Here is a 72,089-nt window from a genome sequence, read left to right on the forward strand (position 1 = left end):
TAGAAAAAAAACTTGTTGAAACATTTATATAAAAGGCCGCATACATAATATTCAGTAAATTAGTGCGATATTCTGACAGATAATGTCAATATATATAGTTAGTAACTGAAGTTGATGATGCCACAACAAATATACATGAACATGTAATTGTTTCAATCCAATGCCAAAGTTGAGTGAATATTTTATTTTAACTGTTAAAACTTACTTTCAAATTTCCAGAAACAACACAATTCAAAAGCACATTAAAGAGCTACATAACATATGTATGTTTTCAACGGATACACTCTGCTTTTTTACATCAATGCGTAGACACTGTTAGCTGGGGCAGAGACTTAACGCAAGTTAAGACATTTCTGACAGTATTGTGGTAAACGAAGTCATTGTTTGTATTTAAATTAATTTCAGCAGTGATGTGCATAGTCACTTCCTCAAAATTCTTGTCGCTTATTATCGCTCTAATATCAATACCTGGTTTCATTTGAGCAGTACGTATTATTTAACGTATGAGTTTAAATTCCGGTTTTTTGGAATATAAGCTTAACGCTAGAAACGCTTTGGTTTTCAACAGCTTTGAAAAATACCACGGTATTATGTACATACATTTAGGTGGACCTTCTCATAAAAGGTGTTCGTATGCTATTATCTCCAGCTTCAGATCCATGTCGGGAATGTCTAAGTTACAAGTATAAGTTTGTGAATATAGAACTTGAAAACCAGCCAACCAAGAACAAATATTGACCGATTTACTGACCGCCAAAAAATGAGTGGAGTACGATTAATATTGTAGATTAATCCAGAAAACCAGAAACAAACTAACACTATATTTGATTTGCGAACCAATAGCTATTTTATCGTTTTAGCTATTCTTAATCAAACGCAAACAAATAAGCCTTTGTTTATAAAATAAACATCAGGAGAGCACTAACTTGAGTTCGAGGAGCACCACTTGTCGAAGACTTTTTACCACTTCGGACCACATGTTCAAACCTGAAAATGATATTCTGAATAAAAACATTTTTTTGAAAACGTTTTATCTAGATACGTAAATGTAGTTTAAATAGTTTTTTATGGATTTTCTGAAATTTAAAATGATGACTTCGTTCTAAATGAAGATGACCCAGATTTTATCTTGGCCTAGATCTATTTTAGCAAGATTCGTAAGAATTTGTTCATAAACGCAACATAATGTTTTAAAGATTTGACCTGGTTACCTATTTTTCGGACGTTTGTAAGACAGATTCAAACTCGGCCAAGATAAACACTAAGATTCATCAAGATTGATTTACAACAGCAGATTCTAGCATGGTAAAACGAATTGTTACGATATGTGATATTTTTTTAGGCACACGTGATCAAATTTAAACTCATTCATACCCAGTTTCATAAAGATTAGATCAAAACTGATCACTCTGTTGTTTGTTAAATTTACAAAAATCGAACCAGGGTCAAAGGCAAAAAGCACTCCGATTTTGTCTCGTCCATAGAACCGTGAGGTGTACGTCAAGCGGCGTATAGGTTTGGTGCTAGCAAACATACTACCACTCGTTATTTTTAAGGAATAGAAACAGCTGGAATGTTGATTTCTTAACACAATAACTACAGTACCAGTCAGTGAGAAAATAGAAGGGCATCAAACAAGCTAAAAGCTAAAAGTTTATAACATGAAACGAAAAAGCAAAAGCATTAAATACAATGAAATTTTTGGATAATACTTTAAATTTGTTCTAAGAAAAGTGAAAACATTAACAATTTTTCGAACGTCTAAATATGTATTTCTTAATTTTACTGAGAAAAAAACTTCACAATATTTTACCGAAAGCAAACAAACGTCTTCTTTAATTTGCAAAAATGTTATGGTATTTATTGACCAAATTGTATTCGTTTATAAATCCTGTTTTATCTTCTGACTAGGAATAATTAGATAAAAGAAATACGTATAAATAAACTAAATAATTATTTTATGAAACTTTTATATTTTATAATACCAACACGTAGAAATTTGCTTAAAAACAGACACGAGATTGGATATTAGGTCAACGCAGGTTGAACGACAGAAGCGTTTACTTACAGATCACCAAAAATTAAATGTCTTCCTCGTTAAAGTTAATTGTACATCTTAACATGAGCGGATCAACTGTGCGTTTAAATTGAAGAATGTACATTTCTTTTTCATGATTGCCGTTCAGTGTTTTACTATTACCAAATATATGTAGCTCAGAATAATACAATCAATAAGTATTATCATTTTTGAGATAAAAACGTAAAATATGATCGGAAATGTTTGTCTAGAGGAATTATCAGACTTTATTACAAATTATGAATGATTATCTTAGATTAGATAATTAAACATTTTAAATAAAGTGTCCCTTTAGACTTATTGTAAATTTAACTTCCTGATTCATGGCTGAATGATTCTCAATGTAGAACGTGTAAATAATACACACCTCCTTCACTTTATTGGATTGAAGTATTCAGTTCGTTATGTATTCCTCAGCTCATGTGACTTGGTTTTGTTACTTCTAGTGTTAAAAAGATTAATGATTGATTGGTTATTGAATTAAAGTGTTCTTCCGAATACTGAAAAAACATGGCAACTGTGTATACACTTGTCACTGTGGTTATGTGTGGAGCCATCGCCGTACAGGGTAATATCTTTGTTAAACGCAATATAAAATTGTTGACAGGGTCATCTCAATAATGAGTATACTATCATAAACATCATATTGTCTCGTGTATAATAATTTACAAGATTCTACCTGTTAATATTTGTATGTCATTGTAGGTCAACTATCGTGTTCCGACAAGTGTACGAACTGCTCCATAGGGAACAAGTGCTTAAGCTGCATTGATGGTTTCTATATCAGTTGGAATAGTAAGGATTGTGAGCAGTGTAACAGCTTAAACTGCAGGACATGTGACACGGTTGGTGTGTGTACATCCTGTAAGTCAGGATTCTTTAGTGCATCATGTGCTAATGTCTGTGGACATGGGTGCATTAATGGTACATGTGATTGGAACACAGGCCAATGTCAGTGTATAGACGGGTTTTATTCAGTGTATTGTAATCAGGCTTGTGGAGATAAGTGTCAGGATGTGTGTGATAAAACGAGTGGCGTGTGCCGGTGTCCAACCGGATTCTATGGAATACATTGTAACAATCTGTGTTGGAGTCGGTGTGCTGAATGTACCAACCAAACGTCCTGCTCTGTGTGTCCAGATGGATTTTATGGAGTAACCTGCAATGCATCTTGTAATACAAATTGCAGCGATGGATCATGTGACATACATACGGGTAAGTGTGAAAAAACATGCCCTGTCAAGTGTGAAAATTGTGTAGATGAAAGCAATTGCACGAGTTGTGTACGCGGATATTATGGAACAAAATGTGGACAGACGTGTCCAGTTAATTGTCAACAAGGTTGTTACCTGATCACAGGAGAATGCCACACTTGTGACAAAGGTTGGTATGGTGTGTACTGTAACAAAAGTTGTTCAAACGAATGTAGAAATGGGTGTGATAAGTTGTCAGGAAAATGTAAAGAATGTAATTCTGGCTATTATGGTGAACTCTGTAACGTTACCTGTCCGCTATGTGATGGTGAATGTGTCAAAGAAAACGGTTCGTGCAATGCATGTTACCCAGGGAGTTATGGACTTTATTGTAAACACACCTGTCCTGCGTATTGCCTAGATAATATGTGTAATAAAACAAATGGTCATTGCTACCGCTGTATGCTGGGATACACTGGTGTACTATGTAATGAAACCATATGTCCTGCTAAGTGTTTAAGTTGTTTCGGTTTGAAATGCACTGCTTGCAAGAGCGGTTATCATGGTGATCTATGTGAATTAACATGTAGCGCAAACTGTTCTTTAGACGGTTGCGACATTGTAAAAGGTACCTGCTTAGCATGCAACAATACAGGTTTGTATGGTCCCACGTGTAATGAAACATGTAGCGCCACGTGTCTCAATAACGTATGTGATCCCGGTACGGGTGTGTGTTCACATGGATGTGTGGGAAATCATTTCGGAGGTAAATGCCAGAATGCGTGTTCAAACCACTGTGCAAACACAGGAGAATGTACGAGCAATGGAACATGTACTGGCGGATGTGTGGGGAATTATTTCGGCTCCAAATGCGAGGAAGCGTGCTCTACTAACTGTCTCAATGGTTCCGATGGCAGCGCATGTTCAAATAATGGTGAATGTCTGATCGGTTGTGTTAAAGATTATTACGGCAAGACATGTGAAAATCAGTGTCCAAGAAAGTGTGCACCAGTTTCAACAGGGAGTAGATGTTCTGATAATGGCACGTGTGTTGGAGGCTGCAATGATGGATACAGTGGATATATATGTGGTAAGACTTTTAAATGAATAAGAAATTGTCAATAGCGAACATATTTGTTGTTCATGGGTTATTATTCCCGTTTGTTTTGCCTTGCCCGAATCATATGGTTAGTTCAATAATGATTAATTCGTTAGTTTTAGAGAAACTCTCATATTTAAATTACTTCAGTTAATTTTGAGCAGTTTTTTATTTCTTCCAAAAAAGGATTCGTAGTTTAAGTTTTTGACTGTTAGATATAATTTTGTGTCATATTGGTAGAAGTAAAATGGCGACAATAAATTAATTTCTCTGTACAAAATGCTACTGGGTATACATTTATTACTTTGTGTTATACACGTGTACAAGAACAAATTAAAGTAATAAAATGATTACAATATAGCAACCATAATATCATATCTTTGACATATACATATATCTAGTTTATTAAAACAAAATTGAATCGACCAATAGTGATATATACAAATCACATATACAAACCAAAAAAAGCATGACATGGACACGCGCACATGCAGAATATTTTTAATGAATGTTTTTTATCGAGCCTTGCCCGAGAAACTGTTCCGTTAAATGTACAGCTACATATTTTAATTTCCAACCGCTGATGTTACGCTTCAATTACAATTTTCATAACAAAATAGATATTCAAAAGACATCTGTGGAAACGAATGATGCTGGAACGTCTCTGGAAACGAATGACGGACCACCAGTACCAGTAATCGCTGGCGCTGTAGGCGGAGTTGTGGTGCTATTAGTGATTAGTGTGGTGGTAGTGGTTGTGATCAGGAGGAAGAGGTAAACCGTTTTTATTTGTAGAAGTATAGTGCCGTGTAATGAATGAAGAACTATATTTTTCTACTCATTTGACAATTTCAATTAACATGCGTACGGGTTTTACTGCGAAAAAGTAGTCAGTGAAAATGTAAAAAATTAAAACGTTTGTTTGAAAATGCGATAAAATTGGCAAAAAAATATTGCATCGATATTAAAACACGCACGTTATCATTGTTTTTGGTTTACCTCGGTTATGTGTTTTACGTATGTGTTAACCCAATAGATTTTTTACCATTAGACAACGTAAAGACTCACCTGAGCAGTCGGTCAAATCAGATGAAAATCTGACAACCAGTACAAACGAATACCACACCATTGGAACATTGCCTGAACGATCAATAGGTATAATCCGACGGCGATATATTGGCCGGTCTATAAATAATAATTGTCTATAAACAATCTGCAGTAGCAGTTAAGAAAATAAATAACTTGAATACTTAAAACGCTATTGGTAATCTTGAAAATTTCCTCAGATTCACTGAATGCTGAAAATTGTGTAATATTTTTTTTCTATTAATGTGAATTCAAATCCTTCAAGAGCATATATTTTTAATGTTTAATGTTACATCTATTTGTCCATATGTTAATGTTTTAAATATTATTTTAGGTATTTAGTACTATAATTATCACGTACTGTGTTTGTATTTATATTTGAAACACATATTAAAACAGTGTTGAGTACTCCCAACAACACAAAACATTACAGTGGCATTATCTTTGTTGCTGTTATGTTAGAAATGAATTTTAATATTATATTACGAAGCCGTAAAGCTTTTATACTATGTTTAAATTAAGCAGATACATTCAATGTTTAATAATACTAATTAATGAAGAATGTTGTGCAATATCAACAGTTATTGACGATAGTTGGATTCGAATCTGTGACATTACAAGATAAATATAATATTTTCATTGACTCATAGCCAGGTGATTTACCTCTGTGCCACAAATGACAATGCTTCGGCGGTTTTTGAACCCTTCAATCACAAATTCGTTGTCGTTAATACGTTTTACTGGTTAAGTTTTATGTTTATTTACTATTATTATTCTTTAGCCATTCAATGTATCGCGGTCGATCATTTTGCGCTTTATGGCTTCGTTTACTTCCTGCTATATCATATAACTTAAATGGCAAACAGAGTGGGTGTCCCAATTATTTTTCGCTTGAGAGGACACAAATGCGTTAAATTACATTCTTCAACCTTCTAAAACCTGTACAATACCTGCACCATCATTAATAGCTCTAACCATACGAAGTTATTTCTGTTTTCAAATGTTTTGAATCCACCAGATATTATTTTTGAAATTGAAAAGCACAAACCTCACCTCTAAAATATGTTACCCGGACGTATTTTTAATATTTTAACACAACTATATATGCGAGTATTGATACAAAGTTTGTAGTGCAGTATATATTGTACTATAGCATCCACTGATGTGTATGGTAACTTTGCCGCTTGTTGGAAGTATTTAAAGAAGTATTATTTTAAACAAGGTAATCATGATAGTATAATTTAATAAAAATAATTTTAAAACATTACAAAGTTTTTTTTCTCAGTTATTAGTCCCGCAAAGATTTTGGTAGCTAACCCTAACTATGACCGTTCGGAGGAAGTACTGTCCTTGAGACGGAATGGCGACTCTCTGCAGTTTGAGTCGGACACAGATGTGGACGTTCTGGAAATAGGTATCCACTATACTAACAACCATCTCTGTTATGGCTAGCCAGAAATGTTTTTTTACATTTGTATTGCTAATATAATCCGTAAATTCTACCAAAGCTTGTGTAAAATACTGTATTTTCAAGTTATTAAAAGGAGGTTTGCGTATTTATAAGTTTAAGAAGACAACGTATATAGTGAAAGTGAATAAGTTTTAAAGTTCCGTTCAACGCACTTCGTTTGGTATAATATTAACGGCAATATTGTCGTTCAATTAATCGAATCTAATTTTACAATGCTGTATTTAATCAGTAGTTCTGAGCAATATCACTAATGCAGTGGGATAAACAGTATGCAGTATTTTAATAGACGATGATGAAAGACGCACACTAGCTAGGCATCAATATCGCCCTCATTCCCCTGTCCAGCAAGAAGAGAACGTTTATTATATTGGTCTGCTAGACATTCTGCAGCGAAAGATCGTGGTGGATGAACTCGCCGAATTCGTGGCGTCGAAACCGTTTGAATACTTCCAGGAGGAATTTGATGTAATGGCCTTTTTGTAGTTTTTGTATCGACCATTACATTTTTCCGATTTATAAAAAGATCTATATGCAACTTTTTATCTTCGTTCTCTTCGTACCGTCAGCATGCACAATAATCTAGTACGTATTTAGTGTATCTGTACATTTAGTTAAGTACAATGTAATTTATTTGATCAAATTTTTGTTTACGTTCAAAACATTCACGTGAAAATAGTTCAGCGCCTTATTTATATCGATTAACATGAATTACAGAAATTCCCATACGGTCTTACGCGGCCACACAATGAAGCCAGAAAGCCTGATAATGTCGCTAAAAACCGATACCAAGGAATATATGCGTGTAAGTAGTTCTCTTAACATTGTGCACATACGTCTCCGTTTAAACATGCACTTGTCTTGAATGACCATATAAAGACTTTGAGCTCCTGTCTGTTTCACGAATTCTATTATTAAATTGCTTAAGTTTCATATTGTCTGCATTAACTCATGTGTTGATTTTATAACTATACTAAAAAATCCAGATGATGACACGAGGATCAAGGTTAAAGGTGGCAAGAATGATTACATCAACGCAAACTTCGTTGATGTAAGTATCATCTCAAAGTAAGGTTATACTGCCTATATAAACGTGACTGTTCTTGATGGTTAAAACGAGGTACCAAATGATTTTACACACAATTAGCGTTTGACAAAAGTATGGTAACGTCATTCATTATATGCTTACCCTTCGTTTTCAGGGTTTTCTTAAAAGAAATGCATACATCGCTTCACTTGGTGAGTTATTTGTGTATTGTTATTTGTGCTGTTTAACCTCATCTATAAAGCAAAGCGAGATTGAGTATTAACGGGATGAACCAAGCAGGCAAATATGAAAGCAGATGATTAGTCAGTATTCAACCAAATATGTACATTATACAAATATAGCACGTTCTTGGTTTTCATCGTATCTCTATTAAAAAGAGAAAAGTGAACTCACATGTAGAAGTACTGTTTTAACATTGAGCTCATTATAAACTCACAAAGTAGTCACACATTCCAGCTTGTTTAATACAGGCCCCATGAAGAAGCAGATGGGTGACTTCGGGATATTCTGGAAGATGATCTGGCAACACAAGGTGGAGAGGGTAGTCATGGTTACCAACTTGGATGAAGAAGGGGTCAGTATACAATGCTTTTACTATTACAGTATGCATATTGAAACTCAGATTGACGCAAGTATATGAAACGCAGATTTATGCACGGTATGTTGAAATGGGTCCGTTCAGCGCATTACGGATAATACTAATAAATATTTGGAGATATCATTATAATAATAGTATAACATTCATCGTCGATACGTTTGTTTTAAAAGCTCATACTATTCATAGAAAAATTTTTGGACGTTGTGAACACTGTGCGTCAAAAATTTTAAAGTAAATGGTTTATTATCCACACATGTTCAGAAAACGAAGTGTGAGAAGTACTGGCCTGATGTCGATGATACAAAGGCGTATGGTGATGTGCTAGTGAAGGGAATAACAGAGGACGTGTATGCTGAATATACACGTCGAACGTTCAAAATGACCCACGTAAGCGTGAATTATTGTGACCTGAAATGTATATGTAGCGTAGCTTTAATGCATGAACAATACTGTGGTGAATACCTTACCGTCAGTATATCGGTGTTTCATCTAAACAGGAATCAAGACTCAACGAATGATAGTATTAAGAATTATTCAAATTCACTTACTATATACCTGAAATAGTTTGGTAGCATGCTTTATATATTTTGTGATTTGATTTACATTGCATAAAAATACTTCCATTTGAATATGCTATGTAATCAGAACCTTAATTGTTTCATACGCAGGGTTCGAACTGTCGTACCCTTCACCACCTTCACTTCACTGCGTGGCCTGACAAGGGGATCCCAGAGGATGTGACAGCTCTGATAGAATTTAGACAGAGGGTCATGCGAGTTCAGACCAAACTGGACGGACCCACGCTCGTGCACTGCAGGTATGTACAACACTGATAGAGTTCAGACAGAGGGTCCTGCGAGTTCAGACCAAACTAGACAGACCCACTCTCGTGCACTGCATGTATGTACAACACTGGTATAGTTCAGACAGACGGTCCTGTGAGTTCATACCAAACTGGATGGGCCCACTCTCGTGCACTGCAGGTATGTACAAAACTGATAGAGTTCAGACAGAGGGTCCTACGAGTTCAGACCAAACTGGACGGATCCACCCTCGTGCACTGCAGGTATGCACAGCACAGATAGAATTTAGACAGAGGGTCCTACGAGTTCAGACCAAACTGGACGACCCACCCTCGTGCACTGAAGGTATGTACAACACTGATAGAGTTCAGACAGAGGGTCCTACGAGTTCAGACCAAACTGGACGGACCCACGCTCGTGCACTGAAGGTATGTACAACACTGATAGAGTTCAGACAGAGGGTCCTGTGAGTTTAGACCAAACTGGACGGACCCACGCTCGTGCACTGAAGGTATGTACAGCACTGATAGAGTTCAGACAGAGGGTCCTACGAGTTCAGACCAAACTGGACGGACCCACTCTCGTGTACTGCATGTATGAACAACACTGATAGAGTTTAGACAGAGGGTCATGCGAGTTCAAACCAAACTGGACGGACCCACTCTCGTGTACTGCATGTATGTACAACACTGATAGAGTTCAGACAGAGAGTTCTGCGAGTTCAGACCAAACTGGACGGACCCACACTCGTGCACTGTAGGTATGTACAGCACTGGTAGGGTTCAGACAGAGGGTCCTACAAGTTCATACCAAACTGGACGGACCTACTCTCGTGCACTGTAGGTATGTACAACACTAATAGAATTCAGACAGAGAGTATTGCGAGTTCAGACCAAACTGGACGGACCCACTCTCGTGCACTGCGGGTATGCACAGCACTGATAGAGTTCAGACAGAGGGTCCTGCGAGTTCAGACCAAACTGGACGGACCCACTCTTGTGTACTGCATGTATGTACAACACTGATAGAGTTCAGACAGAGAGTTCTGCGAGTTCAGACCAAACTGGACGGACCCACTCTCGTGCACTGCAGGTATGCACAGCACTGACAGAGTTCATACAGAGGGTCCTGCGAGTTCAGACCAAACTGGACGGACCCACTCTCATGCACTGAAGGCATGTACAACACTGATAGAGTTCAGACAGAGCGTCCTGCGAGTTCAGACCAAACTGTACGGATCCACCCTCATGCACTGCAGGTATGTACAACACTGGTATAGTTCAGACAGAGGGTCATACGAGTTCAGACCAAACTGGACGGACCCACCCTCGTGTACTGCAGGTATGTACAAAACTGATAGAGTTCAGACAGATGGTCCTGCGAGTTCAGACCAAACTGGACGGACCCACACTCGTGCACTGCAGGTATGTACAACATTGGTAGAGTTCAGAGAGAGGGTCCTGTGAGTTCAGACCAAACTGGACGGACCCACTCTTGTGCACTGCAGGTATGTACAAAACTGATAGAGTTCAGACAGAGGGTCCTACGAGTTCAGACCAAACTGAATGGACCCACTCTCGTGTACTGCATGTATGGACAACACTGGTATAGTTCAGACAGAGGGTCCTACGAGTTCAGACCAAACTGGACGGCACCACCCTCGTGCACTGCAGGTAGGTACAACACTGATAGAGTTCATTAAGAGGGTCCTGAGAGTTCAGACCAAACTGGACGGACCCACTCTTGTGCACTGCAGGTAGGTACAAAACTGATAGAGTTCAGACAGAGGGTCCTACGAGTTCAGACCAAACTGGACGGACCCACTCTCGTGCTCTGCAGGTAGGTACAACACTGATAGAGTTCATTAAGAGGGTACTGAGAGTTTAGACCAAACTGGACGGACCCACTCTTGTGCACTGCAGGTATGTACTACACTGGTAGAGTTCATACAGAGAGTGCTACGAATTTCGACCAATCTAGAAGTGCCCACAATTGTGCATCGCAGGTGAATATATATGTTGCAAATTGTTTTGTTTGATAAGCATGATAAGTATTCAGAACGTATAAAACAATAACATATTTGGTGAACTTTAAAACACAAACAAATATTCGAATTATCGTCAATATGTCAATACTGTACAGAAATTGGTCGTTTGTACGATTAATATTAATCATATACCACAATATCAACGTATAAGCGGTCACTTTTGTCGTACACTGATATAAATTGAAGTGGATGTTCTGATACAAGAGGGCAAAATAAAATTATACTTATTGTTTGGAATGTTGTTCGTGCTGTTATAGGCCGTATGGGGATGTAAATGAATATTCTTATAAATGAGGACATTACCAATCTATATATCTTGTTTGATTTCCCTTTAGTGCCGGTATAGGCCGCACGGGAACCTACATCGCCCTGGACATTCTGATACACGAGGGTGAGGCAGAGGGAGCCGTGGAGATACAAGGATGTGTGTTGAATATGAGAAGAAACAGGGTCAACATGATCCAGACAGTGGTAGGTCAAACACACGTCCAACGAAATATATGCAAATTATCGTATGGTTTACCGTGAACAAAACATTTGTACTGATGTAAGCATCTCATGAATATGTGCTGGTAATAAATCTCTTCTTATCTACACCAAAATACAACGCGCATGGCACTCAAATCGATGTCAAAGTGGTTTGTGTGATTTAATATTTCAGGAACAATACGAGTTTCTACACAGGGCCCTTGTTCACGCCTTGACCATTGACTGCGCGCCCGTGGCCGCTAACCAGTTCGAGAACTATGTCTCAGAGACAGGACAACAGCAACGAGAAAAGCAGTTCAATGTAAATATATTTTCTTCTTTATTTGACAATAATCTAATGCTTGTTAAATAATTTATGCAATCATTATAATTTTATTATTTTTTCTTAGCTCAGGCTATTTTTTTGCCTTGTTCTTATTGCTGTAGATTTGTATTGCATGTGTATTAATTTGATAAGTTAATGTAACACACGTATTACAATATGATGTTCGTGAATTTTAGCTACTGATGTCTATTTCTCAACATATGGTTCCTGAGGAACAGGACAATATGACAAGAAATAAAAGTTTAAAGAACAAAAATCGGCGTGGGGCTGATATCCCAGGTAATTGTTTTACTTGGTTTATATGCGTAAGAATGTCGCACATTGATGTTGTGTTTAATAATGAAGTACGACTATTAACATTGATCGTCTAAATTATAAGAGTTAAGGAAATTATAAACACATATTTTTTGGGTTTCATCAGATATGGAGGGGGTCTTTTTCAAGTGTAAACGGATTCATTAAATCCACCCTAAATAAAAACCTACGAATATAGAAATGAGAAACTGTCTATTTGTGTCGAGTTTAGTAATGAAGTACGACTACTTACAGTGACCATCTAAATTGTAAGAGTTGAGGGAAATATATTTTGTTTCAAGTGTAAACGGATACATAACCGGGTGTATTCAATCCAGATTAAATCACAACCTACGCATACAGCAATCAGAAACTGTTTCTATTTCACTTCCGTCTTGTGTATCCCCATTCTTAAGTATTTTGGGATGTCGCTGACACGATTCAGTGCGTGTACAATATATGATCTACTTTTTCAGTCAATAAACTTCCTTTGTGTTAAAGGCCGGGTTTAATGTTTTTCTCAAATCCTTCAAGTTATATTTTCTCTTAACACCTAAACACAGGTAATTTCCAAAAATAAGTAAGTGTATGAAAAACAGTTATTTGTTTATAATTATGTTTTATACATTTAGTTTTAGATTTGTCTGAACTATATTATTTTTTAATTAATTAAACTTGTCAACAGTGAACCGTCTCGAAACAATTTAGCTAATGTTTGAATACCGGTACTCATCTTATTTTGCATGTTTGTTTCCACAGGTGATGAATACAGACCTCGACTGCAAGTCCTTTCTGGTACAGGCGACTATATCAACGCTGTCTATATTGACGTATGTACCAAAGTTTTAATTATTTCATGTATTAAACTTGACAAAACTGTAGCTTAAACTGCATTTATTTGTTCAAGAAACATCTAGTGCATGCTTTAAAAGCATAATTAAATATCAAATGCAGTTATATATAAACTATCAAACCTCTTTTGTGTTTGTCCGTTTTTTATCAATTGATTGGTACATACAGAGTTTAACGACAAAGCGTCACTACATCGCAGCCCAGTCCCCTCTACCAGGCACCGTTGTGGACTTCCTAAGCCTGGTCTACCAGGAGGACTGTCCATGTATCGTCAGCTTTGAACAGACTCAGGAAAGTAAAGTGAGATACGATGTTTTCTGATAACTCAAGTATAACTTTTTTGTTGGAGGCATTACGAATTGTCCTTGTTTCTCCGCATATTATCGCGTATGTACGTAACGAAAATGTGTGTTGTTGTTAAGGCAGTATGGCTTTATCCGGTGTTAGCATGCATAACTCTTTTTCTTTTTGAACCTTATTATGTATAGCTCTTGAAACTTTCAAGTCCAATTTTGTTAATGGCACAAGAGCCATCATACATAGGACATCATAGTATACAGAATTATCGTTTCAATCAAGTTATATGGTGCGTTGTAGTTTGTTTTCACTATAAGGCAGGATTTTGCTTTAACTTTCGCAGCTGAAAACCTTTCAATTGTGGTTGTTAATTGTTACGACAGGATTTTGGCTACGACCTAGAATGATCCTTTGTATGTTTTTTCTTTATTGGTATTTAGACTTTTTAACTTGGTGGAACCATGTCCTCCTTTACTGCATAACGAATATTGCTAAAACTTTCACCAAAGGCGAATTTAAATGTAGAGAAAAATATGAATTTATAAGTTGTAAATGTTACCAATTTTAAAGAGTAAGAATGCAGTTAGTATTTTTGTAGGAACAAAAAAACTAAGAAACTGTGTGATTGGTATTTGTCCAAACATAAGTCGTGTATGCATATATGTTCCACAGGTTTCTGATGGAATACATACTTTATGTTGCGTGTTTACTAAAATTGGAGTTTATTTGATGTCATTTGTGCTAAGGATGTGGGTATGTACTACCCAGCGGATAACCAGGTCCTTTCTCGAGGAGATTTCACAGTCAGCAGCTTCAAAATGGACGAGCAGATGAACAACTGTGTGCTGAGACGTCTCGTGGTGGAGAACAAGAAAGTATGGCCCAATTATGAAAATACTAGTAGTCCAAAAACTAAATATGTTCATAATCTGTGGTACTAAAAAGGCTAGTTGTTATGAGATTTTATTAATAATAAAGCAACACAAAAATAATATGCATGCTGTTTACTTGCACCACAATTAATAAGTCGTTTTACACTCAAGCTAAATTTTATTTCAGCATCGGTATGTTTGTTTGCATCGTGAAATACCATCTTGCTGAAATTGCTTGACGATGATAGGAAAATTCTTACTGTGTCAGGAAATAGTTGTTGATAAATGGTTGTAGGTTTTTTGAAAATAAAGAGCACGTGTTCTCTCCCGTTAACACAAAAAAACTTGAGTTTCGCTTTATCATAATTCAGAACGGAGGCCATAAGAAAACGGTAACGCATATCTCGTATGCGGACTGGGAACAAGACAAAAGCGTTCCAAATTCTCCTGCCAATTTCATTCAGTTCATTCACAATGTGGAGAAATTGGCGTCTGAAGGGACCAACCGTGGACCCGTTGTACTTCACTGTCTGTAAGTAGACTAGAATGGTAATTAAGCTGATACCGGTTGTTGTTTCGTCGTGTTAAATTTCTTCAATATGGTTCATGCAAAGGTCAAGCTCGTGAATATGTCAATTGTCATAATGAATTAGTCGCCGCAATTCATATACGCTTTTTACTCACATATTTGCAAAATTGACCAGAACAGTGTTTTTATACGTATAGTTTCTGTTTCGTTTCCTCCGAAGCAAGGACCACTCCTATAATTTGATTTGGAAAAAGTATAAAGCTTATATGAGTGCCATCATACTTCTAAAATGTGATATTGCCTTGTTATAAAGTTGATGGTATCTTTTGCTTATATTCAAGTATACAGTGCAATAAATATTCTCATTTCATACTGTCTGAACTTCAGTGACGGTGCCATGAAGTGTGGTTTGTTCTCTGTGGTGTCCACTTTGCTACAGAAGATTGCGATCTACCACGAGGTCAGCGTCGTAAACGCTGTCAGAAAGGTTATGGCAAGGAGGCATGGCGCTATCGCTGCCCAGGTAACATTGATCACTGTATTTATACAATAACCACCGACTCAATCAGTCAAGAACGCTGTCAGAAAAGCAAGGAGACATGGCGCCATCTCTACACAGGTAACATCAACCACTGTATTAATATTTCATGAAAGCCGTCAGAATGGTCAAGGCTATGAGACATTGGGCTATCTCTACCCAGGTAACGTCAGTCATAGTATTAATGATTCATGGACGCTGTCAGAATGGTCAAGTCCGGGAAACTTTGCGCCATCTCTACACATGTAACGTCAGCCATATTAATGATTCATGAACGGTCAAGGCAAGAAAACTTTATAATATTAAAACACTGGTTATCATAGCAACCGAATAAAAAGTTAATTAACGCTGACATAATAGGCAATGCCATTAATGCACATGTAACCTTAAGCACTGTATTAATAGTTGAAGAAATCTGTCAGAATTATAAAACACAGGCAACATAGAGCTCATTCACACGTTACTACAACCACTGCATTATTCATTCATGGATACGGTCAGAGAGATCAAGGCGAAAAGCAGTTTCGCTATCAATGCTCATGTAACATTACCCGCGACATAAATAGCGCATGAATTCTGTTAGAAACGTCAATGCCATAGGTCATGGAGCTTTTGATACACAAGTACGCTTAAACTAAGTATAAATAGTTCATGGAAGCCGTCGGAAAGGTCCAAGCGGCTACAAGAAATTGCTCTTACAATACGTGGGTACCCTGAATCAATTTATTCCCAGTTCATTAATGCCGTCCGAGAGGTCAAGACAGGAAGACATGGCGCAATCAATACACAGTTAGTCGTTATCAATGTGTAAATAGTTTATACGTGTCAGGAGGAATATACACGTATGGTTACATATCAAAGTATTGATAGTTTGTGATGAACATCAGAAAAATGATATTTGATTCCTACATGACCCGATGCAAGTATGAAATCTTCAGGGAGTCAACACATGTGGTTGCGTGCGGCTATTACATGTATATTATCTGGTAAAAACATTACTTTGAATGAAAAATAATCAACGAAAAATCAACTTCTAGAAAGAAAAAATCACTATCAAATATATTTGATTGTGATTTTCTCAGAGAAGTTGATTTTTCGTCATAATTTGATTATTTTTCTTTTAAAATGATGTTTTTACTAATTTATATCATAGCCCTACGCTACACACCTGTGATGAAAATCACCACGTTTATGTTGGAAACGGACATATTTAACCTGGCATATTATAGAAGCGGTCCTTGTAAATATAACCAATATCACTTTTTTACTTCAGATTTTCGTTATTTAATGTTTCAGGACCAGTTTGACTTCTGCTACGAGTGCGTTCTGCAGTACATCCGCTCCTTTGGTATCTATTACAACTTCGCGCCCTTATGATTCACTGACGAGACACTATATTGCGCAACCAGGCATTGTTATACAAGACGTTAACTCGAAAATCGTTCTAGTGGGGTCTTTAATAAGTGTGTTTCGAAGATTATCATATAAAGCGGCCAATGTATCATAATAAGTATGCCTTGATGCTTTCAATTAACGTGGGAAAGTTGTAAAACCGGAAATAGTTTCGCATTATATTTGTGTTAGATGTTTGCGATTATAAAAGGGAGCTTTTCACGTTTTGGTAAATTGACAAAAAAAAATGTTTCATATTCGCAAATTTTCGTAGTAGTTAGACTGTTATGCTATTTGTGAGGAAAACAGTAATACTGAACATTTTTGTGACACTACGAGGATTGCTTATTTAGTTTAAAATACATAATTCATTGAATGAGCCTGAATGACCGAGTGGTACAAGTGTAAGACTTTTACTCCAGGGGTCAATAGTTCGAGCCCATTTAATGGTTACCTTTTTCTTTTTTTAATTGTAATCTTGTTTTTTACTGGAGCTTTTAAGCTCCAGTGTTTTCATTTATCGACATGAAGCATTTAAAGGGGCCTTTTTACGTTTTGGTAAATTGACAAAATTAAAAAAGTTGTTTCAGATTAGTAAATTTTCGTTTTAGTTATGATATTTGTGAGGAAACAGTAATACTGAACATTTACCGTGCTCTAAAATAGTCATTATATGCATTTTTGCAGAGGCGTCGGAGCTGGGGCGACAGGGGCGGCGGTTGCCGCCCCAATATTTTCGGCAAAAATGAAATTTCGGCAAAGACCTTTTTTCATTTTTTTCATTTCAATTCCCGTATATTTCAAAATATCTTTACCACGAAGCAAGGTAATCACATTTTCGCGGTTATGTGTATTGTTGATTGTCATCACCCGCCCGCGGTAGTGTACGTGTCAATTATGTTGTTAATTAATCTGTCTCTTTTATAACGATAATCCCTTTGTTCTGGAGTAATTAAACCTGGCAATCGTTAATTGTCGGTATGATCTAAGCCTTTGCTTCTTTTTATTAATATAAAGGCAAGCATGGCATGAAACAAATGTGCCGATATCCAATAGTCCTTAATTATCACAAAATTAAAGATACCTCAAGATACCTGAATAAATTGTAATAATTCAAAGTAAATCGAGTATTCTAAAAAACTTATTTAATGTTTTTTACCACTTTTTGTGTCATTTTAATAAGTCTGCTCCAAACCAACCAACGAATTCCAAATTTCCAAAACGGAATTTCGGGAAAAAAATCCCGAATAAAGTTCTTTCAACTCACATGATCCCTATTGTTGAGTCGCCTGCTACAAAGTACAAACTGCGACATATAGAGATCACTTCTCCATCGTCTGTCTGTCTGTCACAACTTTTGTAATTCAGAATATGCCTGCAATAGATGTGTATAAGGTCAGGTATCAGGCATAAAAACGCACCAGAATGCGCCATTTGCTGCTAAAATTGGAAAACATTTCCAACGGGAGGCGGATACCCCCTACCATAACCTCCCCCGCCGCCGCCTCAATGTCAATTTGCTTCCGACGCCCCTGTTTTGACGACTTAAAAACCTGAAAATTATAAAGCGTTGCAAAGCGAAACGATTGAATAATTTGGAAGAGTTCGGTTGTTGTAGTTATATTTTGTGAAACTACCTTTTGCTTACATAAAAGTATAAAATAAATTCGTCATTGTATGAGCACGGATGGCCGAGTTGTCTACGTGGTAGACTTTTACTCCAGGACTCCAGAGGTCAGTGTTTCGAGCCCTGGTTTTTTTTTATTCTTGAATTTTTACTGAAGCTTTATAGATCCAATGTTTACATTTATCAATATAAAGCATTTAATGAAAATCTTCAAAACATGCCAAAATCTGTGAAAAGGCCCCTTTACTGACAAACTTCAATACATGCAAAAAAAACTATGAAAAGCTCCATTTTACTCGCTAAAATTAAAAGAAGTGAGCATCATTGTATTTATTAACCACTGCAACATTAACTCATTATTGACAAACTAAAGTCTAAATATTTTATTGTAGTGTGTTTTTGTTGAGACCGTATAGTACCTTACAAGCTTAGGACAACATGAATTTCCCTACTTAAAAGGGTTTCTTTGGTTTCATTATTTCTATTATCGATTGGCAATTTACAACTGGGCAAGTTTGGATTTCGATTTTATATAACTTATTTTATTCCTGGCTATTAAATGTCAACTCAATGGACTTCATCCCACATTTATTGAAAGTAAACCACAGCCTACGGAAAACTGTATTTTCTAGTTGGTGTAGATATACTTTAACAGATACCAATAGACTTAATATAAAAAAAATTCAAATGGGCTAATAGATTGTCAAACACTGGATGCAAAAAAATGGAATTTTAAGATTTTTCAGAAGTTCAGACAGTATTATTTAGACAGATTATGTATTGTTGGTCGATACACCTTATGCAAAAGAATGTGTACTAAGAAATATGATACCATAAATGTATGACTATGGTGAAAATTGGAAAAGTGATGTAAATCGAGATTTTTCTCGAACTAGCACTGGACAGTGGTGGTAATAAACTCCGCACATACAAAACTTGTGAAACTAATTTTGAAACAGAACAGTATGTTAGAATTGTTTATTATAGATCTTATAGAGGTGCCATTGCAAAATTTAGAAGTGGAACAGCACCAATAGATATTGAACTTGGAAGATATAAATGTTTACAATTAAAGCAAAGACTCTGTTTCCACTGTAAGAATACTGTCGAGGATGAGGTTCGTTATTACACTGTCCTCTTCATAACTCACGAAGAGTAGAACTTCTGCAGTCTGCAACTAGAATTAATAATGATTTTGATAATTTATATGATGTTGATAAAGTTGAATTCACATTATCTAATGCAGACAGCAATAGTGTGTGCCAAAACCTGCTATAATGTCTTAAATCAAAGAAAATTAACTCTTAGTCAATGATTATAATGATTATTGCCCCCCCCCCCCCGTTAGTTTTGTATATAACTTGTAGTATTGTACCTTTTAACAGCTATGCCTAGTATTAGTGTTAATGCTAAATTGTTTTACTGATGTATTTGTTTTAGCTCTTGCCTAAAGTTACCTTGTGAATCAAACTGTTATATGATCGGATCAAACACTTTTTTTACACCCATTTTGAGAATGTAAGGCATCGGCCTCATTATTCAAATTTAAAGTTTTAACAACTCATTTAAAAGCAGCTTTTAACGACAAAATCAACAAGGATGCGATACTTAAAATTTTACCTGTATAATTCGGTCTTTTCGTAACTAAAGGAGTTGTCTCCCATTCGGGTAAGTATCACGAGTACCCCTGGTAAAAAGCGGTCCGTCTAAAATGCGTAGGACTCATATCCGCGGATATGACCGAAAAGTGCGGATATGGACGAATATAAGCAATATCGACACTTTTTCTGCAATGTTTATTTCAATGTTTAATGAAAAATACAATTCTTAGTTACGAAAATCCCGAATATGTATATAAAGTGAAACCTATGGATCACTATGCATTATTGAGATTAATGAGAATGTCATGTTATTTAAGTCTCTTGTAAATATTTTAGAACGGCAATGTACTGTATTTTAATTTGTGATATGTATGTAATGTTATACTGTGTACATTGATGAGACTAATCATTTCACCTATACGCCCACCAAAAGCAATCTAAAATTTTCGTTTTACAATCAAATATTGGTAGTAAAAGCCTTTCAAATTACTATATATATTTATTGCCGACTTAAACCATCACATTTTTTTCGAGTATTTGTAACCTTTTGTAATGAATCCATGACATTATGTGTAAATATGATCCCTATATTTTATATTTATGACCCATATTTAATTACATTTCATGGGAATCTTTTCATTTACTTTTACTTGCTAAAGACTAACTTCTAGACTATATTTAGAGGTTTGCTCAATATTTACTTTCATATCAGCTTTGGACCTGTATCTTTCACACACGCATTTCATAAGCACGCTCATATTATACATATTTTAGTACTGTAAGTCATGCGAGATCTTGAAAAGCAAACTAGAGTCAGACATTAAAAGACATTTAAGCATCGTCGATACTTCTGTTTTCACAGGTGTGGGGACTTGCCACTATTTGCTAACATTTCATCAAGTTTCTTAAAATGTGCACCATAAGTCTTCTGTCTACTGTTGAACTTTTCTAATACTTGTACAACATCAATTTTGAATTGTTTTCTCATGTTTTTTTTTAGTTCACCAATTTTGTGTATTTATATTTCTTGCATACTGTTGCCATTTTAATATTTGTACATATGTATTGCACGGACTCAGCAATACTCATATCAATGAATTTACTACAGCTTAAACTAAATCTACACGTTCCTATCATCTCCATTCATTAACCACTTGACAGTACATGTACTTCCATATTTTAAGGACAACAGTGATCACTTATGACTTCTTTACTTTGTACAGTATCTCAAGTTTGTAGAAAATAAAATCATTAATATTTCTATGTGGATATTTATTTATCCTATACCACTAAAAACCTCAATGATTGTGAGCTTAACAAGCGATGTGTTTGTGAAACATTATGTCCCCATATATAGGACCTTTGACCTTGAAGATTGACCTTGACCTTTCACCACTACCAATGTGCATCTCCATGAGATACATGTACACATGCATGCCAAATATCAAGTTGCCAGCTTCAATATTGCAAAAGTGTACATTAAATGAGCGATTTTGAACCATATATTTGACCTTGACCTTGAAGGATGACCTTGACCTTTCACCACTCAAAATGTGCAGATCCATGAGAAACACATGCACGCCAAATATGAAGTTGCTAACTTCAATATTGCAAAAGTTATGGCAAATGTTAAAGTTGGGGCAAACAAACGCACCAACAGACAGGGCAAAAACAAAATGTCCCCCTCTATAGTGGTGGGGGACATAAAAAGTTGTATAAATTATTTAAAGTTCAAAAGATATTCAACAATGGCTATTTAACTATATGTGTCAAAGACATTGATGCCCGAATGACACATATTTGGACACATACAAAGCCAACAGAAAGTTAGATTACTTGCTTAAAACAATCATCTTTATATACTTTGACACAATGTGCCATTAAATACGTACAGATGGACAGTCAATTGAATTGCTAAAAGGCTCTCAATTTGTGAGATAATAAAAATGATATCTTCATAAATATCATAAACAAGGGAGACAACACTACAACCAGATGAAGAAAACAGTTTCTTTCTTGATCCGCTTTACTGACAGGTAAAATGTTACAGGCAAATAATTTATTTCTTGGCTTCATCATCAGCGTACGACTTGATAAGGTCTGCACGCTTCTGTGCAATCCTTTCATCGCGACGCTTGCGAGCTTCCTTGACCCTTGATCTGCGGGCATCAGCGATGTCACTAAAAAGGAATATATGGATGTGTAAATGTAAGCTTAAAGTAATGCATATCTAAGTTAAATATTTGCTTTCAATAAAATTTAAACATTTTATGTTTCAGCATAATTAAAGGGCAAATGACTTACGAGCACTTGAATCACTGTGCATGAAAAAGGTGTATTGCAAACCTTCACTATATGGCTATGTTAAATTTAAAAATACAAGTAAATACATTAGCTTGAGAAATGTAGAAGTTGCATCAAAAATATTACATTTTATGTTGACAGACGGACAAACCAACCAACCAACCAACAGCTGGACTCCTATAAACTTGTTTGGGCATGATCAAGCTTCATGACTCCATATGACCTCAACCATTGTCTCATTGTGATGAGGGGGGTACATAAACACCACAGCATATGACAATTTCACAATACAGAGGTCTTGTAATGCATAAATACAGAGTCTAGTGGCCTACCTGAGCTGCTTGGATCTGATGTTCTCAGCCTTTCTCTTGTGGATGTACTCCATGAGAATACGCTTGTTCTTGAAGCCGTTACCCTTGGACTTCAGGTACAGCTCATGGTACCTGAAAAGCAACAATGACAAATGGAACTGGGACATAATTATGAAATATCTATTTTAAAACAGTTTAAATAGACCTTAAACTGGTAACACTCAACTGCAATATAAATGAGATATGGGTCATGATGGCTCTAACAAGCTCATCCACTTGCATTATTTTTAACCTCAAATGTCATAACTTTCCTTTCTTTTGGTATTTGTTTTATGACGGAAATTTGTCGCAGTTGAGACAGTTCAATTTACTGGTACTTTACCAACAAGGAAATATTTGCTGTGCTCCGTGTGCAGGTCAGTAAAAAAAATATTTTTTGTATTGCATCTAAAATTGCTAAAAATTATAATGATTTGTATAACACTTATTTTACTACAAGCTGTTCTTTTTGTGAAATGAATGTTATAACACATTTAACAATGCCTCAAAAACCAAACAAGCGTTATGGAAAACAGGATATATAATGTTGAAAATGTTACATTTCCCATTCAATTGTTTTGATTGCATTTTAGTCACTTAGATGTCACTAAAAATGATCTAAGCAATTCTATTGTTGGATCCGTTCTAAACAGTCACTTTATCAAGACCACATACAAATGCTTATCAATCTTCTTGGCCTCTCTGTATCGCTTGAGCAGCCGTCGCAGGACTCTCGTACGTCTCATCCAGAGAACCTTCTCTGGCATACGTGCGTTGGCAGTACCCTTCCTCTTGCCTGAAAATAACAATGTGCACTCAATTATAATGCAGGTTTTGTTTACACTGCCTGACAAAATCTCCCTCAAACAAGAATACTCAACATGAATTAGGTAGATATGTAAACATGTTATCTAATCAGAATCACCTTAGGAGTTACCCCCTCTCAACTCCCTTAAAATGTTTTCTTCAAATTTTCAATGATTTCATAACTGGTGTTAGTCAACCAAATATGCTAATCTCTGGAAATTCTCACCCCTGTTGAAAGCAGGTGACCAAAATTCTAACTAAGACTAGATACTATCAAGATAAACATTCTGACTAATAATCATACAGATTAAATCTTAAGTGTGGCCTCCTAAGTGGTAACAAAATGTTTTTTCTTACATTTGACCTGGTGACCAAGTTTTTTGACTCCTCATACATGTGATCCAGGTTTTATCTCTGCCTAGACATTTTCAAGACTTAAGGAAGTTGCATCAATATTGGTTAAGAAATGTGACCTCTGATAGTCCCACACTAGAAGTTGACATATTGCTCATGTGAGCCAAAATATGTAAAGGTCATTTTAGGCTGATACATGAAAGACTAAAGCTATCAAAACTTTAAAATAAACCAGTTTAATTATAACATACAGTCTATAAACTTTTTCCTCTTGTTTTCCACCATCACAGACCAATTGATCCTCAACAAGAGCCTTTATCAGAAACCGTTAACTATGCAATACCTTATCAACTTAAATTCTATTAATAAGTTGTAATTATTAAGAGCCCAGAAACAATTCACTGATGTTTTAGTTCAAATGCATCAGATAACACATAGATTTTACCGTGACCCATGTGTCGCCCCTTCCTTCTGGCAATCATGTTCTTACGAACACGAGCCCTGGAATGTACAGCAACAGGCTTCCTGATGATGAGACCATCCTTAACAAGCTTGCGGATGTTTTGTCCTGTAAAAATAAAACCCCACAATTTGAATTTTAAGAAAATCATGACTTTACATGGCTTTTTCTCACCATTTTATGACCTAGACCTCTATTGGTCTACTTGGAAATTTTAGAGACCACGTACTTTAAAATGAGATATTTGACTAGTGTTTGATAAATAACTTTTTTTAAATTGATTGGTAGCAACTCTTGAATGTACTAAAAAAAAGGGGAAAAAACATGCTCTTATCTATGTGTGCATGTAATGTAGGAGTAAACCTGGCTAATTTACAATATAAAAATGTACTTAAGAACATCAGTAAAATTGTTTACAACCAAACATCAGGTTCAATCCTTCATTTCAGTTCATTGAAGGCAATAATAATTATAAGCATTCACACATGTACTAGTAGTGTAGAGATTGCAGTGCTCACACTGGCCTTCAGAAAATAATAGCCATATTTTTTTTTCTTAAAAAAATAATAGCCCAAAAGACGCTGACTTTTCCGCAAAATGGTACTGAAGGCAAAAATAAAAAAACAATGAATCTCATTTTATCTTTGTTTTATCAAATGTATATCTCTTGGATTTAATTTATAAAATTCAGTGCTCCAGCTAGGATTTGAAAAGGGCAGGGGGGCTTTTTTGTCGAAAGGGCACTTTCGACGCGCAGTATTTTGTCAAAAGGGCACTTTCGACAACAGTATTTTGTGAAAAGGGCACGTTCGAGCGCGCGGGTGTTTCTGGAATGCTTCCTATTGCATGTTAATTTATATGTTATAAATAATTGTATTATTCCCATTATTATTAAACCATTCAAATATAATGTCTACAATGAGGATTAAACTAATTACAATGTATTAAGAGATTTATGAATTATCATATGTAAAAAAAAAAAAAAAAAAAAAATTTTTTTTTTTTTTTTTTTTAGGGGGGGAGGGGGGGGGCAGGGCGGAGGTTCGGGGGGGCAGGGCGGAGGTTCGGGAGGGCAGGGCGCGGCGCCCTTCGATTTAGGCCTAGCTGGAGCACTGATAAAATATACTTAAAACAAGCATAATATCAGTCAGTGCTCAACATTAAACTAAAAACCAACTTGCCCTGCCTGGCAAGTACTTAGAAAATCTACTTGCCCTGAATGTTAAGCAACTTGCCTAAACATGAAATATCGCATTAACTGTAAACCTAATATTTTTTAATAAAGATAAAAATGAAATGCCACAAAACCTTTTTTTTATTTGTGCACATTTAACAAAATTATTACAGCAATTAAAGTCTTATTAAAGTCTAAATTAAGTGCTCTTCATTATTTTTTGCACTTGCCCGGGCGGACAACTAGATTAAACAAGAGCACCGCCTTGCGGGTGCAGACCGCTCATCTATTTTCTTTTTCAAAGGTGAAGGGACTCTCATTTTCAATCACAAAGGAGGGAGGAGTGGAGTGAAGAGGGGTGTATAGTGTGGGGTTGTGGACATTTATTACATTATCTTCCAAAAAAGCGAAAAAAAAAAAAAAAAAAAAAAAAAATCCGGGGGGGGGGGGGGGGGGGGGGGTTGGGGGGGCGATGGGGGGGGGGGGGGTTTGGGTGCGATGGTTGGACGGTATTTCAAACATAACCATTTTTAAAAAAAAAATGGGGGGGGGTATAGTGTGAGGGTGTGGTGGTAATTTGTGAGATGTTCTTAAAAAAAAAAAAAAAAAAAAAAAAAAAAAAAAAAAAATTAGGGGGGGGTGGGGGGGTGGGGTGGGGGGGGGGGGGTATAGTGTGAGGGTGTGGTGGTCATTTGTGAGATGATCTTAAAAAAAAAAAAAAAAAAAAAAAAAAAAAATAGGGGGGGGGGGGAGGGGGGGGAGGGGGGAGGGGGGGAGGGGGGAGGGGGGGAGGGGAGGGCACGGGGGATGGTTTGGGTGGAGTCTATTGTGGTATGTCAGGTAAGAGTAGTTTCATCAAAGTATCAATCAAATCTAATCATAAATAAAGAAGTTATGGCAATTTTAGCAAAATTTAATAATTTGACCTTGAGAGTCAAGGTCATTCAAAGGTCAAAGTAAAATTAAAGTTGCCAGGTACAGTAACCTCATGATAGCATGTAAGTATTTGAAGTTTGAAAGCAATAGCCTTGATACTTAAGAAGTAAAGTGGATCGAAACACAAAATTTAACCATATATTAAAAGTTACTAAGTCAAAAAAGGGCCATAATTCCGTAACAATGACAACCAGAGTTATGCAACTTGTCCTTTTACTGTACCCTTATGATAGTTTGTGAGTGTTCCAAGTATGAAAGCAATATCTATGATACTTTAGGGGTAAAGTGGACCAAAACATAAATCTTAACCAAATTTTCAATTTTCTAAGTATAAAGGGCCCATAATTCCGTTCAAATGCCAGTCAGAGTTACATAACTTTGCCTGCACGGTCCCCTTATGATAGTTCATAAATCTTGCAAGTATGAAAGCAATAGCTTTGATACTGTAGGAATAAAGTGGACCTAAACACAAAACTTAATCAAATTTTCAATTTTCTAAGTATAAAAAGGGCACATAATTCTGTCAAAATGCCAGTCAGAGTTACATTACTTTGCCTGCACAGTCCCCTTATGATAGTTAGTAAGTGTTGCAAGTATGAAAGCAATAGCTTTAATGCTTAAGGAATAAAATGGACCTAAACACAAAACTTAACCAAAATTGTCAATTTTCTAAGTATAAAAAGGGCACATAATTCTGTCAAAATGCATGCCAGAGTTATCTAAATTTGCCTGCCCAGTCCCCTCATGATAGTAAGTAAGTGTACCAAGTTTGAATGCAATAGCATTGATACTTACTGAGAAAAGTGGAACTAAACGCAAAACTTAACCAAAATTTTCAATTTTTTAAGTATAAAAAGGGCACATAATTCTGTCAAAATGCACGCCAGAGTTATCTAACTTTGCCTGCCCAGTCCCCTCATGATAGTAAGTAAGTGTACCAAGTTTGAATGCAATAGCATTGATACTTTCTGAGAAAAGTGGACCTAAACGCAAAACTTAACCGGACGCCGACGCCAACGCCAACGCCAACGCCAACGCCGACGCCGACGCCAAGGTGATGACAATAGCTCATAATTTTTTTTCAAAAAATAGATGAGCTAAAAATAACTTGCCCGGACCCAACTTTTACTTGCCAGGGGCAATAGGACCAGTCTTCGAATTAGCCTATAAGCCCGAAGCCCGAGTCGATTCTTGGGCTGGTCGGTCGATCCTAAATGCTTATAAAATAGCCCGATCGGTCGATTAAATATTTGAGCGTCATATCAATAACCTGATTTATACGCGTTTTTAAGAAGCACGTTTAAATTTGCTATTTAAATGCCTAAAATGACGTTATACGTTTTAAAGCATGCGGCCGCCATTTTTCTAAACTGTCGTATAAACATCCGGGTATGTTGCTATTTAAAGTAATGATGCAATTGACGCCCAATCAAGATGAGGTTATTCAAACTGAACATGTGTAGATCACGTTCCGGTATGTTCGCGCATCGGGCATTTCGTAATTTTTTAAAATAATGACCAATCTAGAAGCGTATTTAATTTTAGAAGCGTTTTCCGAAAATGTATTTATAATTCATGAAAAATGGACAAGTAAGTTTTCAATAAAAATAAAAGAGTCTGTAAGGGATATTGTACGCATTAGGTTAAAACAAATTGATCCTTATTACAGTTAGGTTTGCATGTGTTTTAATCAATTATTTTTGCGTATTAGAATAAGTTTTTTCAATGTATTATTAATAATTGTAGTACTGTACTTTCGTTTATTCTGTAATCTCGTTCTGCTACGTGACCTATTTTGCTACTTATAATCTGTTTACGAATATACAATACTTTTCACGGTTGACACATGCTTATCAAAACATCGGGAGTAAATTAAAGAAGCAGACATTGTCACTTGGTAGAAACCGTAGATTGGGCAATTAACACACCCAGTGACCTTTTTTTCTGAAGTCACATGCCGACAATTCAGAAATTCACCGGCGATTGTCCTAGTAATAATACGATAATAATCTGTTATTTTAATAAGCTGATGTATTTTTGAAGTTCTTCGGATATTTTTTAAACATGATTATAATTCGATTTGCTTTAAAATAAAACCAAACACCGGTCAAACTGATTAATGGAATCATTGAATGAGAACATGTGTAATAAAAAAGTTACAATAAACAGCATAATTATCTGGTGCATTTTGTTTAAAATGCATTTCAAAAGGAGACATTATACCCTTTATTACTGTAATCACATGCATCTGTTTTTACTAATGGAAGTAGATTTTCTGATTGTTAATAACTATTTTGGTGTTCCTGGGCAAAAAAGTCATAAAATTTAAATTGACCTATCCTCGGGCTATTGAACATGTCTTCGGGCTATTAAAAATTCCATCTTATTAGCCCGAAGGGCTATTTGGCTAAAATATTTAGCGTGAAGACTGAATAGGACAACTGTTAATGTTGAGCCCTGTCAGTGTCATTTTCTTATAAAATATTATCATGGCTTTACAATAAAGAATAAAATCAAGGTTGTGCGTGTGACTTAACAAATCAGACATCAGCTACAGTTACATACATATATACTTTAAAACAAAAAGATAAATACTTTTATTAAAGTTCTATTAATAAAATAAAAACTGCCTTTTCAAATTGTTCAATTTTTAAAGACCATCTAGGAGTAAATTCTGGTTAGTTCATGTACCATACTACCATACAAAATATTGTCAACCAGACCATCCGTAACACCGCATATGTATTCGTCTTTCTATACAAAGAATAAAAATCGACAAACCGTACCGTATCCGAAAACGCCTGTCCGAAAACATGTTGAGATACCTCTTTTGCACATGCAAATAAACTGACTGCAGAAAATAAAAACCCGTAACCTTGCAAATACGCAATCAATATACCGTATTTTACCATGCATAGCGCGCAGTTTTTTACCTTCAAATTTCAAAATAAAAATTCAGTGCGCGTAATACATTGACACAACGCTTTCCTGGTTGCTATATTGCAAAAAATCCATTTCGTAATCGTAAATCTTCACAATTGCCGCCATTTTTGTTATTGCAAAAAAACTACACCCTATAATGTTATAGACTGAAGGGGCCGTTGTCGAAACAACAAATAGCGGGAAAGGTTAGGAATGAACGGGGTAGTAATAGTTTTGACAAAAATTAAAAGATGAAAAAAATGTCTTTGTTGGTGTTTTCACACTTCTTCATTGATTGTTCTTTAAAAAAAATCGAGGTATATCGATCCCTGTGCGCCGCGGTATTGTTTGTTAAAGTTTTCGTTGTCATGAAAACTCGTTGATTTACAACGCAAAACGTCTTATTTGAACTAAGGCTAATTATTTCAATAAGTATTTCTCAACTTCGCTTTTGCTTTATTTTGATAATTTAATCCAAAGTTTAATGTTAGCATTTCCGAAAATGTGCACTCTATGTGAATTGACAGTTTGACGTCATCAAAGGAAAGCCGCTTCCTGTCTGAAGCAATAAAGCGACAAGTTTCTCGCCGACAAAATTGGCTTCCTTTGTCTAGCAATCAACATGCCGAACCAATCGTGTGTTTGTTCCTCAATGGCAATCGTCCAATTATATAATAGCACGTGCAAAGCTCCACCTTCGAACCTTTTGCAAAGAACGGAGGTGGAGTTCAACGGTTAATTGAGCAAGTGTTTTACGTAAGTTGAGTTCCGATTTGCCGAAATTACTAGGCCCTAAGCATTGAAACGACAAATATATTTATCAATGATTTTCCGATCTCTGCATAAATATGCTACTGTGCGAGTATACTACGTAGGTTACAAACCAACAATAGAGATATAGACTCGTTTTATTTTCTTTCAATAGAGACAAAATAATGATAATTGTCAAATGGCTTTACGCGGATAACGCCAACTGTATGGAATTGAGCGTTCGGGTGTATTGTTTGTCTTACTATAAATACTTATCAACTAGACGCAGTGAAGGCGCGAAATACCGGGTCAAACTGGATTTATTGGGGAGCATCTCTTAATGGGGAAATATTTAAGTCGATGAAAAATAAAATGGGATCCACGGACGATTTGCGTAAAATTGGACATTGAGATGTTGCGGGTCTGCAGAAGAAGATGTCATACGATGTTGTGAGTGGCAGGTAATGAAAATGTTACACTGTTCAAATGTGAGGAATAGGTAATAGTGGTTCGAATTTAACGCAAACATGCGCAGCGGCAATAAGGACATAACGGTGTTCTCGAGAGAATAATCTTAAAAATTGTCGAAAATATAGTGCTTTGCAACCCATGCTCCTGATCGTATAAACGCTCCCTACTTTAAAACAAAAAATTAAGCGCCCGAAAAACTCAGATTAAATGATTGCGCAATATAAGAATGGCGGCCATTTTCGGCCAAATTTTCAGGTTTTTAGTCTTGAATTCTTTTTTTTCTCCATTTTGGCTTTAAAAAATCGCATGCGCGTTATACATGGTAGCGCGCTATACATGGTAAAATACGGTAGGTCAAAATATTGTTTTTAAATGTGATATTGCAGTGCTTCACTTTACTCATTGATACATAATTTAAAATTTCAAAGGCGGACATTTAATTTGCAACATGCGTAGAATGGTACGGTTTTCAGAAAGTAGCGATAACGTGAATAATGGCAACATTGCAAAACTTAAGTTTACTTAATACCTTTCAGAAGTGTGGAATGTTTTGAACATTAATTAGTATTTTGAGCGACAAAAACACATTATAGAAAAATAACAAAATCAGCTTCTTTATAATAATTAAAGCAGACGACAATTAACGCCCGCTGACTAAAGCAATTACGGTATCATTTGAGCAACTTAAACAAAATAATTACAAAAAAAATGAAATCATTATCACACATCCAAAAATATTGAAGCAGACAAGAGATAGCGGTAATGACGGGGATAACAATTATTTAATCAAGAAATGTTCTACGTAATCATGAGAAAAAAACGTGAAAAACTAAACCAGCCGACATTATTTGCGGTGATTTTCAATAATGACGCTTAAATAATAATTGGTGAAAAATAACGAAAATCTAACAGTAACCGATAATTTGTAACAAACCGGGAGATTAAAGACGTTTTTTCCCCGAAATATATCACTTCTGTCGGACACTGATTCAGAAAAACGCTCTAGGTGATGTCATGGAAGATATTGACGCGCGTATGACAATGCACAGGGTCGAGTGTGTGTACACAGGTAATCGCGTTATCGATTTTTCCTGCTTGATGGCCCGATTTACAGGCGTTTCATTTCGCCAGAAAACTTGTAGAGGCAAATTTATTTTTGATGTAGGCGGATTAATATAATCGCCATTTTTTCTAGACAATTTTCAGAAATAATAGCAAGTTGGATTACATAATCGCCATTGGCGATAATGTCTGGCAGCAGCGTGAGCACTGGATTGTATGAAACTTACTTGAGTTGGCATTTGCAATTTCATTTGTTTCGTTAGGATCCAACCAGACCTTGTTTTTGCCACATTTGAGAACGGCAGCGGCGAGCCGTTTTTGCAACCGCAGTGTACTGAAAAGTAGGTAACAGATGTTTCTAGACCTTGTTTGACGAAATGTTCCCAAACAACATTATATTCCAATGATAAGAATAACATTGCATTGGGTCGCATTGCCATTTGTTCAACTTCAACTACAAGATAAATATGTCTTAACAAGCGAAGCGAAAATAACTATTATGTCTAAAATATTTAAAATGGGTGGACAAAGTCTGATGTTCAGACAACATTTATTCTCGTTTTATTCAATGGCTTATTTACAGAATGATGATAACTCGTGTGAGTGCCCTAAAAATAACAAATGTGAGGGACATAAAAACCTCATGGTTGCAGTTGCACGTTTAGTGGTGAAAGAGGAAGTTGGGCGGATAACTCAGTCTGATATTAGAACGCATTATCATTATTTAACGCAGAACGAATATTATTGACAAATAATAGTAATAATACTTCATTATACCACATTTAATAATTTTGCTTAAATTAATAAAAATGAATATCATAATTTTAACTTATTTGCGTCGTTTATTATTGGACTATTTTCAATTGCGCATTTCCAGTTACATTGTGACTGGTTGTGGGTCATTTAACGGAAAGCGAAAATGCTCTAGGCGGCTAAAAACAGTTATGCTGTTGTAGTTATAGTTTTACATCTCTATTGGAGATACTTGCTAGAATTAAAACATTTGATGAACTGTTATTTGTGGGCTTTATGTTAAAAGCTGTGTCTTGTAAAGTTGTAAAAGATAATAAATTGGCGATTGAAATAATGCATTGAACTATATTTAATAACAAAATCTATCAAATCGAAGATGTTAACCACTCAAATGTTCATTCAGACAGAGATCTTAAAATTAACATCTGGATGTAACACCCAATATGAATAGCCAATAAACGCTAAAATCGGAAACACTAAATATTTAAGAATATGACAAAAAATGGGATCAAAGCGTTAATTTTAATTTCGGTGTACATGTGCCAAATCAGCAAGCACTTATATAATTGGGGCAGATTTATTTATGAAACAAACATTTATAAGTTTATAGTTATGTCATTGTATATGATTTCTTCTGAACAGCATAACAATACTTCATGTACACAAGACATGTAAACTGTTGGGAAAGCCTCATACATCTGTGCAGATTTGTTCAAACGACACTTAGACAAAATTTTGGTTCTGCAAACAAATACCAACAAACGTGTCGGGATTGGCATTTACGTGTTCGCCATAAATATAATTGAGGTAAACCATTATAGTCGGATATTGGTGGAAAATGTTGATGATAAAATGCTGATATCGAAACTGTATATACTCATTTTTAAGCAACGATTAATATTTAACTTGCGTGTTGCGTCATAAACCTGTGAATTCTTAGTTTTAAGTCTGTGCATAAAGTCCCTGATGAGAAACTAATAAACTAATAAAATATTAATTCATCCTTTCTTTCCCGCCGATACGTTAAACTACACTCAATAACACACTTCTGACACACAATTCTAACACCGCAAAAATATATCAACTTGAAAGGTCAGGTGTTCTTTTGTGATACTGTTATATACAGCTACATTAAAATCATAAAAGCGACGCTCTGACAGTTGTGGACCACGGTCAGGCGTGGTTCTCTCGTGATGCACATGCAAATGAAAACATGCTATTATTGTTGATTTTCTTTCGAATATTCTTTTTAAATGATTATATCGCAAAAACAAACATATATTTGTTTAAATGTATTATAAAAGGGAATGGGTTAAAGGAAACATGTGTTTAAAAACCGTCTCATAATGCACGTGAAACACATGTAGTACAAACGTAGTCCATCGGACATAAATTTCACTTGATATGCCATCAAAATTCAATCCAATGCTGATACGAGTTACACATGTGAGTAAAGACACGACCTGTAACCCGTGTACTATGACAGCCCATGAAAAACACCGCATTCGGGAATGGTTGAACAGTCCATTGCATCCATTAGTTATTATGGGTTATCGATGAGATACAGATGTCATCTGAGCAATAAGTTGAAGAAAACGACCCACAAAATACCGAGCAACCAGGAATGGAAACTTATGTAGTGCAAGTTCTAATGTTATTGACTGTACAATTATTTTTCATTTAAAGTTAATACTATTTAGATTCTCCTGTTTTTATATATAGAGGTTTTATGCTCGTTAAGAGATACTCCTTAAATCGTGGATCTATGCCAACAGCTAGCTAGAATATCTAGGAGATATTTAATTAAGTAAGATTCATTGGCCCATCGTATTCATTTGACGGAAGCCATTGATAAATACTCTAAAATCAACATACGCGTTTTGGTTTTGTTAGAAGTGCGATGGTTGTAGTTTTCAAGGGTTCTTGGATAATTTGACATGCCTTTCAGTAATTTCATAAATCCTCACCGTCTATAAAGTACGTCATGCTATGTTTGACCATTTTAACACCCCACCCCCTGTAACAATCTGTCACAAATTGTGGACCCCTGCCCCCCCCCCCCCCCCCCCTCCTCCCAAAAAAAGTACGTAACTCTTTTTAACATTGTTTAATTTACCCCTAATTTAAATTTAAAACACACGTCACTATTCAACATCTGTAAAACATAACATTTCCACTTTATAGAATTTTAGCAATATATATAAAAATGACGTTTAATAGTAGAATAGCTAGTTGTCAACAGTTGTCAAAAATCAGACTCGACAAGTATATAAATATAATACACATAATATTTATGCTGATTTTTCATTTACAAAAGTTGAGGTTAGGTTTAAGACAATCTCCCGATTGCGTAATCTTTTTACACATTATACGAATTTATTAGATTGTCGAATTTTTATTATTATAATAACTATTATATGTATATGGCCTGACCCACCCCCTACCCCCTGTAACACCTTCTAACAGCCCACCCTACCCCCTCTGGAGCGTGACGTTATTTATGGACGCCCCCTTGCTCTGCCTGTATGTGTGTTTTTCATCAAGTGTACCAACCGCTCAACATGTCACATATGTTTTCCATAGATAGTAAATTTTCTTTCTCTTATATTGTAACTAACCAGTCTAGTATATTAGTTTGGTACCCGGTCAACTATATGCCATGTAAGCACAACCCGGATCTAAGCCAAGGTCAAGGACGTTCGAGTCTGAAGGACGATAGGCTACAGCGCAGTTTTAGCAGCATCCTTGATTCTGTTGGCTTTGGAATTTTGTGACAATGGCGGCAAGTCATTTGCTGTCAAGGAAGTACAGCGTGGCCGTTGAGCCAGGAAAGGAGGGCGAAGAAATCAAGCCCGGTAGTTTTGGTGGGAAAGCAATCGGAGTTTTCACCAGCGGAGGCGATTCGCAAGGTTCAAAACAATAACATTAAATGATATTGACATGCAATACACTTCTAAAAGAAGTTTAGGATCACTAACTGCACTCTCTGTTTCACTACTTAGACATTAAATATGTTTAAATTTCTAAAATACTTAATTGTACTGCAAGTTCAATTTATTGTTGCGCTGTGTAGCAATATCTAGTCCATGTAAACTGACTCCCAGAGCCTTTGAAATTTTTGGCTATGACGGCTCAGTGGGAGTCCATATGCATCCCTCCATGAGCACAACAACACAACGGCAGTTCTTTACAAGAATTTTTTGTGCATCACGAAACAGATGTCGTTCGTTACCATTTAAGGAAAGTGATTAATTAACTTCAAAAACACATTACATTTAGCTAATTGGCTACCTACCAAAACTATTCTTCTCATGCACCCTAAAAGACACAACAATATTTCGACACACTATTCTTGTTGACATTTTTTATTATTTATAAATTTGGAACATTGTAAATGTTCGACATCCTTATCCACTTTGGCTACATCAAATATCACGATGTGCAAAAAAAAAGCCAAAAGATTGGTGTTCTGCGACCTAACTGATAGCCACACTTTAAATCAGTATTTATTACAAATATGTCAGTTTTTAGCTCGACTATTATATATGTGATATATATATAGAGGAGCTATCCTTCTCACCATGGCGTTAGTGTTAGCGTTAGCGTGCAAATGTTAAAGTTTGCGTACCACCCCAAATATTTCCTAGTATGTCCCTTGACATATTGCTTTCATATTTTGCATACTTCTTTACCAACATGACCCCAACCTATAAACAAGAGCAGACAACTGTATCAAGCATTTTGTAATAATTATGGCCCTATTTTCGTCTGACAGCTCTTGTTTTAAATAAATTCATCAAGGGTTTTGTTCACAGACTTAAAGTTCGCTATTACATGCTTTAAATTTTAAACACCAGAACTAAAAATCCCCAGTATAAAACAAAAATGAAATTAAAGAAAGAATAAAGTTATCACCACCTATGCTTGAACCACTGACCCTTGGAGTAAAAGTCAAGCGCAAAAACCAATTGGCCATCCGTGCTGCTAAAAAAGTGTAGTACATTTGTTTTATTTTATACTTAATACTGTACATGCAATGCACGCATAGTCAAAAAATAACAATAACAACAGAACTCTCCAAATTCTTCAATATTTTGGTGTTTGGTACATTTTATAAAATAATTGATTTTGAAAAGTGATTATTCCTTCAAGAACATGTATTTTTATAATGTGTCTCATTCATAAGTGTTATTTCGCTCACAGATGTTCATTGTACATTTACTTTTTGAATCCATGACAATAAGTTTGAAAACATTTATTTTTACAAAATGTAAAGAAGTCCCTTGAAAATGATTACAAAAATCAGAAAGTTTTAAATTAGGCTCTACTACATCTTTACAACAATAAATAGATAGTCCTTACTTGTATCAATGTCAAAATAAAAACAAATAACGAGAAGATCCTTAATACCCAATAAATGTTAATTTAATTTAGCCCTCAAAATTGTGAAAGAGAAATAGTTTTTGAGCTTTTGAATATGCCAATTAATTGCACAAAAAATGGGAAAACTGTGATTTATTTTGTGTGAATTGTCTTCTACACAATTTGTTTGGGCATAATGTTAATTTCAAATAGTTTTAATCAGCATTGTGATAATTTCATCCAACAATAAAATAGACCTCTCTGTAATATGACAACTTAAATGTCTAAAATATTCCATTACTTACTTAACAATGAACTTAAATGCCAGGGCCCTCAATCTATCAAATCTGCCGCCGGCAGTCCCCCACCTGAAAAGTATACTTTTTTCCCCTTTTGGGGGGGGGGGGGGGTGGGGAAATTCCCCCTAAAAAAAAAAAAAAAAAAAAAATTTTTTTTTTTTTTTTTTTTTTAAATAAAAAGATGTGTCTCATGATTATTATATCTCAATTCTATTTAAATTTAATCTTTTAAAACATACTAAAATATGAAAAATGCAATGAATATAGTGCAAACATGTACAAATGAAATAATGAGAGAGTAAGTAAAAATATCCCCCAAAAAGGGAAACGCCGCGAAAATTCCCCCTCCTAAGGGCTGCGGACCCCTTCCCCCTAAGTAGTGTGAGGGCCCTGAATGCTAATTGTATGAATTCTTTGATTTTCAGGTATGAACTCTGCTGTAAGAGCTGTTGTCCGCATGGGTTTCTATCTTGGATGTAAAACATTCTACATTAAAGAGGTATACCTACATATCCATGTTCAACTTACAGATTTGTATGTCAAATTTTAAGAGTTAATGATTTATTAATAACTGTTAGAAAATAAAATATTAAACTGTTATGAGATGATATTGAGAAGCAAGGATGTAATTTTTCAGCATCATTTTTCATTTCACAATAATGTATACCCTGCCTGCGATGTATTTTAAACAGTGTTAAGTAACTGATGCTGCTGCTATAAATTATTATACCCATGTTAACGAAATGTGTGTTTGGGTGTACTTTTTCAGTTTTTTGCAAATCAACATGAAACTTAATAGATATGTTGATTAATATATGTAAAATATGTTGATGTTTGTCATCTTCGGTTACTGATTTTAGTTTTTTTTCAATATGATACATTTACAGTAGATAAATGAAATCCATCAGCCAGTCAAATGGCAAGTATTCTGTCTATTTTGTTTATGAACTATTTTGTATACAGAACAATCAACTGGAAAACCTTCAACCTTGGTATGTTAAATAATGGGAAGGAAAGAAAAATCCTTGATTGCCAGTTTTTGTTGATTTTTTACTGACCTGCAGAGTAATTGTGTATGACTCTGTGTGCATGTAATGATGATGACTGTATGTTGTAGGGCTACCAGGGCATGGTGGATGGCAATGACAACATCGTGGAGGCAACATGGGCCAGCTCTTCAGGAATCATGCAACTGGTAAAGTATCTCTCCCCCCCCCCTTTGCCCTACCCCCTCTTTCCTCTTGCCCCCTCCCCCCTCCTCGCCCACACAAACCCAACTCTTGTCCCTTGCTTTTGATTTTTGCAGGAGTTAGATGTGACAAAATATTTAAGGTGTCACAATAGACAAGACAATATCCTATCTATATCCATTCTGCTCTGACCTCAGATTCAAGTGGGACAGTTGTCAGTTACTGCGATCAATTTATACCATTAGTATTTGCTCATAATACTGGAGCTTAAACAGGAAAAGAGTAGCAGTTTAAGTTAACATGTTAACTGACCTCTATGAAATGACAGAAATATTGCTGAAAATGGCAAAAAACAATCACAAAAACAAACAGTAACCTCTTACCCTCTCACAGGGTTTATACGTTTAATAATACATCCTCAAATGTAAAAAGTAAAACTTCTTTAACATTTAACCCTTTGCCACTCAGAAGCATAGTGAAAATGGCTATGTGCAAACAGGGTAAAACCAGAACAGCCTGTGAGTAACTCCCAGTTTTTGCAGGTTTTATGCTGTTTACTGCTCATCAGTATCTAAAGTTTGGAAATGAAGCCTTTAAAACATACATATATTAAGAAAGGTCTTTAATAAAATTAAGCTTTCTAAGAAACTGCACTTGCGTGAAAATACGTATCTAAGGGGTACAGGGTTAATAGTTTTAGTAAAAAACGTTTCTAAGAACAACTAAATTAGTTTGTATTATCGCACACATATAATAACATTAACCACTGTTTATCTTTCTCCCAGGGTGGGACAGTGATAGGCAGTGCCCGGTGCAGCTCGTTCCGCACCCTGGATGGTCGTCTACAGGCGGCCCAGAACCTGATAGAGCGAAACATCACCAACCTGGTGTGCATTGGCGGTGACGGGTCCCTCACTGGGGCAAATATATTCAGGCAGGAGTGGCCATCTATACTGGAGGAGCTCAGCAAACGAAGTAAGAATAAGCACTTCTCAGTGTTGTTTTTAATTTGTTATTTAGAAGTTGCAGAATAGTAATGTTTTTTAGTTAGAACCTATTTATTTATATCTATCTATTTAAAAGTCTATGGCTTATCGAAACGCTCTGGAGTCACTCTGTTTGTGGTCTGACTGCTAAAATTGTTATAAATTTGTTGAGCTTACTACTTACTCATATCATTAAACCATAGATAAGCCAGGCACTTTTCATCCTATCGATCCACACATGGCTGAGTTGCTTTTCCTGGAACACTGGTGACAAACTTGTGGGGATGTATTTGTCATATTTTTGACAACGCTCAAGTTTATTAAGTACACAAACTTTACTGATAGTTTATAGGTACACAAAATTTATACAGATAGTTTAATAAAACAACAACGTTTACTGGTAGTTTAAAAATACACACTGTACAGATAATAGAAGATTGCTCATGATGGAGTTGCTGTGTTGTTACAGATCGTATCACAGAGGAGCAGAAGGCAAGCTGTTCTCACCTCAATGTGGTTGGAATGGTTGGCTCTATAGACAACGACTTCTGTGGGACGGACATGACTATCGGTACAGACACTGCTCTACATCGCATCATGGAGTGTGTTGACACCATATCCACCACTGCATCAAGGTAAATACGAGCCTCGCTTTGTGAAAAGGGGGTTTAATACATGTGCGTAAAGTGTCGTCCTATATTCGCCTGTCCGTACTGCACAGGCTTATCAGGGAGGACTCTTTCTGTCTAAACCAGATTTTAGTGTAAAAGAGTCTTTTCTTTAATCGAAAAATACAGAAAAAGCATTAAGTTTCATTTCTAATTAGTCTGTCTGGACTGTACAGGGTTATATAGGATTACACTACGCACATGCATTTAAGGCCCCTTTTCTCATAGCCTGTTTTATATTGAACTGATAAGAATTGAAGATAAGATTTGCTATCTATTTTTGGTCCTCTTTAGTAAGGAAAAAATGTAGCAACTGTAGTGAAAATGTTTGAATATTGAAATAGCTTTCTGCATGGCTAAACAAATTGATAGTCAAATCTGGCTGTATTGTCATAAATAATAAAAATTATTATGTTCATGTAATGGCAAGTTCTTCGGAGTTGACATCTGACATCCAAACTATTATTTATTGGCAAATGAACATTAATAAATGGAAATTATTTTCTAAAACCTTTGTCATTTTGTCTGCATTTCAGTCATCAGAGGGCATTTGTGTTGGAAGTAATGGGTCGTCACTGTGGGTAAGTCATCATGGTACTTAGGTTGTTGAAGGTGTTTTAAAAGTCTAATTTGTCTGCCATGAAGAAGAGCCATGTATGTGGAGAAACTGTCAATATCACACTATGATACATGTTATATGACATAAAGCATTACCGAGTTGTTAGTGAAGCAAATTCTGGGTATGGACCTGGTACTTCATAATGTGTTAAAATTTATATATGAGCCTAGCATCTTCATGTGAGAGACATAAAAACTTTCTGTCAATCTGTCTGTATGTGACATGTGGAGTAGATTTATGTGTTAAGACTAGCACCAACACGCATTTCTGACAGTTTTGGATACTTATTTATTGTATTCCATATTTACCCTTTTACGAAACCTAACTTGGGTTATTTTCAATATACAATTATTCAAATGGGCTACTTCTTGGTGAAATAGACTTCAAGTTGGGTGTATGTCAAATCTTATAACAAAGCTAGTTCAAATTATGCTTTCAAGTTAAAATTGGTTGATATAGAACTAAATAGCACAATTGCATAAATTATTGTATTTTCCTCTGGTATAACTGCAAGGCATACTGTTGTGGTCTTCCACAACGACTGTTTTTAGTAATTCAAAGCAAGATAGCAAACCTATCCAAAGGTTTTATAATTGGTTTGTAACTTTGCATCATGATCCTTTTAAGAGGGGATTAAAACGACGCATCTGGCCATCTTCAAGAGGTTGTATGGTTTTTAAAAACATTTTTGTCAAAATTATACAAAAAATAGCCTTTAAATTATCATATTTGAAACTGCTAGGAAAAGAGTTTCCTGTTTGGAATGAAGCGTTACTGAGTGGTTCTCTAAGACAAGGGTTGTTCAAATCAAGTCTTTAGGATGCACAGTCCAAATGAGCCGCCACGTTTCATCTTCATCTTACCAAAAGGATCCGATGTCAGTTTATTTCTATCACTAGTAGCAAAAGTGGCCTCTCTGACTTCTATGTATTCAACCCTGAGTGGCACCAATGTTATTATACATTTATATCTGGCCCACCCACCATGTGAACTCTCTCTCTCTCTCACAGTTACCTGGCCTTAGTAGCTTCCCTGGCCTGTAAGGCAGACTGGGTACTCGACCCGGAGTGGCCCCAATGTTAGTATACATGAATATTTGTCCTACTCACCATGTGACCTCTCTCTCACAGTTACCTGGCCCTAGTAGCTTCCCTGGCCTGTGAAGCAGACTGGGTATTCATCCCTGAGTGGCCACCAGAGGAAGGATGGGAAGACACCTTATGTAAAAAACTGTCTGCTGTATGTATTCTTCTACGGAATTGTTATTAATATTTTCATTTAGTACTTATTTGAAAACTTTGGATTGGTTATTGTTTTGAAGAATTTATTGGTTTATTTATTCTTGCACGCAAAAACAGAAATACTTTTCTCTCCTAAAAAATCTCAGGTATTGTTGATATGGTTGATATTGGTCCTGCTTTATTTTTAACCAGGTTTTCCGAAGGAAAAAACTGGTTATTAGATTGGCGAATGCGGGCGGGCTGGCTGGCTGGCTGGCGGGCTGGCTGGCGGGCGGGCGGAACAAGCTTGTCCGGGCCATAACTATGTCGTTCATTGTCAGATTTTAAAATCATTTGGCAAATTTGTTCAACATCATTGGACGGTGTGTCACGCGAAATAATAACGTCGATATCTCCAAGGTCAAGGTCACACTTTGAGTTCAAAGGTCAAAAATGGCCATAAATGAGCTTGTCCTGGCCATAACTATGTCATTCATTGTGAGATTTTAAAATCATTTGGCACATTTGTTCACCATCATGGAACGGTGTGTCGCACGAAAGAATCACGTCAATATCTCCAATGTCAAGGTCGCCACGACTAAAAATAGATTTTTTTTAAAAACAAACTTACAAAGGGGGTTAATTTTGTTTGTTCATTTCAAAAGTTCAGTTTGAGTTTTCTCCCTTTATCAGATTTTTTTTTCACAATGAAAACCTGGTTTTGTGACAATTTTGTCCCTTGTTAATTTAATATATTAGTTCATTTTAAGTATTTGTATCTACACAATTTAAAAAGAGTGTTAAATTTCAATTAACGTTCAAAAATAAAAATCAAACATGATGTCGATTTTTTTTGGAAAACTTTTTTTTCAGACATATTGTTAAGATCTGTTATTGGTTAAATATTAAACAGTAAAAGAATGTGTACACTCCAGACATGCAATATACATTATTCATGTAATGTTTATGTCAAAGGATGTGCTAGTTATTCATTATATTTACATACATTTGTAATAGCTTTCGTATTTCTAGGAGAGGAGTACGGGTCAGAGATTAAACGTGATACTGGTAGCTGAGGGTGCAATTGACCGACAGGGTAACCCCATAACAGCCAACAAGGTCAAAGATGTAAGTTAGTTGTAAACTTGATGGGCATGGTAACCCCATAACAGCCAACAAAATCAAAGAAGTAAGTTAGGTCTAAACTTGACCGACATGGTAACCCCATAACAGCCAACAAGATCAAGGATGTAAGTTAGGTCTAAACTTGAACGACATGGTAACCCCATTACATCCAACAAGATCAAGGATGTAAGGTGGTCTAAACTTCATTCACAATTAAGAACATATGTGTGATAATGTAGGTCCATCTAGCTCAGATGGTGCAGCATAGAACTCTCAATCCAGATTTTGTCAGTTTTGTCAACAGAATGTGTTGGGGCTTGTTGTGAGTTCCTGCCTACGGCCATTGCCCTCTGATCCAAGAAGTTCTGTAATTGGTTACTAGTAAAAAAAGTTTCCTGTAAAAAAAAAAATTATGATTTTACATCGGGCCTATCCAAGAATGTGGGAGTAGGTAAACTGAGCTATGTTGTATGATTCAAATATAGGAAAACTAAATAGGACCAAAAATTCAAACAAACAGTTTGATGTTAAGGGCTGTTACGTAACACTTCTAACAGTAAAGAAAGAAATTAACATCAAACATCATAAAGTTTGTTCACTATAACTTTACAGTAAGCACTTAGTAAACATAAAAAGCAATCATACTGGTAATTCAACCAATGCTAGTAAACAAGCATGTTATTCAAAAGTAGCTTAAAAAAGTAAACATAGACTTGGTGTATGTTCACCCATTTTGCAAAATGAATTTAAAAATAGCAGTCTGCTCATGAATAATTACAAGTTGATGTGCTTTCACTGTTTTTAGTTGATCATAGACCGACTGAAGTATGACACGAGAGTTACAGTCCTTGGTCATGTACAGAGAGGAGGCAGTCCAACTGCTTTTGACAGAATACTGGTAGGGGAAGTAACTTTTGACAAATACTGGTAGGGGAAGTAACTTTTGACAACATTGGTAGGGGAACTAACTCCCACAACACAGACTTGTATAGGCATACAACAAGGTCAGGGATTAAAAGGTTAAAGGTTGTAGCACCATCAGCTTGTGCAGTATTTATCCCCAGGCTTTTTGAAAAGCATGGGGATATTGTGGTTATCTCCGCCGTCTGTCTGTCCGTCGGTCCTGGCCACTATCTCCTCCTACACTATTAGCACTAGAACCTTGAAACTTACACACATGGTAGCTATGAGCATATGAGCGACCCTGCACTATTTGGAATTTTGATCTGACCCCTGGGTAAAAAGTTATGGGGGTTGGGATGGGGCCGGGTCAGAGAAGTTTACTCATGTTTTTAGGTTATTTTACTATAATTTCTTCATTTCTACACCTATTGTCTCCAAATTGGTACTGAACCTATCTTATGACAATACGGTCAATCTCAACTATGCATGGCCCCATTACCAACCCTGGGGCGCCCCGCCCACCCAAAATTGCATTTTACTATAATTTCTTCATTTCTACACTGATTCACTTCAAATTGATACTGAACTTCTCTTATGACAATACGGTCAATCTCAGCTATGCATGGCCCCAATACCAACCCTGGGGTGCCCCACCCACATAGGCCACGCCCACCCAAAATTGCCTTTTACAATAATTTCTTCATTTCTACACCGATTCACTTCAAATTGATACTGAACCTCTCTTATGACAATACGGTCACTCTCAACTATGCATGGCCCCATTACTAACCCTGGGGCGCCCCGCCCACATAGGCCACGCCCACCCAAAATTGCCTTTTACTATAATTTCTTCATTTCTACACGTATTCACTTCAAATTGATACTGAACCTCTCTTATCACAATACAGTCAATCTCAACTATGCATGGCCCCATTACCAACCCTGGGGCGCCCCGCCCACATAGGCCACGCCCACCCAAAATTGCCTTTTACTATAATTTCTTCATTTCTACACCCATTTACTTCAGATTGATACTGAACCTCTCTTATGACAATACAGTCAATCTCAACTATGTATGGCCCCATTACCAACCCTGGGGTGCCCCGCCCACATAGGCCACGCCCACCCAAAATTGCCTTTTACTATAATTTCTTCATTTCTACACCGATTTACTTCAAATTGATACTGAACCTCTCTTATGACTATACGTTTAATCTCAACTATGCATGGCCCCATTACCAACCCTGGGGCGCCCCGCCCACATAGGCCACGCCCACTCAAAATTGCCTTTTACTTTAATTTCTTCATTTCTACACGGATTCACTTCACATTGATACTGAATCTCTCTTATCACAATACAGTCAATCTCAACTATGCATGGCCCCATTACCAACCCTTGGGCGCCCGCCCGCATAGGCCACGTCCACCCAAAATTGCCTTTTACTATAATTTCTTCATTTCTACACCGATTCACTTCTAATTGATACTGAACTTCTCTTATGACAATACAGTCAATCTTATCTATGCATGGCCCCGTTACCAACCCTGGGGCGCCCCTGGGTCAAACATGCGGCGTGGGGATACGCATCGGCCTCTGCCGCGTCATTTCTAAATTATTTTTATAAAAATAGAGTTATCTTTAATGGTTTATTTATTTAATGATTGCTTAGGGCAAAGGAATTGTTAATCATATGAACTCTCTATATAATACTTTCGAACTATATTTGCAAATTATAAGAAAAGAGCAGGGGTCACAGTGACAATTTTGTGGGCATGAGAAAATAAGTTGTTGTCTTTAAATTGTATTTAGTTTGCATGAAATTACATTTTGAGGATGAGCCTCGATCTGGAAAAACCAGACTTAATGCATGAGCATAAAGTGTTGTCCTAGAGGATCCTGTGCAGTCTGCACAGGCTAGTGAGGGACAACACTATCAGCTTTTATGGTATTTATTTGTATAAAGAAAGTCTCTTCTGAACCAAAATCCAGTCCAGGTGTAGAATGGTGTCCCTAATTAGCCTGAGTGGACTGCAAAGACTTATCTGGGATGTCACTTTATGCACATGCATAAGTCTTAGTTTTTCCAAAAGGAGGCTCAAATTATCATGTTCAGCTGTATCTCTTATTGTGCAGGGTTGTCGTATGGGGGCTGAGGCTGTACTAGCCCTTATGGACGCCACACCAGACACACCAGCCTGTGTTATCTCCCTTGACGGGAACCAGACAGTGAGGGTTCCACTCATGGAATGTGTGCAGAAGGTAAAGAAAATGTTTTCTTTTGATTGAAGTTATTCAACTGATTGAATACTTTAATCGGTAGTTTGTTGACCTATTTATTTATGTATTTTGTAATCTATTTATTGTCCCCTACCGGTAAAACCGGAGGGGACTAATGGTTTGCGCTCCGTGTGTCAGTCAGTCTGTCAGTCTGTCACACTTTTCTGGATCCTGCGATAACTTTTAAAGTTCTTCATATTTTTTCATGAAACTTGAAACATGGATAGATGGCAATATGGAGGGTATGCACGTCATTTCATTTCGTTCCTTCGTCAAGAATTCTGGTCGCTATCGCAACAAATATAAAAATAAAAAATTACTGACAATGGTGGAGTTTCACCGGTAGGGGACAATATTGCTTGGCAATCTCTTGTTATAGCTTGATTGCATTAAAAGCCTAAGGCTTTTTGTAACACTCTTGAGTAGAACCAGAACTTGCTATCTTTTTTGGGGGAGATCTAAAGAATGCCCCGAAGTGGGGATCAAATCCATGACCTCCTGGTCGCTGGGCAGTATACCCACTATGCCACGGAAAATTCGGACTTCATTCTTTGATAAAGCAAAACAAGTTTTCACATTTTTTAAATAATATTTAACCATTTAAATTTTTGTCTTGATCCAATAATCAAATGTTTAAATTATTTGTTTTGTCTATGACCACTACACATAATAAGTGTAACATGAACGGAAGCTATGTATGATTTGGTAGGTTAGGGTCAAGGTAACTGTAATTGTGAAACAATGTGAGACAATCAATAACTTAAGCTGCTGATATGCTGCAATTGTGCTAACACTTTGTGCCTTGTTTTACAGACACAGCAGGTACAGAAGGCCATGGATGAAAGAAACTTTGAAGAGGCCGTCAGACTTCGTGGAAAGTAAGTGCCTCTGTTATATTAAGGGTCTTATTCTGGGAAAACTGGGCTTAATGCATGTTCATAAAATCTAGTCCCAGATTCTGCACAGGCTTATCAGGGACAACACTTTACGCCTAAACTGGATTTTAGAAAAGAAAATACCAACTTTAAACAAAAGATACAATAAAGCAGTGTTCTCCAGAAGCTCCGGCAGCCAGCGATTTTCACCGCTTACTAACAATCTTGACACTCGCTACTTTTCCCCAAAATATCAATTCAAAACAGTGCAAAAAACAGTTTTAGTTCTTAGTCGCTGGCTACTTAAAAAAATATAACTGGCTACTCAAATTTGTATGAATAAAGGCAAAAATTGTCATTCCTGAGTAGCCTGGGCACAGTCTTTTGTGGGACTACACTTTATGCACATACCTTAAGCGCAGTTTTCAAAGAACATGGCTCATTACACTCATAATATACAATATATTAAAAAAATTAATAAATCAAAGCAGCGCAGAAGGAGACATAGTGTTTCTGACAAACACATTTCTTGTAAGTCTTATAATTGCAGTTAAGATTTCGATTGTCTGATTTTCCAGACACTTACACAAATATATCAAACAATGTTCACTTTTCTTGTATAGACTATTCCAGAGGGATAGCAGGGGGAGGGGGTAGCAAAACAGAGCATGGTGCAACACTCTGCTATTTTGCTCAATATATATTATAGTACATAAAGCTATTGGCTTATCTTTGTTGTTGTTTTTATTTTGTGGACAAACATGAATGTTTGTTCCAAAAAGATATGTTTCTTTTATATTATTTACTAATAACTCATTCACAAGAGGTGTTTGTGTAATCATTTAAAAAAAATTGGCAGTGTAAATATAAATAAAAAATTACTATGATGTTTTCTGCTTTTTGCTCTTATTGTACTTGAGCCTAAACAAACAACGACTTGCAAAGCTCTTTTCCTAATTAAGAGCCTGTGTTTGATCTGTTTGTTTTTAAGATGTAAATAAAATATGATAATCCGGAATCAACATTGAAGTCTGGCATTCACAGTGTCTATTGACAAAACTTGACTGTTATCATCTTACTTTAATAATGCAGAAAGTTGTGCCCGTGTTTTCACTTGCAATTTAGAAAGTGCTACGGATAATGAACTGCAGAAGGGAATGACATGTTAAGCACTACTGTGAGAATCCTCAGGTGATCCTGACTTTGTCTTTATAAGACTGATGCTATTGTGTTGTTCCCATTTTGTTTACAGGAGTTTCCAGAACAACTTGACCACATACAGACTGCTGAGTAAACTGCAGCCTCCTATAAAGGGAGTAGTCAATGTAAGTGATATGCATGTATAGCTTTGTCTGTCTCTCAGAATGTATTTTTATGCCCCCGGATCGAAAGATCGGGGGCATATTGTTTTTGGCCTGTCCGTCTGTGGCCTGTCCATTCATTGTGTGTGTCCCAAAACTTTAACCTTGGTTAAAGTTTTGCAATAACTTTTGCATTATTGAAGATAGCAACTTGATATTTGGCATGCATGTGTATCTCATGGAGCTGCACATTTTGAGTGGTGAAAGGTCAAGGTCATCCTTCAATGTCAAAGGTCAAATATATGGCTTCAAAGCGGCGCAATAGGGGGCATTGTGTTTCTGACAAACACATCTCTTGGTTTATTGAGTTTGCAGGGGTGTTAAATGAATTATGCGGGGAGTTATTGCCCTTTGAATAACATTTTGTTTCAGCATGAGACCTTGCACACTTATGATAGGAATTAGATAAAACTATAAGTTAGACTTTGGCGTATTGACTCACCATTCTGCTCCGTTGATTTTTCAAGGGGTTCATTTAACTTTTTGTTAAGTATCTGAATTTGTATAGGATGACCACATGCATTATTTCTGTAGTTCTGCGCATATTATTTCAGGTTTTCCCATTGATTACAAATAGTAAAGTTTTTAAGTATTTTGTTAGTGCTTGAAAATGAGACACTTAAGACCTCCAATAGATAGACTGCAAACATTGTCCTTTCAGGGTGGATAAGCCCATATTGTCATGACGTTCCACATCGATGATTTTTTTAGGGAATTATTGCTTACAATCAAATAACGTCTTTGTTTCGGTACAAGATCTCTGAAACTTAAATCATTTCAATAACATCTTGTTTTGGCAACTTCCCTTCCGCGCAGTCATTCACTAAATTTAAGGTTGTTTTGACGATTTATCTTTCCTAGAGTTATTGCCACATTTTCTTCAATAAACCCATACCTCAACTTGACTAAACATGAGTCAGGCTCAGGGAAATTCTTATTTTGTTTGGTTGTTTCTCTCCAGAATAAACAGAAGTTTGCTATAATGAACATCGGAGCCCCTGCCTGTGGTATGAACGCGGTCGTGCGCTCGTTTGTTCGTCTGTCTCTTGCAAACGGGTATACAGTTCTGGGAATTCACGACAGCTTTGATGGACTTTTGTATGGAAGGGTAAGTACAGTGTCTAGATTTCTTGCAAGATACCTGGCTGTTATTTGAGGCTTCAGTTGGAAACTATCATATCTGAGCCTGTATTCACAAATCTCCTCCAGGAAACCTGAAAGTTATACTTTTAAATCAAAAAATTTTATGTGAAAGCCATGGTTTCTGGGTTTTCTGTACACAGCATGAAAAAAATGTTAGAAGCAATATTTAATTGCTTTAGACAATTTAATGCTAAAATACCTTAACAGGAAACATAAATATCTAGAGAATTATACATTTCATTTAACCCTCTACCACTTAGATACGTATTTTGACGCATTTGTTGTCCCTTTGAAAGTAAATTTTAATTAAAGACCGTTCTTACTAAATTCAAATTTTAAAGGCTTCATTTCCAAACTTTAGATACTTATGAGCAGCAAACAGCATAAAACCTTAACAAACTGCAAGTGGCTCACAAGCTGTTCTGGTTTCATGCTGTTTGCAAGAAATGTTTAAGTTTTCCCGAGGGAGACATGTGAATAAATAAAGTCCCTGATAAAGAAATGTTCAGTATATGTTATAATTTCGAGCTTATTTCTTCAGTTTCTGTTTTAACTTATTTGTATTAAGAACAATTTGTATAGAAGACTTAATTTACAGTTTAATGGTTGCCTGTTTAATAAATTTGCCCCACGATTTTTTGAAAAAAAAACTCTTTATAATGCTCAGTTTAAAGAATGCTGGCTGAAGTCACTTATTTAATTTATAATTGTTAAAAAGTCTTTATGTTGTTAAGTTCACTTAAAATCATCTATATTTGAAGTGTGTAATTTTAAGTGACATTTATGCACTGTTTATTCTTTATAAAAAAAAATCAGCTTATGCTTATTCTTAACCCTTTCAGTGCGGGAACCGAATTTTAAAGGCCTTTGCAAACAGTTTGGATCCAGATGAGATGCCACAGAACGTGGCGTCTAATCAGGATCAAAACTGTTTGCTATTCTGATAGTATTCTTTGAAAAAAATAGAAGAAAATGCTAATTTGAGAAATTCTGCAGACAACATTTTAGCAGACGACAAATTTCCCAGCATGCAAAGGGTTAAGGCTTCATTCAGACTGTAAGAAAAATGAAGCTTGGATCATAATGAAAACGCATGTATATTTGTGAAGCACATGGAACACTGTACACTGAAATGCAATGTTTAATGGCTCTTTATACATGTTTGCATTTACAAGTAATATGTTTATTGCACAATTTGTTGTTGTATGACTTCTGCTTACTTATAATCCCCTTCAAGTAGATTTTAATTTTTATTGCTTATCCCTGGTCATGATAACACAGTGCGCTTAATGCATGTGTTTTTGAATATCTTTATGTTGCTGGTATTTCTGTCGAGGCCATACCAATATGATTTATGGAAAACAACTGCCAATAGGGGGATGTTAAACATAACATCAAGTTTGCAAGGCCTTATTCTGTGAAATACATTTTCAGGACACCACTTGCGCAAACTAAATTTAAGAGTATTTTTTATGCTTGAAAAAAACGTTAAATGAAGATAGGTCTGGCTTTTTGTAATGATATGCCTCTTACAATAATTGTTGCTATTCAACATGTACAGACAGCTGGCATGGACAATAGGCGCCAAAATGTGTCTGACCTAATAGAGGAGGTGACAAACCACTAAAGCTGCAGTTTGCTCAGTGCTGTGTTGAGTGCAATGTAAAGTGTGGTTTTTGAGAGCATCTGTCTTAATCTATAATATATCCGAATATGTTTGATATTTTGGTTGTTCAGTTGTTGTTTAACAATTGACAAATTAATATCATGCATCATGAACTACTGGCTCATGTTATTTTGTCAGCTATAGTTAACCTTATTTCCTACCCTGATTTTGTTTAAGAAATGTTTCATCAAACACCACTTGATTTCACTTTTGAGACTCTAGCAAGGTTCATTTACCATGCATTAAAACTTTAACAGAACATTCTTTGTTTTGCCCAACCATTTTTATCAATATTATTGGTTACTTTTGACTTTCTAACAACTGCATTATACTGAAACTGTGGCAGCTGTGTTAATTCCAATAAGAGTGATAAATATTACTTGATTTCATTGAAAACTTATGTCAAAATAGCAAAGGATTTGTTTTAAAAAAAATCCCAGCTTTTTTTTCTCTTTAAGAAATTCATTAAAGCAGTTATTGATTTGCAATGTCAAAGACGAGCAATGGATGACCTATATATATATATATATATATATATATATATATATATATATATATATATATATATATATAGATAGATATAGATATTAACATATATACATTCAAATTCATGAAATCAAAGCTCTACTAGGCTGTCTGAAAGGTCATTCACTGATTACCTTGCACTGTTAGTCTGCAAGTCACAATGGCTAGTGTATTTTAGCCTCTTTCTGGGAATAATGGGCCCAATCCATTTGCTTAAAGTGTTGTCCCAGATTAGCCCTTGAAGTCTGCAAAGGCTTATTGGGGATTCCACTTTCTGCGTAAACTGGATTTTCATTTAGAAAAGACCTCTTTTCAAAGAAAATTCCCATAGAAGCGGGGTGTTATTGTTAAATGGCCTGTGTAGACTGCACAGGCTAATCTGGGAAAATACTTTATGCACATACCCTTTCCCACATAGATATGTTTTTTGACGCATTTTTAGTCCCTTAGATAGTAACATTTAATTAAATACCTTTCTTTTTCAATTCAAGTTTGGAAGGCTTCATTTCCAACCCTTAGTTACTGATGAGTAGCAAACAGCATAAAAACTGAACAGACTGCGAGTTACTTGCAGGCTGTTCTGGTTTTATGCTGGTTGCAAAGGCCATTTTTACTTTGCTTCTTGTGGGGGAAAGGGTTAAGCTCAGTTGTTCAAGAACGAGGCTCATTAAAGGATGGGATTGGCTTCATATTTATGTTCTTATCCATACAATGTTTCCTTCCCACAGACCTCTGATTTGATAGAGCCGGTAAGCTATTATACCCACACATTTGTATACAAGATACCTTCTGTATAGCTGCCTAGAAAATTCAAGTCATGATTGATATTTTACACTCTTGAACTTTTAGTATAACTATTGTAATGTATGTATTGTATATCTTTATCACTCAGACTTTTTGACAGCACTTTTGAAAAAAAAACGTAAATAACTTGAAACATGATACATCTATATATGCTTGCTTACCTTAGTATCAATGCTGTTGGAAAGTCTGTTCTTTCTTTAGTTAGTATTTTTTATTGTATTATTTGATGTGATTTCTTTTAGTGATTAACTGTCACTTAGTTGTCTAATTGTGCATTAACATAGTACTGACCTGACCACCAAATAGGTGTTAGCGGATCTCCACAACTTTAGAAACCACCATCTTTTCCATTGGTACCAATGCTGGTCGATTTGTATCCACCAATGATAATTGTGTTCACATAATAGTTTGAAATGGGATGTGATTTAGAAAGGATTTCAAATGTGTCAGCGTTGTTTTTGCCGTTATATTAGTGTGTGTGTTTTTCAAAAGCTCATTTCGATGTAAGTAAATGAACACAAGGTGTAAGTACTTAAAATAATGTGCTTAAAAGACGTCAACTCTTAATGACTTTGGATATTAAATACTGATCAATATATAAAATAACGATCAATAGACTACAAGTTAAAAATCAATAAATATGTTGTCTTTTGCTCAAAACTGCTTAAAATAGCAATCTGTTTCTTCAACTGAAGGGTCAATCTTTTTGCAAATGCTGTGAACTCTTTTTGGCTATCATGAGACATATAACTTGTGGGGCGTTACATGGGACAACAGGGCATAATCCATGTATGTAAAGTCTTATCTCAGATCAGCCTGTACATTGCAAATGTCCTAGAGAAATTCGTCAAAAAATAAAAGAACAACAAAAGTGGTATGAGTGGTCCCAGATAAGCATAACACGGGCTGATCCAGTATGATACTTTATTTGGATTCATGCTGTCAAGTTTTCCCACAACGCGCCTGATTGGCAAATTTAAGTGTTCAAATTTCACAAATCTTTGTGGTGCCCATGTTGATGACAATTAACAGAAAAAGTTGCAAATCATGGGCGTTTTGGGGAACCTACTAGTAAATACTAGTAAATGTATCAGAAAAGTTTACAGTTATAGTCTTATAAGTCTCAATATACAATATAACTTCTTTAACTCAAGAATGGATTACTCAAAAGCCTTCAGTAGCCTCAACAAATCACTTAGTCCTTACAAATCATTAATACTTTGGTAAAATAATCACCTTAATCTAAAACATCAATAACCAGAGCACATTTGTTAGTTCCTTACATTTTTCAATAATTGTATTTGAGCCGCGCTCTGTGAAAAGGGGGTTTAATGCATGTGCGTAAAGTGTCGTCGCAGATTGGCCTGTGCAGACAACACTTAATGCCTAAACTGGATTTTTGCTAATAAAAGACTTTCTTTAAACGAAAAATATCATAAAAGCCGAAAGTGTCATCCCTGATTTGCCTGGACTGCACAGGCTAATCTGGGACGACACTTTACACACATGCATGAAACCCTCTTTTCACAGAGCACGGCCCATTTAAATTTACTTCCCATACCTCTTGTATAGGTTTTTGTCTGAAGCAATGTAGAGATGCTCATTAATTTATTTAAAACTTGTATTTATGTTTTTTCTAGATTTAATTTTGTAATAAACTTTAAGACAACGAATAATGCTGAAAATTTACAAGTTGTCTTGAGCTTGTATTTTTGAGGTACAATGTATAAAATTTAATAAACATTTCCAGTGTTTTGATATAATGAATATTTCTCAATGTGGAAAGCCCATTTACTTAAAAACCTTAAGACAATATACATGTATCACTTCACCTATTGCATATGCATTTTAACTTTTTTTTTTATTTAATTGACTTGCTTTTTATGTCCACGAAGGAGGGCATATAGTGATTGCACTGTCTGTCTGTCCGTCTGTCTGTCACACTTTTGCGTTTAGGTTTCAAAAAATGCTCATAACTTCTATGTCGTTTCATATGTAACCTTCATTTTTGGTATGCATGTGTATATGGACAAGGCCTTTACTTACGCACAACAATTATGACCCCTTTGACCTTGAACTTAGGGTCTGTGTTTAGGTTTTGAAATCTGTGTTTAGCTTTCGAAAAAGCGTTTTTCGGGGGCATATGTCTTCCGATGGAGACAGCTTTTGTTCTTTAGGTGGTTAAAAAAGTCAGAAATATTCTTAACTGAATCATCAAAGGTTTGTCAACAAATGACGGTTTGCTTTATTCATGGCAATTAATTGACATAAGCAAACAGTTCTAGGTTCTAGTACTGGATTGGTGGCACAATTTAACACTTTTCTTTTGCACACACCCTTAGGTTCAAACGTTAAACAATGTATCTGAAATAGATATTACCTGTAAGTCATTTGCCTGGAAAACCAGCCTTCAAGCATTTGTGTAAAGTATCATCAAGGTTAGACTGTGCAGTCCACACAAGCTTATTTGTCAACATGCCAGGTTTTTCTTAGAAACCTGCTCAAATGTTAAGCACATAAAATCATTTTGACCAAACCTTCTACAGGTTTCTTATCAGCAAATAACACATGGCGTATTTCTTCATCGTCTATATGCTTCTCTTGATTCTTTTCATCTAGGATCAACAGTCCAATGGATATATTAGTTGTGTAAGCCTGCTTCAAATATATTCAAAATGCCAGATGTAACTGAACCGGACATTTTCAGTGTGCATGACATTAGAAAGTGGGAAGATTTTTGTTTACAATAAAAGCTTTTCATAAAGGTGGCAAGTCTATTTTCAGCATATTTTGTGGGGAAAATGTTTGCTTGCACATAATTGTTGTTTTTTTTATGTTCTAGTCATTTGTTCATTTTAAAGCATTTTTTTTCTTCATTGTTACATTGTATTCCTTTTTAAATTGGAAACACACTTCTTTCTTTACATTTTATAATTAATTTTTGTGTGAATATATCTGTTATAATTTAAAGAGCTAGTTCTGTCATTTCAAAGTTATTTACATACTGGGAACAATCAACTGTTATTGATCTCAGCTGTTCATTCCAGAAAACAGACAACACTTTATTCACATTGAAAGTGTCCTAGCATTGAAGCTCATAGAATTTCCCTCCTATGTTGATAAATGCACAATAACCAATAGTATTATTTTGTCAATGTTTCATCTCACCTGAGCGCAAAATTAATCTTGGGTAAATTGTTTGGGTCATATCTGTCTGTGTGCTATCATGAAAACACAGATTTTATTAATTTTGTTTTAAATGATATAAATAAATAGTTGTATAAATAGATGATGAATTAAGGTTACCTACAATGTTAGTTCTGGTCTGCAGCTCTATTCATAAATAAGCCACTATTGTGTATGTCAAACAAACTATAATTTACCTATGTTGTTCCACATTAAAAACATTTCTTTCTTTAAGAAATTTTGGTTAAGACAATGTAAAAAAAAACACATTGGTTTATTTCAATGTAGTTCATGAATATAATGGAGACTTCACCAAGGTGTGCATACAGGTTCCATTATTGCTCTCTAGGGTATTAGCAAGGTAGAGAAATATTTAGACAAGTAAAAAGGATATTTGCGGTTTTCCAAACAATTTGATTGGGTAAAAAATAGAATATGATTGCTATATTAGTAGTTAAATATCATCTGCATTGTAGATCCTTTTTTCTTTAGTAGAAGGCTAATAAATAGGGATGAAAAAAGTATTTGAATATTCGAATATTCGATTGAATGGTCAGTATTCGAATAACATAATTGATATTCGCATATTCACTATTTTTTCAAACGTAATTGCCATAATCTTTAATGACCTGCGAGCCACTTACTAATTGGCCCCTGAAATCATTTGGGATTAACATGTTTGATGTGACGTTCTTCGTGTCAAACTGATAAAGCGGCCCATATCCGCGTTGATTGCGCAATGCAATATACACACTCTAAGAAAGGCCCCGAACTGTTATGTGTCAATGGGGTGCCAATTAACGGCTTCAGTTGACTGGCGAATAATAATTATGTGTGTGTGATCACAGTATGAACAGCCAATGTGTGAATTACTCAAATTGCGCAATGCAATATACACACTCTTAGAAAGGGCTCGAACTGTTGTTTGTCAGTTAGATTCCAATCAAGAGCTTCAATTGACTGGGGAATAATATTTTTTCATAAAATAATGTTTGAAAATTGCATACATTCTAAGCGTAGAACAGTTCATTTAATTTTATTAAATATCATTTTGACCCCTTCATCGCTTATTTAAAAATGTCGCATTGACTATCAGAAGGATGTAAATTTATCTTTCCGTGAATAAGTTTTTTTGATTTCATCTTAATACTTACGTTCCGTTATAAAGGTAAATGACCGCTGTTTCATGATGCGAATGTATGTATGGATATCAGGACAAATAAATGTAATAAATTCTATGACATGCTTTTCCTTCTTTTTGTGCCCCATTACAGTATAGTACGGTCATAGTATTAGCCGACAGCGATACAATTATTCGATAGCAACGCTAATAAACAGCCCCGTATTCAGCAAACGGATATAACTCACAAAACAATAGAAGTTAACATAGAAATAAAAGTTTCACTCTTTTCTGATATATTTCGCCTAAATAGGCTTTTTCAAAGTTTGTTTTTACAATTAAGCTACATTTTCTTTTTGTTTCTCATTTTAACAAGTATATATTCAATTGTATTTCTGTGTCAATTTATATTTTATATCCCTACTGGATACAAAACTGAGTAATTGAAGTTAAATCAATCCAGCAGTTTTTTTTGCGAATATTTGAATATTCAACTGAATGGATTTGCGAATATTCGAATACCAATTTAGGTATTCGATGCCACCCCTACTAATAAAAGATAGCGTGTATTACTTACAATATGATTGTTATGTATGACTAAAAATGTAATCAAGCAATGGGCGACGTTTTGTTTTAAATAGGTCCATGAAAACCTCGAAATTGGTGTATGTATGAGCTTAAACATAACGGAAGTGTACTATACCTTAGAGAAGTCATCTTTATCAATAATCATGATTTCAATGTGTTTAAATAAAATTTAGTATAACCAAGATTTGTACCCTTCCTACCCATCAGATAATGTAGCCATTTCACTTTGTCAAATTTCAAAATGTGCAACTTGCTTCAAAAATAAATAATTTGGCTGTAATTTTTGTTAAGAAAAATTACATTACCCTGCATGTTTCCCTTCACATTCTGCCGTCACTTTTTATTATGAATGTCCTTTTTTGTCTTATTCCTGTGTTTTCTTTTCTTGTATTTGCTTTTTGCATGCATTTTTTTCAAGTGGATAACAGAATGTTTTAATTTTGATTTTAATAGACTATAACCAATGTTATAAAATACTATTGTAAATAATAAGCATCGTTATAGAGTGGCAAATTTATTAATTTGACATTTGCATATGGTACAATTTAATTGAAACTTCAAACGTTTTTATATTGTTATTATAAATATGTGTGCTAGAGGTTTAACGTTTGTATATTGAATCTGCTTGGCATAGTATTCTAGTCATCTATATATTGTGGCATAATTTGTTTGATAACAGTGTTTTTTGGCCGGCTAGCGAAGTTTGTAGAGCGCTGGACTACAAGTCCGAGGATAGCGAGTTTGATCCCTGGCCCAGACACATAACTTCTGTAGGGATTGGTCCTGAAATCCTTTTTAAGGCCCTTCTCCTCCTGCCTCTGATGAAAGTAAGGCAGCTGTTAGTTACTGGCAAAAGTGTCTGCACTTAGTACTGGTTAACCTGCTAGCCCAGGAAAAGTAAGGCAGCTGTTAGTTACTGGCAAAAGTGTCTGCACTTAGTACTGGTTAACCTGCTAGCCCAGGAAAAGTAGGGCAGCTGTTAGTTACTGGCAAAAGTGTATGCACTTAGTACTGGTTAACCTGCTAGCCCAGGTAAAGTAAGGCAGCTGTTACTGGCAAAAATGTCTGCACTTAGTAGTGGTTAACCTGCTAGCCCAGGAAAAGTAAGGCAGCTGTTACTGGCAAAAATGTCTGCACTTAGTAGTGGTTAACCTGCTAGCCCAGGAAAAGTAAGGCAGCTGTTAGTTACTGGCAAAAGTGTATGCACTTAGTACTGGTTGACCTGCTAGCCCAGGAAAAGTAAGGCAGCTGTTAGTTACTGGCAAAAGTGTCTGCACTTAGTACTGGTTAACCTGCTAGCCCAGGAAAAGTAAGGCAGCTGTTAGTTACTGGCAAAAGTGTATGCACTTAGTACTGGTTGACCTGCTAGCCCAGGAAAAGTATGAGTAATAGTTGATAATCTGACTGCTATAAAATGACTGAACTACTATTGAAAACAGTTTTAAAAGAAAAATAGCAAACCAACAAAACAAGTTTTCTATGATTTTGGCATGAAAGTTATTGTATATTATGTGTTATTTGAGGCGACTTACAAATTTTTATTTTTACTAACAACAGTCTACTCATCTGCTCTTGTAAACTAATAAAAATATACATTTCCTTGTTACATGTATAACCATGCATTTTATTCTAAATCTGTTGATATTCTGATAAATTGAAAAGCAAATTTGAAAAGCTGCTCTGCAGCTTCGCTGGCCACATATGACCCAGGACCCATTCTTGCAAGACCCTGCTCATATAAAACAATCTATTTATTTATTTTTCCATAAGAACACAGTTGGGTATTGATATGTAAGTACTTATAATTTACAGCAATATTAAGGAAACTCTTCCATTTTATTCATTTTGATGCAGCAATTAATCGATATTTAGTCAAATATATGTTATATATATATTGGAGCAAGATGAATTTGTATGTTCAATATGCTAGTCAAATTCTCTATGTAACTTAAGTTCAGTTCAATTCATGACAAAACAATTTAGACTTTTGTTTTATTTTTTGATTATAACAGAACACAAATATAATACATTTTTCAACAGTTTACTTTAATTAGACCTATACAAGCAGATGAGAATCAACAGTTTTAAAAATCAAATAATATTGAGTATGCTATTGAAAATGAGGCGTGGTACAACTAGGCTTAATAAAAGTGCATGATCCACTTAGTGTCTGTGAGCAAAAGTCAATTTTAATACAGAAAGTGCTGCCTACATTGTATTTATGTTTAAAATGGACTTAATATAAATTTCTCAGATATTACACATTACGCATCAGTATTAAGGTTGGTTTATCCACTTCTCATATGAAATTTTGCCTCTCCCACCAACTGATTTACTGGTGTGTAACCTGCTGTTGCTAGGTGAAGCCAATGAGCTGGACAGAGGTACAGGGCTGGTCAGGACGAGGTGGCTCTCTATTGGGAACCAAGAAGTGAGTAACTTTTTTTCAAACTCAAATTTAAATGATCATTTATATTTTTGTTATTTTTGTTTAACTCTACTTTTATAATGGTTATTTATTAACCGTTTGATATGAAATGAATATACTGTGTTTTAATCTGTTGACGCCAATTTTTGTTGACATTTTCTGTGTATTATGTAATTTATCTATGTATTTTTGCTGTTTCCTCTGTTGTTGTTAATATATAGTTGAGTATGAATACTCAATTCAGTGTGTACATTAACACACAACACTCTCGCGAGTAATTTATTATTATCTTTATTTACTGTATTTTTTCACGCATGTATGAATGTGTGAATGTTTATATTGATCACGATGAGCTGTTATATGCTTAAGTGAATAAAATATTTGTTCTGTCCTGTTCTGTTTATATCTCCTTGTTTGATATCTTTTTTTGTTGGTCGGTCACTTGACAGGACACTGTCATGTTTATTCTCTAAGACATTTGATGGCCTCAGTTTTATTATGGCTTAAATTATCTCGTTGAAGCAGTTTCTGCTCCCGCTCCCAATCTTCAATAGTTTTTTATCCAAATCTTAACCAAAATTAAAAAAATAATTTTAGACTGAAAATTTCCTTTGGGATTTGACATTTGTATCTGCTTTATGACAATTGTCTTTGGAATAGGTGACACACCTTTAGGAAATAGTCAGAATGCTTTTTATCTTCCCATTTTAGGGTGTTAGCAGGAAAGTATGGGCTGGACAAGATTGCAGAGAAGATGAAGGAACATGAGATTAGTGCCCTTGTCATTGTGGGAGGCTTTGAGGTACTGGGGCCTTCAGCATCAAATGATTTTATCATAAGTTAGGACGCATCTTTGGAAAAGTTAACCCTTGCATGCTGGGAAATTTGTCTTCTGCTAAAATGTCGTCTGCTGAATTTCTAAAATTAGCATTTTCTTCGATTTTTTTCAAAGAATACTATCAGAATAGCAAACAGTTTGGATCCTGATGAGATGCCACATTCTGTGGCGTCTCATCAGGATCCAAACTGTTTGCAAAGGCCTTTAAAATTCGGTTCCCGCACTGAAAGGGTTAAATCACTAAGCGCCACTAGACTCTGTGAGAAATTATTTTAGTAATCCTATTAATGTAATTTCATACTGGAGCATGTTTTGTCAAAGTACATTTACAAGGTACAAATGAACTGTGTATCTGATTTTAACAAGTTTATATATGAGATGTGCTGTTGGAAAACGGGGCTTAATGCTTTTGCGTTAATATTTGTCCCAGATTAGCCAGTTCTTTTTACATAGGCTTATCAGAGATGACAATTTCCACTTCTTTGGAATTTTATTGTTTAAAGGAATTCTCTTCTAAACAAAAAACTGCTGAGGCTAATCTGGGATGATACTTAACCCACAAGCAATGCTGCATTAAGCTGGGTTTTCCATGCAACTGGTTCATCTTTAAGTGGGTACCGGTATGTGGAATGAAGCTTGTGTAAGATACACTGTATAATATATACCAAGTGGATTGGTAATTGCCCAAATGACCACATACAAAATGAAATTTCGTTTGAAATGACGGGATTGGATAAAAGTTCAAATGCATATAAATTTGATTGACATTATTTGAAGCATTTTTGATTCTGGGCTCTTACTAAACAACCCATTCTAAGACTTAACCCTTTGCATGCTGGGAAATTTGTCGTCTGCAAAAATGTCGTCTGCTGAATTTCTAAAATAAGCATTTTCTTTGATTTTTTTTCAAAGAATACTATCAGAATAGCAAACAGTTTGGATCCTGATGAGACGCCACGTTTTGTGGCGTCTCATCTGGATCCAAACTGTTTGCAAAGGTCTTTAAAATTCGGTTCCCGCACTGAAAGGGTTAATGAAAATACCTCAGAGTTTGCCTATCTGCATGCAGGCTAGAGTGGTTCTTATATCATTAAAATATGATTTTTAACTTAGAATTATATAATTAAAGATGATAAATACCATAGATATACTTGTCTCTAAATGTTTTTATTTTAACTAAATTACAGTTACCGTATAGGAATATTCTGTATTTCAAGACTTAAGTATAAGCATTTATTAGTGAATACAGTCAATGAGCAAGTATTAAATTCCAAGCTACCAACCCAGTCATCTACTACACAATTCTTAATGTAAATGTCCACCCCTTTTTACTCATAGGCTTACCACAGCGCCCTGCAACTGACAGAGGCTAGAGACAAGTACGACGCATTCTGTATCCCCATCATTGTGATCCCCTGTACCATCAGCAACAACGTGCCTGGGTCTGACTTCAGTCTGGGAGCAGACACAGCCCTAAATGAGATCACAGATGTAAGGGCTTCATCTGAGTCATGTACTGGGAAAACAGGGCTTAATGCATGTGCATAAAGTGTGTACAAGATTAGCCTGTGCAGTCTGCACAGGCTTATCTGGGACAACACTTTTTGCACATGCATTAAGACCTAGTTTCCGAGAGCAAGACTAAATTATTTCAGCTGTCTTTCTCTTTATATATGTTTTACCCCAATCCTATTATTCTACAAATTCCTTTTTTTGAAGATACAAAGTCCTTAATACATGTATCTCCAACAAGAAAAATATTTTTAAAAAGGTATAGGGTGTTGATTGTGGTTTATGTTGGTGAAAAATATATCAATGAGATCAAAGATAGTGAATGTCTTTTTTTCTGGGCAGTTTTTAACTTTATAACATGCAAATGAATTAGGGGGTGTTGCTGCAGATTTCGTGGATTATTTCACATGAATAAATTGTTTTGACCATATATCTATAAATACAGAACAGAAATACAAAAGAAGAATTGAAATTAATTGAAAACATACAAGTCAACCGGCCACAGGCATATCATATGTACATATTTGAAATATTTATAAGTGCGTTCTTCGAACAGACCTGTTTGAGTGGTTAGAAATTGTTTTTTTGTCTTTGATTATTAAAAGTATCATGAATCATTGAGCTCATGCTTAATAAATTGGTCAGTGTGGTGGAATCACTCTTATTAAATCAATCAAAATGGTACTTATCGTGGAATTGTTAAAAATGTATTAAGAATCTATTATTGAGATACTACATGTATAATAATATCACCTTATATCTTTATTTAAGATATTTCTGGTCAAAATAAATTTAAGTCCACCTAGTTAACTCAATAGCGTTTATATAGACCAGTTGAATGTTATTGTTTACATTCGGGATTTTCCGCGCATGCGCACTGGCTGGTTGGCAAAAAACACTGGTCACAGTAACGTAAAACATGTATACATGTCGTTTGTTTAGTCAATAAAACGATACAAAAAAATCGGAAATAAACATTAAAACTCTTAAATAATAGTGCACAAATATAATATTTAGTACCAGTGCTCCAGCTAGGATTTGAAAAGGGCAGGGGGGCTTTTTTGTGAAAAGGGCACTTTCGACGCGCAGTATTTTGTCGAAAGGGCACTTTCGACTCGCAGTATTTTGTGAAAAGGGCACGTTCGAGCGCGTGGGTGTTTCTGGAATGCTTCCTATTGCATGTTAATTTATATGTTATAAATAATTGTATTATTCCCATTATTATTAAACCATTCAAATATAATGTCTACAATGAGGATTAAACTTATTACAATGTAATAAGAGATTTATGAATTATCAAATTTAAAAAAAAAAAAAAATAATAATATTTTTTTATTTTTGAGGGGGGGGGCAGGGCGGAAGTTCGGGGGTGCAGGGCGGAGGTTCGGGAGGGCAGAGCGCGGCGCCCTTCGATTTAGGCCTAGCTGGAGCACTGAGTACCAATAAATGTATTTTCATAAATATTATTTCCTCTGTATAAAAATACGAATTAGTTATTAACATCAGAGTAAACGTGGTCGGAAGACTTAAAATTACCATTTCGTTTCCATCGAATGACAATATCATAAAGTTTAGCATACATATGAAAAACAAGAACTGCATATTAAGCAAATTAAACTGTCTTTGCGTGCATTCTCTTTACTGGTGACACGGAGTGATAACAATCTAGCATTTTATGATAAAAAATCTATATATTAATTAATTTTACGCAAGTATTTTTTACCCTTTTGTTGTTTGCTTGTTTTCATGATGTCATTTCGTACACTACAGAAACATACAATCTTAACACGTTATAGCCGAGTTTACATTTGTCGGTACTCGTTAAATACGTTAATTGTGTAGCAATGAAATTGCACAATATTTTTAATTTATAGTTATTAACACTCTATTATTATGAGTAAACAGGCTAATATATACATACACTAATTCCTGTTAATCCATTTCGGACAAATATCTTCATTTTTTAAATATGTTAAAATATTTTATTAAAGCAACTGTTTCGTATTTTGGCTTTACAATTTTGCTTAGATGATCGCTCAATATGCCAAGAGATGACCATGAGGTATCATAAATTGTGTTTAATGACCAGACACTTGTATGCCACATGTGGTTTATGCAGGGGCCCAAGAATAGGTCCCTGGATTTATGACACCATGTGTTCTTTGTAATTGTTTGGACAGTATCCGATCATAACGAAATAATCGCTTTATGATGAACAAAGGTGCAATAAAACACCGGGTTAAAAACGCTGAAACAAAGAGTGTCAAAATTGGTGTGAATAATTAAATAAAAACAATTACATTTATCAAGAGAATTTATTTAATGTGTAACAAGGCAAGTTTTTACAGGCATAAATGTTCAAATCAGTTACTATATGTTGCGTACATAAAGTCGATCTATTTGCTGTTTGTTTACATCCTTATTTTTGTTGGTTCATTAAATTTGATTTATTATGAAAGAATTTCAATATCAGAGAATTTTTTATCTAAAAAATGGTCGCGAAGATGTGCCAAGTAGAGATTTTTATGGTAACCGCATACCGCGCTTGTATATTGTGTTCCACTCCAGAGTTCGTTTATAGTAAAAACAAATAATAACAACAATATAATCGTTCCAAAAATGCATTTCCTTGCACGCTTATGTTTTATTCAGACATAGTTGGTAAAATTATATTTGATATATTGCATGATTATCAATAAAAACGATGATTATTTCAACCTTCTCTATAAGCGCTTATATGAATTTCACATCTTTTTGCCAACCAGTGGACGGAGTCTAATATTTGCAGGTGCGCGTGACGTCACTCGTCCACTGGTCTATAACAATTCTCTAATTGACCACAAATTGACTTTTGATACCTTGCGAGGTGGAATGCGATGCATGAAAGTGAGGTAACTATTCCACCGCTGGAATGATGCCTTGTTTAAAGCTTAATAGTTTTATATGTTTAACAGTAAATTTCGCCAACTGTTATAAATATTTTGGTCAAAACGAATATCAGGATAGCAAACAACACTACTTATATGATATTAAATAAACAAGTGCATATAATATAATATGGAAGTAATTACTAAATATGAGGTCATAGCCTTCAAGTACAAACACTCTGGCGCTGATAATCTTCTAAATATAATGGGGCACATTCAAACTGTATTGAGAGTTGAATGTGAAACAGTACTATCCCTCAAGTCTTTTCATTAGATATAAGATTGTTTTATACTGAACACACAGTTTACAAAACCCACTGTAGTACCCTTTTCATACCCTATTCTTCAGAAATTAGAAAGTTGATTAAATTACTTATTAATGTAAATATGATAACTGTTTATAAATTTATGTTTTCAATTACGTACAGTTTATGGATTACAGGCTGGAAATTATATTCAAATTTAATTTGACACTAAGGTCAGCTAATGTGAAAAGCTGGGTAAAACAGCTATGCCCACAATATTTCATGACTAATTTGTAGCCTATTGCTTTCTTTTTCATTAACAAGAAATGGTATTTGTTGGTGTCATTTTGCCAGATTTTCTTGCATATGTTTTTTTTTCAGTAATATTAATTTAAATCAACTAGTTGAATTTATTTACTGATGTATATTTGTTTCAATGTTGGTAACAGAACGTTAAAGGTATACACATGGGTCGCACTCTGAGAAAACAGGTTGAATGCATGTGCTTAACCCTTTGCATGCTGGGAAATTTGTAGTCTGCTTAAATGTAGTCTGCTGAATTTCTAAAATTAGCATTTTCTTCGATTTTTTTTCAAAGAATACTATCAGAATAGTAAACAGTTTGGATCCTGATGAGACGCCACGTTTCGTGGCGTCTCATCTGGATCCAAACTGTTTGCAAAGGCCTTAAAAATTTGGTTCCCGCATTGGAAGGGTTAAAGTGTCGTCCAAGATGTTTGCACACTTATCAAAGCACTTTCTGCCGAAACTGGATATATGTCAAGAAGAGTCTTCCTTATATCCACAATATACAATGACTGCAGAAAGTGTTGTCCCTAGTGAGCCTTTGCAAACTGCACAGCCTAATCTTGGACGACACTTTATGCACATGCATTTAATCCTTTCAGTGCTGGAACCGAATTTTGAAGGCCTTTGCAAACAGTTTGGATCCAGATGAGACGCCACAAAACGTGGCGTCTCATCTGGATCCAAACTGTTTGCTATTCTGATAGTATTCTTTGAAAAAAATAGAAGAAAATGCTAATTTTAGAAATTCAGCAGATGACATTTTAGCAGAAGACAAATTTCCCAGCATGCAAAGGGTTAAACCCTTTTTCTTCATATAGCGCAGCCCAAATTCTGATGGGGTGCTTATTTTACCATGAATGTACACCCACAGATATGTGACCGAATCAAGCAGAGTGCAACAGGCACCAAGCGTCGTGTGTTTGTCGTGGAGACCATGGGCGGGTACTGTGGCTACCTAGCAACCATGAGCGGGCTTGCAGGAGGGGCAGACGCTGCCTATATTTTTGAGGACAAGTTCTCCATCACAGATCTGAGGGTAGGTGGGAAATTTAGCCACACATGGCACAACATTCCTTTGTTAAGACACACAGACTTATGCCACAAAACTTGTTCTAATTAAAATGTTAATTGCTCTAACCTGTAACCTCTAAATTGTCATATTGGGCTAGAGTTTATATTTTATATTGCCACTAAAGAAGCGTGAAGTATTTGCACCATCCATCTTTGGGTTGGTGTTATTTAGACTGAATCCGTGTGTGGGTGATTTCGTTTGACAAAGTTTTGTTACTTATTAAAAATGTTAATTCCTGGGAGGATTTAAAGGAATAAATTAAACAAAAACTCCATAACAGCAAAAAGTGTAATCCCTGATTAGCCCGAGCGTACTGTGCATGCTAATCTGTGTGAATGCATTACTAATGCTAATTGTTTCAAAGACCAGCTCATTTATATTTCAATTTTTAGCTTGGCTGTTTTCAGAGAAAATCCGAGGTATTGTGATAGCCAGCTAGTCGTCCGCTGTCAGGCGTCGTGCTAAAACCTTAACATTGGCTCTAAAATCAAAGTGCTTCCACCTACAACTTAGAAAATTTTTATGTAGATGCACCTTGATGAGTTCTACACGCCACACCCATTTTTGGGTCACTTGGTCAAAGGTCAAGGTCACTGTGACCTCTTAAAACAAAACTAAAAAATTGTTTAACTGCACCCGCAGCTGTGTGTTGGCATCCGCTGTGCGGTGCTCTTGTATGTAGATTATGGTTTTCGTAATCCAGTCAGTGCTATTGCAAATCCATTGACTAGCAGAAAGGTGTATTATTTAAGAGTTCTTATGTTTTAGGACGATGTATTCCATCTAAAGAACAAGATCATCAGTGCTGGAGTTCAGAGAGGAATCGTCCTACGGTATGGTCAATATACATCATAAAGCTATCCCACAGGGAGAGGGTATATTGCAGCTACCTTTTTCTTTGGTCAATCGCTTTGTTGGTCTGATTGTTTGTTTGAATACAATCAAAAGCAAGTGCCACATTAAGCAGTTGAATAGCCACTTAAAATATGTTATCATCATGAAGTGTACCGGTAGATGTTAAAACCACTTTTTATCCCCAGTGATCCATACATTCATGAGTATTTTAGCAGTAAATAAAGTTGACAACCATGCAGTGTTGGGCTATCAAACTGTTTTACTGACCAGCTCTTGTTTTGAATATTTATATTTTTATCATTTTAAGAAGTCATGTATGTTTATGTTTAGCGTTGGGGGTCATACATGTTTTTCTTATGTAACATATAACATACATTTCTAGAAATGAGTATGCCAGTCACAACTACACAACGGAGTTCATAGAGCATGTATACTCGGAGGAAGGCAAGGGCGTGTTCACATGCAGGAAGAACGTCCTGGGTCACATGCAGCAGGGTGGGGTGCCGAGCGTGTTTGACAGGAACTACGGTACCAAGCTGGCAGCCAAGGCTGTGTCCATGCTGGCTCAGCAGGTGCATGACAACCTCACAGAGGATGGTGAGTAGATGCAGAGATAGTATCAGGCTTTTAATCTGTATTTTTTCCTGCTGAAATTGTGCTTCTTTTCCATGTAATACTGTGTATATTTCATGTTAAAAAGTCCGGAATACTCTCAAAAATTAGCATTATAACATTAACTGAACAAAATTGTGTTTTTCTGAAATTTTGTTGTAGAAGAGATCTTAAGACAAAAAAATCTCAAAATTGTTTGTCTTTAATTAGCCAGTTCAGACTGCACAGGCTAATATGTGATGACACTTTATGCACATGCATTAAGCCCAGTTTTTGCAGACAAGGCTCACTGTGGAACAAACGGGTTACATTCTGCATTGCAGGGCGAGTGTTCACACGAGACCCCTCTACTGCGACCCTGCTTGGCATGAGACGGAGATTCCTCGTGTTTACACCTCTCACTGAGCTGAAGAGAAACACCGACTTTGAGTAGGTTTTAGTTTTGACCAGCGTATGACTATATTTACCTTGTACCACATAGATATTCACGCATTTGTAGTCCCGTTAAAAGTTATATTTAATTGAAGACCTTTCTTACTATATTCAAGGTTTTAAGGCTACGTTTCCATCCCTTAGATACTGATCAGCAGCAAACAGCATAAAACCTGAACAGACTGCGAGTTACTGGCAGGCTGTTCTGGTTTAATGCTGTTTGCTCATAGCCATTTGCACTTTGCTTCTGCATGGGAAAGGGTTAAGTTTTTATCAGGGCCTACTCTCCTTTTTGCTGGATTTGCCAAATGCTGCGAACAAATATTTTTGCATAATGAAAATTCTGGTTTAATGTGAAAAACACATACAGCTGTTGAAGGTGGCTATGGTGTATTGGATATGGAAGTCCAGAGTTCAATCCAAGCTCAGCACGTGTTCTTAAGAACAAGACACTGTAGCTCTTTTTCTTTCCAAGAAGCGGACTTGAAAATGTCTGAAGAAGCCTATGGCTTAGGCTTTTGATGCAAAATAGCACAAATTGATGAATTAATATAGTGAATATCTATATTAAAAAATATATATTAATGTAAAATTTAATGAAAATATGCCTCTCAAGTCCATAGTTTTAGTATTTTATGCTTAATATGGTTTTAAACATGTTTTTGCAATGTTTCATTTGGTTTGTATACAGTTTTAAATATTAAGTATTTCCCTATACATGTATACAGTGTCAATTGTTATTAAGACTGGGAGTAGATGTTTAAACCCATATTTTATTCATTAACCACAATCATACAGATAACATAGGAATTCTTGATTTTCACAGCATGCAGAATTCACAATACTAAACCAAAAAGGAAAAAATCATGTTGGAATTTCGAACAGACGCCGTTTTTTCGGAAGAGACCCCCCAGAAAATATTGTAAAAACTAAGGGTTGGCTATTATACATGCAATATATATCGATGTTATATTTATATGAAAATGGATATACCATTATGCGTTGTTTTCAGGCATCGTCTGCCCTTAGACCAATGGTGGTTGAAACTGCGACCGTTGCTGAGAATTCTGGCCAAACATACAGAGAGGGCTTACGTAGTGGAGAGTTGTATATCAGATATGCATGATATGGAGGAAGAGGATTATTAGAGACCTTGGTCACCATTGGTTGATTTAATTGTGTCACTGATTGTGATTGGTCTATTCAAATTTTTAAAACAGCTGAATACTTTGAATGTCTAAATAGATCAGTAGGGTTAAAGGTGTACTCAAGACTCTCAGTTTTTTAAAAGCTTTAATATTCATTATTTGTTTTTGTTGCGTATTTCTCAGGTGACACAAATTAGAAATCAGATAAATTGTATGTACATGCTAATGTGTATTGAGCAATTGACATGTCTTAAATGCAGTGAAAAGAAAAAAGTGAACATATTATAATTAACAGATATGTTTTTTTACCTGCTTGCTTTGATGTTTGAAACAGTTTTCATGGTTGGCTTTATTTATGACCATTTTGCTTTGAATCTTATGCTACCCAACCTGTGTTTGTGTATGGTACACAAAAGATTTGGAGGTGTATTCACTTTGAGATTATCTGGAAATTGTTATTTTATCAAGAAAATATCTTATATCTATGGTAGTTTGATCTAACGGTGTTCTTTTTATATGGAAATGTGTTAAACTTATGTACATGCATTACTTTATTATTAAGTATTTCACTTTGTTACTAACTGTTAAAATGGTGTTCCTTTCTCTACTGTACTTAACTACAAATGAAAGATTTCCCTGTGGAGATTTGTAAATAACATTTGACAGCATTGACAAGTATTAATGAAACTTCTAAGAAATGTCTTGAGCTTTGCGGACCTGAGTATGATTGCATGAACTCATTTCAACGAACTTGCTTTAGTTTTCAATAGTGACATAAATAAATAAATGAAGAGCCGCTATGTTTAACCCTTTCAGAGCTGGAACCGAATGTTAAAGGCCTTTGCAAACAGTTAGGATCCAGGTGAGATGCCACAGAACGTGGCGTCTCAGCAGGGTCCAAACTGTTTGCTATTTTGATAGTATTTTGATAGTATTCTTAGAAAAAAAAAATCGAAGAAAATTCTAATTTTAGAAATTCAGCAGACAACATTTTAGCAGACAACAAATTTCCCAGCATGCAAAGGGTTAACTAATATGTATTTAGGCAGCAGCTGAGTATTCTCTATTATTGAGTATTATAAATAGTGAGAAATAGCAGCTTCATTTTTTAGTATTATTGTATTTTTGCTAACTGGGCTACTACATGGAAATAACTCACATAAAATATTATGAAGTTGTTTGTGTGTGTTTTTTCATAGTTTTGATTTGAATATTCAGATACAGGTTTATTATACATGTTTGAGAACAAACAAATCCAAATGTTATTTGATTGAAAAAAGAACATCATCAGCTTCATCTGTAACTTAATTGTGTGTTGTGTATGGTTTATATATTTGTGTGTGCTACATGTATGTATGATCTATGTGGTATTTTTGCCTTTTTATCTGGGCAAGGAGTATTTCATGTCATTTAAGCCTTTACGACTTAAATACGTATTTTCATTCATTTGTAGTCCCTTAGAAAGTCATATTTAATTTAAGATCTTTCTTACTAGATTCAAGTTTTAAAGGCTTCATTTCCAAACCTAAGATACTGATAAGCACCAAACATCATAAAACCTGAAGAGACTGCGAGTGACTCGCAGGCTGTTCTGGTTTTATGCTGTTTGCACATAGCCATTTTCACTTTGCTTCTAAGAGGGAAAGGGTTTATGTCCATGTTAAAATGTCTTATTATATAAAGTATTGATTGTGCAATTGTTTATTATTGTTTTACTGTTTTCATATAACTGTGAGTTTAATCAAGGAGTATTAACAGGTTAATTTAAAAATAACGTATGTGTTTGTATTTTGTTTAATTGGGAATTTTAGAATATGACAATTTTTGATGTTACATATTTAAACAAGAGTGCTTCAGTGTATTACTGGTATTTATTTATTTTTCTTTGACAAGCCTTCAATATTATATCAAACTCTTTCTTGTAATTCCGGCCGAAAAGGCATTAAATACTAGCACATATATTAACATGATGTGTTTATGTGTCCAGTCTATAGCCCTTTTAGCTCATGTTTGTCTGAATACCTGTAAACAGTATTCTTAGTTGTGGGTGTTCTCATGCCAAGATAATTTGACTACAAGGAAAATCAAAGTTTTTACAAATAGAAACATAGAATTTAGAAAGATTGTTTTATGTTTTTCTATTTTAAATGCTTGTTTTGTGTTAAATTGTTATGTGATTAACATGTTATGTTTACTGATATGTGACTTGTTTATC

At 35.5% G+C, this 72,089-nt stretch overlaps 4 protein-coding genes across 11 annotated transcripts; 3 read left to right on the top strand and 1 right to left on the bottom strand.

Annotated features, from left to right (window-relative positions):
- The first annotated feature begins 2,587 nt into the window (after window positions 1–2,587).
- On the top strand, window positions 2,588–5,147 carry LOC127866133 (multiple epidermal growth factor-like domains protein 6). Its single transcript, XM_052406545.1, has 3 exons — window positions 2,588–2,645; window positions 2,783–4,360; window positions 4,990–5,147. The coding sequence occupies exons 1-3, from the start codon at window positions 2,588–2,590 to the stop codon at window positions 5,145–5,147; spliced, it is 1,794 nt and encodes a 597-aa protein (XP_052262505.1).
- Window positions 5,148–5,229: 82 nt separating this feature from the next.
- Window positions 5,230–17,111, top strand: LOC127866140 (receptor-type tyrosine-protein phosphatase kappa-like). Its single transcript, XM_052406557.1, has 18 exons — window positions 5,230–5,233; window positions 6,741–6,869; window positions 7,213–7,391; window positions 7,641–7,728; window positions 7,910–7,974; window positions 8,126–8,162; window positions 8,442–8,545; window positions 8,831–8,956; window positions 9,238–9,386; window positions 11,755–11,890; window positions 12,081–12,209; window positions 12,410–12,512; window positions 13,287–13,357; window positions 13,548–13,679; window positions 14,423–14,551; window positions 14,920–15,080; window positions 15,465–15,600; window positions 16,912–17,111. Exons 1-18 carry the CDS (start codon window positions 5,230–5,232, stop codon window positions 16,990–16,992), a joined length of 1,959 nt encoding a protein of 652 aa, XP_052262517.1. The 3' UTR covers window positions 16,993–17,111.
- A 5,116-nt stretch (window positions 17,112–22,227) lies between these two features.
- On the bottom strand, window positions 22,228–32,617 carry LOC127864808 (60S ribosomal protein L19-like). Its single transcript, XM_052404693.1, has 6 exons — window positions 32,466–32,617; window positions 32,053–32,159; window positions 24,496–24,618; window positions 23,565–23,685; window positions 22,872–22,982; window positions 22,228–22,415 (listed from the first exon to the last, which is right to left on the bottom strand). Exons 1-6 carry the CDS (start codon window positions 32,468–32,470, stop codon window positions 22,295–22,297), a joined length of 588 nt encoding a protein of 195 aa, XP_052260653.1. The 5' UTR covers window positions 32,471–32,617; the 3' UTR covers window positions 22,228–22,294.
- A 2,642-nt stretch (window positions 32,618–35,259) lies between these two features.
- Window positions 35,260–70,658, top strand: LOC127864805 (ATP-dependent 6-phosphofructokinase, platelet type-like). 8 transcript variants are annotated; one of them, XM_052404681.1, is made up of 24 exons: window positions 35,260–35,487; window positions 37,665–37,738; window positions 38,357–38,434; window positions 39,215–39,404; window positions 39,885–40,050; window positions 40,620–40,664; window positions 41,833–41,941; window positions 42,955–43,050; window positions 43,853–43,945; window positions 46,085–46,210; window positions 47,042–47,106; window positions 48,356–48,428; window positions 49,426–49,572; window positions 52,527–52,547; window positions 55,222–55,251; window positions 57,550–57,573; window positions 59,857–59,927; window positions 60,636–60,726; window positions 62,101–62,253; window positions 66,627–66,791; window positions 67,596–67,660; window positions 68,065–68,279; window positions 68,618–68,723; window positions 69,739–70,658. In XM_052404681.1, exons 1-24 carry the CDS (start codon window positions 35,355–35,357, stop codon window positions 69,872–69,874), a joined length of 2,472 nt encoding a protein of 823 aa, XP_052260641.1. In that variant the 5' UTR covers window positions 35,260–35,354; the 3' UTR covers window positions 69,875–70,658. The 8 variants fall into 8 exon arrangements, with proteins under 8 accessions (XP_052260641.1, XP_052260642.1, XP_052260643.1 ...); XM_052404682.1 differs by lacking the exon at window positions 52,527–52,547; XM_052404683.1 differs by lacking the exon at window positions 57,550–57,573 and having other exon boundaries at window positions 35,261–35,487.
- The last annotated feature ends 1,431 nt before the right edge of the window (window positions 70,659–72,089 follow it).

Source organism: Dreissena polymorpha, chromosome 1 (assembly GCF_020536995.1).
Source record: "Dreissena polymorpha isolate Duluth1 chromosome 1, UMN_Dpol_1.0, whole genome shotgun sequence".
Classification (NCBI taxonomy): Eukaryota; Metazoa; Mollusca; class Bivalvia; order Myida; family Dreissenidae; genus Dreissena; species Dreissena polymorpha.

Coding starts and splice junctions, on each gene's coding strand:
- LOC127866133 (XM_052406545.1), top strand. CDS start 2,588: ATGGCAACTGTGTATACACTTGTCACTGTGGTTATGTGTGGAGCCATC. Junction 2,646..2,782: donor TGGAGCCATCGCCGTACAGG/GTAATATCTTTG, acceptor ATGTCATTGTAG/GTCAACTATCGTGTTCCGAC. Junction 4,361..4,989: donor ATACAGTGGATATATATGTG/GTAAGACTTTTA, acceptor ATAACAAAATAG/ATATTCAAAAGACATCTGTG.
- LOC127866140 (XM_052406557.1), top strand. Junction 8,546..8,830: donor CCAACTTGGATGAAGAAGGG/GTCAGTATACAA, acceptor ACACATGTTCAG/AAAACGAAGTGTGAGAAGTA. Junction 12,210..12,409: donor AACGAGAAAAGCAGTTCAAT/GTAAATATATTT, acceptor CGTGAATTTTAG/CTACTGATGTCTATTTCTCA.
- LOC127864808 (XM_052404693.1), bottom strand. Junction 24,619..32,052: donor AATTGCAAATGCCAACTCAA/GTAAGTTTCATA, acceptor TTATTTTTACAG/GACAAAACATCCGCAAGCTT. Junction 22,416..22,871: donor ATCAGATCCAAGCAGCTCAG/GTAGGCCACTAG, acceptor ATTCCTTTTTAG/TGACATCGCTGATGCCCGCA.
- LOC127864805 (XM_052404681.1), top strand. CDS start 35,355: ATGGCGGCAAGTCATTTGCTGTCAAGGAAGTACAGCGTGGCCGTTGAG. Junction 37,739..38,356: donor AAACATTCTACATTAAAGAG/GTATACCTACAT, acceptor TGTATGTTGTAG/GGCTACCAGGGCATGGTGGA. Junction 47,107..48,355: donor GCCGTCAGACTTCGTGGAAA/GTAAGTGCCTCT, acceptor TTTTGTTTACAG/GAGTTTCCAGAACAACTTGA.